The sequence below is a fragment of the Lissotriton helveticus genome, chromosome 1_2 (assembly GCF_964261635.1).
Source record: "Lissotriton helveticus chromosome 1_2, aLisHel1.1, whole genome shotgun sequence".
NCBI classification, from domain to species: domain Eukaryota; kingdom Metazoa; phylum Chordata; class Amphibia; order Caudata; family Salamandridae; genus Lissotriton; species Lissotriton helveticus.
The window spans coordinates 440,090,431-440,143,152 of record NC_136058.1 but is presented as its reverse complement, the minus strand read 5'-3'; the positions used below and the strand labels follow the sequence as shown (position 1 = coordinate 440,143,152).

At 47.8% G+C, this 52,722-nt stretch overlaps 1 protein-coding gene and 1 pseudogene across 1 annotated transcript; both read left to right on the top strand.

Annotated features, from left to right (window-relative positions):
• The first annotated feature begins 22,476 nt into the window (after positions 1-22,476).
• Positions 22,477-24,106, top strand: LOC144807673 (uncharacterized). The gene has a single exon (XM_078673309.1). It carries the CDS (start codon positions 22,477-22,479, stop codon positions 24,058-24,060), a length of 1,584 nt encoding a protein of 527 aa, XP_078529435.1. The 3' UTR covers positions 24,061-24,106.
• Positions 24,107-24,402: 296 nt separating this feature from the next.
• LOC144805346 (uncharacterized) lies at positions 24,403-26,244 on the top strand (annotated as a pseudogene).
• Positions 26,245-52,722: the final 26,478 nt, after the last annotated feature.

The window sequence follows — 52,722 nt, the reverse complement described above, 5'->3', positions numbered from 1 at the left end:
GTTGAAAATAGGTTCCTGAGATATCTTTTAGCTGTACCCAGTAGTACAGCTGCATTCGTATGCCATGCTGAGCTGTGGTGGCCTTATCTCCTAGACTTGATTAAACTGTAGCCCATCTTGTTGTGGCATAAAGTTTGGACTGGCACTTCTACTGGCTTGAACAGGGACCTGATCAATGATTCAATGATTGTCTGTCCCTTGATGGGGCTGATCGAATTTCCTGGTTGACCTATGTCAAACATTTTTTAGAGAGTCTAGGCGATCCTGAGTATTTCTCCAACCCTGACAGCTTGAACAATGTTACTAGAAATAGTTTAAAATCACTATGTCTGGACTATTTGGAGTCCATTAATCTATCTAGCAACATTGTAAAACCGTCAGTGAGTGCACACCAACTACTCTTGACTCAACCAGGAATACAACCATACTTATTAAACACTGCAGGAGCCTATGATAGATTGTTATTGACCTGCCTACGCCTTGGCAGCTTTCACACTAGGGTTACCTTCCCAAAAACGAATGACTGGTCCCGCACCCTATGTTTATGCCCGTGTGATAACATCTCTGCTCAGTCGACAATTCATGTTATGTTTTTTTGCAAGTTTTGCTCTATGCCCAGGAAAAAATTGATTTTACCAATTTTAATGAGTTATGGCTTGAGACAATGCCGCCCGCCCTTCTAAAGCTGCAATATTTGAATGACAGATCTGTGACTGATCACATTGTTACATACTTGAAAGGGGTGGTTAGACAACGGCTGACAATGGATGGTCCCACTCCTTCTTAAAATTTCGTTTGAATTTTTATTTTGTATATATACATGAAATGCATGTTTTATTATTATGTATTGTGCTTTTATGGTTTAACATCTTCTTAAATCAAATAAAGCGTATTCCGATCTGATCTGATTTCGCCTCCTTTGGAGGTAGAAGGTGGGAAGGGTGACAGATCACCTCAGATGGAAAGATGTCACCACCTTGGGAAGGAGAGGCGATACAGTTCTGAGGAATAATTCCTCCAGAAAGAAGCATGTGAAGGGTGGCTGCACGTTCAGTGCCTGTAACTCACTGATGCGCTGCAACGGAGTGATGCTATAAAGAGAACAAAGGTATACCCAAACTGCTAGACCAGGAACATGGGGGAACAGCAGATAACAAGTAGCAAGGCTTCGCTGTAGACTGATTTCTGAAAAATACCAACCCGATGACTGTGTGAATGACGCCGCTCTCCACGAGTGGTCAATTAACCAGAAATGTACAGTTTTAGCATTTGCTGATTTGACTTCGACAATTTGGAAAATACAGTTCAAAAGCAACGATAGAACAATCACACTTGATTCAATCTATTCACAGAATTTAGCAAATTAAATCAGCTATAATAGTGAAATAAAGTGCTCAAGATGTGAGCAGGTGCTCATGTGAATAAAGAAGTGAGGGGTACATTGAGACAAAGTGAAAACGTATGACTCGACTCCCCGAGTGACTTACAGGCGCTATAGACACTCCATTTTCATTCTGTGGTTTGCAAACTGTGTTCGTTCATAATAAGTTTACAGCGAAGCATTGTTGTTTGTTGTATATCACCAAAATAATAGCAATAAAATACGGTGTACAGGATCAATAACCATAGCTGGCATTTGTGGAAGGGCTCAGAAATGTGAAGACAAGTCCATTGACGCATAAGAAAGGGAATAGGTGCAAAGATATGTGCCAGTCCCTTCCAAATCTGACTATGATTGGAGATTGCATGCACATCGTCTACTGCACATCTCTGCAGGACCAGCGACGGAGAGAAAGAAGAGCCTTCGAAGGGTCCACGTTATGATTGACAGGTCAGACGATGTATGAGTTTTACCTTCCAGAATAGACTGACTAGGTGGAGGGGCAACAAGCTGATAAAATTATATCGACCACCTCCATTGGCAGCTGGAAGGAGCTCCGATGCCCCTTTCAATCTGCAGACATGAAGATGGAGGCTCTGCAAGGGCGAGCACGGGTCCCGCCCCTCTCAGTCTCCAGATATGAAGGTGGGGGCTCTGAAGAGTGAGGTGCGTATCCTGCCCCTCTCGATCTCCAGACTTTCCAATCTGCCTTTCAGAGTGGACCTTGAGAAAGAAGCTCCACTCTGTAGAGGGTGGCACAAAGAGAGGCGCAGATGGTCCACATACAACAGCCTTTTGACCAGTCATGGGTGGTAAGAATTGCTTTGCACCAGTCATGGTGAATGTTCCTGAAAACTGGGGGAATTAAGGATATAGGAAGAAAGGTGTAGTGAAGTGGAAAACTCTACCTCAACCGAAATGTGTCTCCCAACATTTCCCATAGTGTAAACTGGAGGGCACAGAATTGTGGACAATGGGCGTTATCACAAGTTGCAAATCGGTCCACCTGAGGAGGATCCACAGGGCTAACACGACTCTTCACCAGAATCCAAAAGGAGATGCTGCTTGTGGTTGGCAAGATGAAGCCAACTGAGGCTGAGAGCTGACCAGATGGTTGGCACCTAGCCAGGTCCCGTGCTGGTGCAAGTAGAACCCAGAGACTGACACTTTTGTGCATCAAGAATTTCACTTTTTTGATGTTCCAGCGGCACAATGTACCACTGAATATTTATAAGGCCACGTGAAGCTTTTCATGGCCTTATAAATATATGTGCCCCTTCCACGCTGAACACTGCATGAAACGTGAGTTCCGTGGGTGTTACTGTGGGTGCTCCCACACAACACTCATGGAACCTGACGCATTCTCAGATTTACGAGAAATTGTGAACCTGGGAATACGTCAGAATCTAATGCCACCCCAGGGGGTGCATTAGGGAGGCACAACAAGGAGATTTATTTTTATTTCTCCCCGTGCTTTTCTTTTTCTATTAGTGCTGCATTCTGCTGCACACATAGAAAAAAGGAAATTGCCTTTTGTGATTGACTTTGTGCAGGAAGGTCTCCCTTCCTGCACAAAATCAATCAACCCTGCAACGCAGGCACCCTTGCATTGCACCATGGTGAAAGGCTGCCTGTATTGGCGCACGGCAGCCCACTGTGCGCCTGCGCTGGGGAAAAGGACAGGAATGCGCTGTATCACATAGATACGCGCATTCCTGCCCTTTTGTTCTGACGTAGAGCAATGCAGCAAGATTCCTTGTGGTGCTGCCCTACCCAAAACCTCATAAATGAGGCCCAGAGTCTCTGAGCTTCCTGGCTGAAGAGGAGAGACCTCCAGCAGGACGCCGTTGGATCGACTGAATCCAGTCAAGCGTGAACTAGAAAAAGAAGAGATCACATTCTTTGGCCACATTTACACCGACACAAGATGTTTGGAAGAAAGAGCCCGACTACCCGTAGGATCATGAGACGACCATGAGCCAGACCACCCGTAGGATCATGAGACCACCATGAGCCAGACCACCCGTAGGATCATGAGACCACCATGAGCCGGACCACCCGTAGGATCATGAGACCACCATGAGCCAGACCACCCTTAGGATCATGAGACCACCATGAGCCAGACCACCCATAGGATCATGAGACCACCATGAGCCAGACCACCCGTAGGATCATGAGACCACCATGAGCTAGACGACCCGTAGGATCTTCAGACCACCATGAGCCGGACCACCCGTAGGATCATGAGACCACCATGAGCCTGAGGTGCCGGGTTTTTAGGAACCCGGTGGTGCCAGGGGGTAGCACCCGAAGACCTCTAAGTTCTCCCTTGTTCCGGACCACAGAAACACAGAGTCTTCTAGTTACCGTCAAAGATCAAGTTTTATTGGTAGCTACCAAGTAACACGTGTCCCAGAAGTACACCGCACGGAGAGTAGGTTCTTGGGAGACTGTTCGTTTTTACAGAACCAGCCGTCTCCTTATATACGAAAATAATAGCTGCAAGCAAGAATTCCTGTGTTTATGATATGGCTATACACATATTTCTACAATAATACAAAGAGCGAAGTCATGTAAGCAAGCCCATATTTTAGATGTCCAGTTCGTTGATAGATTACCCAGTTAGGCCTGGAACTCCCATCAGATATCGATGAAACCTCAATAAAGAAAGGTACAACCCAGTCATAAAACTGGCCATAAACAAGGAACGTGGACAGGTGCATGTTTGCAGAAAGCATGGTCTGTATGTAGTGAATGGTTTGTGGAATGTTATGCATTGATGCTATCGTATTCGGCCACTGGGCGAGGAGCTGCCCAAACAGGTTTGGCCGAAGACAGTGGAGTCAGTTGGGACAGGTCAGGGGGAAGTCACGAAAGGTGGACGTGTCCTTTTGGATCAAGCTCGACCTTTAATTGACTTATCATGAGGGCAAGATGCAAGATGGATGCCGTTCACAAAATGGAGTTTAAGGGATGGGGACGGAAACTACGATTTTGGGGTGTTGGCAACCCTCGATTGTGACGCAAATACATAGGAATGATGCCCTAATTATTATCGGTTCATAGACACCAAAATCGTCTTGGTACGTTGAGGTTTTGTGACACGGGTATTGGACCTCGATATCGGGAAAACACCAGGGTCCGGATTTTGAGAACCACAGACCCTCCTTTTGCCCTCATATAAGGCAATAACTCATGCTAATCTGAGTCCAAATCGGTATGAAGAAATTCGTGGAGATGTTGCTGTAGCATCATTCTGTTACTCAGCTCGTCCTGTGGCACAGGCTTCCGTACACACGAGGTAGCACAGAGGCCACATAGTGCAGGAGCACACTGTATACATAGGCAAAACATGAACAGAAGCGCCAAGATCATCCCAATGAAGATCAAGGTTTTCCATCCCCAGGCAGTTATCAGCTCCCAGAACCACCCCAACAGGGACCAATCCCCTTTCTCAACGTGAAGGGAACCAGATATTTTGTGTAGTTTGGAGATGGCCTGGTATACTGTCGGTGCGTTATCAGGGATGAATATGCAACAACTGGATTGGATGACTCTACACACACCACCACGATCGGCGAGTATGATGTCTAAGGCAATTCGGTTCTGAAGGGTCATAAGTCGATCCAACTGAAGCTCGGTTGTCAGATTGCCAAGTGCTCCGGCCGTCGTAGTCACGGCGGATTCAACTATCCTTGATAACTGGCGAATATTTCTGCTGTTCACCATAGGCCCCCAAAATGGCAGAAAACCCTTTGCGAAGTCAGCGAATTCCTGACCCGCGGTGTCGTCTTTACTCACGACACCCCTAGCTGTCCTTGTCCGATGGTAATCTGCTCTGGCCGTGTAGGTGGGAGGCAGCAGAAATGAGATAAAACATGTACCTGAGAAATCAGGGGGCAACCACGTGTAGGCTTGGTCGTGGCAAACGAAATACGTGCCTTTGGCTGCCAAAAGTATAGGGGAAGTTCGGGAAGCAAATACATATGTTTCCGTGCAAATGCTCTTTCCTAACTGTGCTGTGGGGTCCCTACCAATACCCTGTAAGCATAAGTGACCTCGGTGGGGCACTATCCAAACTGGGCGGGATTTCTTTGCTGCCTGGCTCTTGACCAGGTAAACCCCATGTTTAGTCATGTTCCAACGGGTGTAGGGACTGAGTTCATCTTTTGGCATTGTCAGATATGTGTCGATATCCCTACTCATATTTCTTATCCCTGCAATTAGTGCCTTGTTATTGGAATCGCTCGCAGTGGAACGGGTCGGGTATGGTTCTAGGGTGAATAGGAACATGGTCTGGAAAGCCCAGAGAGAACCATAGTAGCTGAATGGCAAAATGAAGTATGGGATCCCCTTATCGGTTGTGTGTGGCATAAGTCCGCATATCCAACAGTTTGACGTGTTCATTATGGACTGGTGTTGGTGTAGGAGCTGAATGAAAGAATTGTTTACAAATTCGAGTCTTCGGGCAGACTCGTGTTCAGGTAGAGGGTGAAAGTAGTGTGGAGAAATAGAGGGAGGAAGTGGTGGCTGGGTGTCATTCGAAAAGGTAACCTTAAATACGAACAGAGTATAACCAGTAAGAAACACAAGTATGCTACATAACATTAAAACACATAGTATCAGGAATCTTCTTTTGGACAGTATTGTGCATAACTGTTTTCTGAAGTTCGTGAGTCTGATAGGTCTCTCTACCCTTGGAAACTCCATCCTCTAGTTGCTGCCCGCGGTGGTTGATTGATTCTCCCAGGGAGTGCGCTCTGCTCAGTCCGGGGTAACTCCCGTGGACCAATCAGAACCGTAGACCTAGAACTTCCCAGTTGCACTCCCCAGACTTCAACCGCGACCCTAGCAGCAGAACCGGATGGCGGTTCGAAAAATCAAAAATGAGCTAGTTCCCTTGGGACGAGAGAGCTGAAAAGTCTGAAAAAAATAGTTCTTGGGGGAAAAGGAAAATCACATTAAGTCAATCGTTTATTAGTCTCTTTGTTTAGGCCGCAGGTCGTACCGTCGTTTCCCAGGTATGGTGTGATCTTCAAACAGCGTCTCAGGCTTGGTAGTGTCCAATTGCATAGACGGTGACACAAGTCCTTGTAAAATACGATCACTCTCCTTTTCGGTACTAGTTTCTTTCAAACGTGCATCGCTGAAAGGGATGAAGCGAGGTACGGATTCTGTCTCAGAGTCGGCAAGTTCTTTGTTGACCCACCGGTCGTATGGAAGGGGTAGAGGGACCCGTTTACAGTGGGTCCCATGTACCCAGTTCTTCTTGCCTTCAACCCGAACAGCAGATCTCGTTGAAAGCAACACCAGGTATGGTCCGGTCCACCTCGGCTGTCCGTTGTTGGTGCGCTGGAAATTTCGCACCAAAACCCACGAGCAGGGTTCGATGAGGTGACCTGGATCGTCAGAGGCTGGTGGAGAGGAATTGTGAACCTGTTGGTGTAAAACACGCAATTTAGTTGTCAATTCGCACAAATAGTCAAGCAGTACGGGGTGTTCTATCTCGTTTAGTTTCTTGGGTCTTGGCACGCCCCAGACGTTGGCTGGGCGGCCAAACACGATCTCATGGGGGCTAAGTCCTAATCTGGAGTGGACAGTCATTCTGGTTGACAAGAGTGCTAGAGGTAGGGCGTCAGGCCATTGAAGGCCTGTACTGGCTTGGATCTTGGCTAGTTTGAGCTTTAGAGTGCCATTGTAGCACTCTACTAATCCAGCCGATTGGGGGTGATTTGCAGCGTGGAATTTCTGGTGGATGCCTAAACACTCACACACTCTCTTCATCACGCATCCTACACATTCACTTCCGTTATCACTCCAGACAATTCTAGGCATACCGAACCTCGGGAAGAACTCTTTGACAAGGGCTTTGGCAGTTGATAAGGCGGTGTTGTCCTTAAGGGGGTACGCTTCCACCCACCTCAAAAAGGCGCAAACAACAACGAGCACATACTTTAGGTTGTTGCACCTCTCCATGTGGATGAAGTTGAGCTGCAAGACCTCGAACGGGTACGTTGGAGGTGCAAAGTGTCCAGCTGGACTTGGGGTTCCCCTACCGGGATTGTACTTCAAACACACCATACACTTTTTGACCACATTCTTTGCATATTTTGGGATATTGCTATTCTGTCATACTGGGGCCAATAGTTTACATATTCCTTTCGAACTGATGTGCGCAATTCCGTGAGCCATCGTTACTACTGCAAGTACGTATGCATTAGGTAATAGCCATCGCTGGTGTTCTGATAGTTCGACCCAACAACCATTCGCATCCAATCTACCTGTGCTTTCTCTCCATTCATTCACCTCGTTCTCAGTGGCCTCGGCTTGTATCGATTTTACGCTTTCAATGGTGTCCTCACACATTCCCACATCAGCAGTCCATCTAGCGGGACCCATAACATACATCCGACTCATTGTGTTCCTTGCAGTTTCTTTCGCAACCTCATCTGCAAATGCATTCCCGCGGCCAACATCATCCTGAATCTTTTTGTGTGCACTGCATTTTATAATGGCGACTTGTAGGGGCAAGGTGAGTGACTCAAGGAGCTCATTGACTAGCTGGCCATGTTGTATCTTTGCACCATGGGACGTAAGGAACCCACGTTCACGCCATAATCTCCCAAAACTGTGAGCCACACCAAAGGCATATTGGCTGTCAGTGTACACATTCACTCGCTTTCCTTTCGCCAACACACATGCTCTAGTAAGCGCAATCAGCTCTGCAGCTTGTGCAGAACTGTGGGAAATGCGTGCAGTCTCTACAATGGTGTGTAATGTCGTTACGGCATATGCTGTAGTCGTATCACCATTCGGCAACTTGAAACATGAACCATCAACCCATAAAGTATCATTGCATTCGGGAAGGGGAGTGTCCTGTAAGTCTACTCTCCCTTTTGTCTCTTCTTCTGTCCTGAAACAGCAGTCATGTTTGTCAATCTTGTCTGTCTCTGTCGGGATGGGTAATAACGTAGCGGGGTTGAGTGTATCACACCTCTTTATGTGGATGTGACTTGCTAGCAGGGTAAGTTCGTAACTGGATAGTCGAGCGCTAGTAAGATGTTGTGTCTTTGTCCTATTTAGCAAAATGTCTACTGTATGCGGAACCATAACGATCAAAGTGTTATTCATGACTAATCCAGCAGACTGTCGGATGCAGACAGCTGCTGCGGCGGTTGCTCTCAGACAACTTGGCAATGCCTTAGCCACTGGATCCAGAGTTGCCGAAAAATATGCGCATGGGCGCTGTTTGTCCCCAAAGAGTTGCGTTAAGACTGATAATGCACAACCTTCTTTTTCGTGGACATGTAATGTAAAAGGCTTACTGTAGTTGGGGTTTCCCAACACAGGAGCCGAACACAATGCATCACGCAACTTGTGGAAACTCGTCTGACAATCTTCAGACCAAGGCATAGGATTAGGCGTGTCTTTGCGGAGTAGTGCCAGCAGGGGTTTGGCTAGTAGTGAAAAATTCGGTATCCATTGTCTACAGTACGATGTAATGCCCAAGAAGGCTCGAACCTCTCTCTGTGTCCTTGGGGCACTTAGTTCTGTAATTGCCTGTATTCTTTCTGGTGTCAGTCTCCTTCCCTCCTTCGACAAGATGTGACCTAAGTAGGTTACATCTTGTCGACAAAATTGTAGTTTGGAAAGGGAGACTTTGTGCTTCATGTCACATAAGTGACGCAATAGTGACAACGTGGCTTCTTTGCAAATCTCTCCAGTGTCTGCAGCGATCAGTAGATCGTCTACGTACTGGATCAAAGTTGACCCATCTGGCAGCACAATCGTGTCTAGTTGTGTTTTCAGAGCCTGACTGAATATTGATGGGCTTTCGCAGTAGCCTTGAGGAGCGCATTTGAAGCGGAAGCTTCGTCCTCCTAAATTGAAGCCGAAAAGGTCTCTACTCTCTTCTGCGATCGGTATGCTGAAGAAAGCGTTCTTCAGGTCAATCACCGAAAACCAGGCTGCTGAAGCTGGAACCATTGTCAATAAAGCAGTAATGTCGGGGACGACTGGAAACTGCGGGATAACTACCTTATTTACTTCTCGGAGGTCAATCACAAACCTATACACAGGGGGCTGTGAAGGATCAGTACGTTTTAAGACCGGTAAAACTGGACTGTTACAAACGTTACCTGTTGTTTCTTCGATAACATCTTTATCGATCAAATCATAAACGATCGTTAACAACGCTCTTTCGCATTCGCTGGATATTTTGTATTGGGGAATACGTGGTAACCTAACATTGGCTTTCAAAGTTATAACGTACGGTGCTATCTCCAAACGACCTACATCATTAGAACCATTAGCCCACAGTATATCAGGAAGTGATGACAATTCAGTTGGAATATCTTCTTTTGATAAATACATTGGAGAAATGACTTTTTTCCCCAAAGTAAGTTGTACTCCCGAGGGAGAACAGTACAAAGTCGCATACAACCTTTTTAGCAAATCCAATCCTAACAAATTTTCACCGCAACCGGTTGTAAGAATGAGGGGTGCTTCCAATTCACAGGGGCCAACAGAAAGGGATATAGGACTAGAGATCGGGTTTCTAACAGGGGCGCCAGAGAAGCCTACTGAGACATTCATTTCGCCAGACAAAGGTGCGCCAGGAAGTTTTGAGTGCATAATAGAACTCTTTGTAGCACCAGTATCCAGCAGAAATGGCTCTGACACTCCTGAGGTAATTACCTCGACATAAGGTCCATCCTGATCTACTGGAACTGAAACAACTCCCTCTCTTTGTCCATGGCTGTCCTAGCGATCGTTACCCTCATTGTCGTGTTCGGTGTAATAGTCGTCAGCATAGTACTGAGTTGACCTAGACGATGCGTTATTCTGTTGGTCAAAGCTATTCATGGAATTCTGAGGCGGAAAAGAAACTTTGTTCTCGGAGAAATTTCCACGGCCCCTACCTCTGGGGGCATGTTGAACACCTCTCCCTCTTACACCTGAAACACCGTTTAAGCGTCGCGCAAGAGCCGGACAATTACCCTTAAAATGACCCTCTTCCTTGCAATACGCACATTGATTCGGGCCATACGGAACACGCTGGTGGGAAGACTCGTTTCCTTGCGCGTCTCTAGAATACTGCTTATTCTGTTGATAATTGGGCTGGCTAGCCATACGAGGCGGATAGGCCTGTTGGAGAAGAACTTTAGTTTTTAAATCTTTCGTCTTTTTGTCTGCCTTGTCTAGCTCGTCTTTGCGCCTGTTTTCGTAGTACTGAGCTGTTGCTAGAATCTGCGCTGACGAAGAGACAGCCCAAGCACTCTCTGAATCTTTTAGTTTAGCACACAGTTCGGGAAGCAGATTGTGTACAAACTTGTCTACAAACAATCTTTGGCCACCCTCGGTAGCCATATCCTGACCACTATGGTCAGTGAAAGTTTCCTCAAATCTTGTGAAAAAGTCAGACACATTCTCGTCTTTCTTCTGCTTGCACGATGATAGCTTGTCCCAGTTTACGCGTACTTCAGGCATAATTGTCTTCATGTACGCAATAATTCTACCAGGGAGTTCAGCTATTAACGGCTCAGGCTTGAAACCACCGACTTGTCTAGCATCTGTAGTCGCAATGTTCGCCCACGAGTCACCTAATTCTTGGTCATGATCTGTATGACGTATCTTACTCCATAAAGGATGTGGAACAACGTTCCCAAACAACATGTCTATATCCGCTAAATTCATTATACATGAGCTGGCAGTTTGGGATACTCCTTATAATACCCAGTCGGGTTTTTACGGGGATCGGGTAGTGTCTGCTTGAGTGCTAAAACTTCGGATCTTTTCCAGGGGACATGTACCCATACACGCTGGAAATGAGGCAGAACCGGTGGAACTGCAGTTGCGTCACCTTCCCTCCAGACCGGAGGAACCTCTCTCATGGGGTACTGTCTCGCTCTTTTCCTGCTGGATGTACCACTGTCAGAGGATGACCCAGAATTACCACCCGTACTTCTATGTGATAATAATATCTCAACTGCTTTTTCAACGTCGGGACCCACAATCATACCCTCCCCAAATTTAAATCGTACACTACACAACTCTTGCTCGTTGGTCTTCTGACCATTATCTTCCAAATCCTCACACAGGAAAACACACATCTGCTCAAAGACGTATCTTTGCGTTGGTTCATCCCATTGGCGAAAAACGTTCATGACAGACTCTACATCATATCTTGCTGTGTCCATAGCCCAATTTCGTGCTAACTTATTCAATGATTCCCTTTCCTGATAATCGGGCATTTGGCTTCGTAATTGTCTTCGTTCCGTGTTAGTGGTAGTTTCAGGCGACCGAAAAAGTGGTGAAGGAAAGTTAGTAACAATGCTGACCAGTTTATGCCAGACGGAAGGTGAAAGTGGAGGAATAACTGGTGGTAGAACAGAGTCACGCAAAGTAGAGACGGAAATGTTCGTAGAACGAGTATCAGAGGGACTAGAAGGTGCGCTAGGCGAAATTTTAGAAGCAACAGTAGGAGATGTAGATGTGATCGGTGAGCCTTGAGGAGGCTGCGCCAGAGAAACAGGAGCCAGCTGAAGAGTAGCCGGTGAGTGCGGTAAAGGAGTCTGTATAACAGCTACCAGAGGTGCAACTAAAGGTTGCGGAGGTGCTGTGGCATTTTGTGCATAGGGTGGTGGCGAACTTAGCAAATGAGCCATTAATGGATCTTTTTCACGCTCTTTTACTGTCTCTTGCCGAAGAGATGGCAAAACAGGATAGCATTTATCTATTGCCATTTTACGTTGCCTGTGCAACTGCTCACTTATTTGATCCTCTTCATTGTCTTTAAATTTTATCGCGGCTTGCATCACTGAAATACCTCTTTCTCTCTTATTTTTCTTATCTAATTTAATTTCCTTCTGTTTGGCCTCTTTACGCCACAAGCGGAAAGAGTCAAACATCGCCGGTTGGGCTTTCTTCTTGAACAGTTTGACCTCTAGGTTATCTAAAACTTCTGAGTCGAAACTACCATATTGGGGCCATTTTAAAACACCATCCTTGCGGGTGTATTTTATCCATACATCGTTATATGTTATAGGACCTACGCCGTGCTTTACATAGAGCTCATACGTTGGAGTTCCAATTGGAGGAACCGGACAAGAATCCTCTAATCGGGAGTCCTTACTACAACCAAGACAAAACAAGTTTCCAAGTCTGCTAAAACCAGGCATCTTCGCTCACTAGTCTAGCTTCAAACTTCACAGGATTATCTGTTACGATATATCTCGTGAATACACGAGTCCTTCGGCTTTGGGGCTTGCAAGTACCAAATCAAAGCGTATCTCAAGGATACCAAAAACTAAGGACAAACTAAGGACTAGGAGACGCTCCACTTATACTTAACTGAAGTATTTGAAGATCTGTGAGGTCGCTAGAAGACTCGTCTATCGTTTCGCTCTACCAAGGATCACTGGGTCCAAAACAAGGCTTAGTCAGGGCAGCAGTCCTTCGTTGCCGTCGGGACGCGGGGAACCTCGCAGCAAAGACCTTCGGAACCACGTCGACATACAGGGGTCGCTGAAGTGGCTGGCCGTCCTCCGGAATTTTCACACGAAGCTCCTCACGAACATCTGGCTTGGACCGTCACCGCTTGATATCGCCCCGAGTTGGGCGCCAACTGAGGTGCCGGGTTTTTAGGAACCCGGTGGTGCCAGGGGGTAGCACCCGAAGACCTCTAAGTTCTCCCTTGTTCCGGACCACAGAAACACTGAGTCTTCTAGTTACCGTCAAAGATCAAGTTTTATTGGTAGCTACCAAGTAACACGTGTCCCAGAAGTACACCGCACGGAGAGTAGGTTCTCGGGAGACTGTTCGTTTTTACAGAACCAGCCGTCTCCTTATATACGAAAATAATAGCTGCAAGCAAGAATTCCTGTGTTTATGATATGGCTATACACATATTTCTACAATAATACAAAGAGCGAAGTCATGTAAGCAAGCCCATATTTTAGATGTCCAGTTCGTTGATAGATTAACCAGTTAGGCCTGGAACTCCCATCAGATATCGATGAAACCTCAATAAAGAAAGGTACAACCCAGTCATAAAACTGGCCATAAACAAGGAACGTGGACAGGTGCATGTTTGCAGAAAGCATGGTCTGTATGTAGTGAATGGTTTGTGGAATGTTATGCATTGATGCTATCGTATTCGGCCATTGGGTGAGGAGCTGCCCAAACAGGTTTGGCCGAAGACAGTGGAGTCAGTTGGGACAGGTCAGGGGGAAGTCACGAAAGGTGGACGTGTCCTTTTGGATCAAGCTCGACCTTTAATTGACTTATCATGAGGGCAAGATGCAAGATGGATGCCGTTCACAAAATGGAGTTTAAGGGATGGGGACGGAAACTACGATTTTGGGGTGTTGGCAACCCTCGATTGTGACGCAAATACATAGGAATGATGCCCTAATTATTATCGGTTCATAGACACCAAAATCGTCTTGGTACGTTGAGGTTTTGTGACACGGGTATTGGACCTCGATATCGGGAAAACACCAGGGTCCGGATTTTGAGAACCACAAGCCAGACCACCCGTAGGATCATGAGACCGCCATGAGCCAGACCACCCATAGGATCATGAGACCACCATGAGCCAGACCACCCGTAGGATCATGAGACCACCATGAGCCGGACCACCCGTAGGATCATGAGACCACCATGAGCCAGACCACCCGTAGGATCATGAGACCACCATGAGCCAGACCACCCATAGGATCATGAGACCACCATGAGCCAGACCACCCGTAGGATCATGAGACCACCATGAGCCAGACCACCCATAGGATCATGAGACCACCCTGAGCCAGACCACCCGTAGGATCATGAGACCACCAAGAGCCAGACCACCCGTAGGATCATGAGACCGCCATGAGCCAGACCACCCGTAGGATCATGAGACCACCATGAGCCAGACCACCCCTAGGATCATGAGACCACCCTGAGCCAGACCACCCGTAGGATCATGAGACCACCGTGAGCCAGACCACCCGTAGAATCATGAGACCACCATGAGCCAGACCACCCGTAGGATCATGATACCACCATGAGCCAGACCACCCGTAGGATCATGAGACCACCGTGAGACAGAACACCCGTAGGATCAATGACCACCATGAGCCAGACCTCCCGCAGGATCATGAGACCACCATGAGCCAGACCACCCGAAGGATCGATGACCACCATGAGCCAGACCACCCGCAGGATCATGAGACCACCATGATCCAGACTACCCGTAGGATCATGAGACCACCGTGAGACAGACCACCCATAGGATCAATGACCACTATGAGCCAGACCACCCGCAGGATCATGAGCCCAGCATGAGCCAGACCACCCGTAGGATCAATGACCACCATGAGCCAGACCACCCGCAGGATCATGAGACCACCATGAGCCAGACCACCCGTAGGATCATGAGACCACCATGAGCCAGACCACCCGTAGGATCATGAGACCACCCATAGGATCATGAGACCACCATGAGCCAGACCACCCGTAGGATCATGAGACCACCAGTAGCCAGACCACCCAGAGGATCATGAGACGACCATGAGCCAGACCACCCGTAGGATCTTGAGACCACCATGAGCCAGGCTACACGTAGGATCATGAGACCACCATGAGCCGGACCACCCATAGGATCATGAGACCACCATGAGCTAGACGTCCCGTAGGATCTTCAGACCACCATGAGCCAGACCACCCGTAGGATCATGAGACCACCATGAGCCAGACGACCCGTAGGATCTTCAGACCACCATGAGCCAGACCACCCGTAGGATCAATGACCACCATGAGCCAGACCACCCGCAGGATCATGAGACCACCATGAGCCAGACCACCCGTAGGATCGATGACCACCATGAGCCAGACCACCCGCAGGATCATGAGACCACCATGAGCCAGGCCACCCGTAGGATCTTGAGACCACCATGAGCCAGACCACCCGAAGGATCCTGAGACCCCCATGAGCCAGACCACCCATAGGATCATGAGACCACCATGAGCCAGACCACCCGTAGGGTCATGAGACCACCATGAGCCAGACCTCCCGTAGGATCATGAGACCACCATGAGCCAGACCACCCGTAGGATCATGAGACCACCATGAGCCAGACCATCCGTAGGATCATGAGACCACCATGAGCCAGGCCACCCGTAGGATCATGAGACCACCATGAGCCAGACCACCCGTAGGAGCATGAGACCACCAAGAGCCAGACCACCCCTAGGATCATGAGACCACCATGAGCCAGACCACCCGTAGGATCATGAGACCCCCATGAGCCAGACCACCCGTAGGATCATGAGACCACCCTGAGCCAGACCATCCCTAGGATCATGAGACCACCATGAGCCAGACCACCCGTAGGATCATGAGACCACCATGAGCCAGACCACCCATAGGATCATGAGACCACCATGAGCCAGACCACCCCAGGAGGATCATGAGACCACCATGAGCCAGGCCACCCGTAGGATCTTGAGACCACCATGAGCCAGACCACCCGTAGGATCATGAGACCACCATGAGCCAGACCACCCCTAGGATCATGAGACCACCATGAGCCAGGCCACCCGTAGGATCTTGAGATTCCTAAAACTCTATGTTTCCTTTTCACCTGTTTCTTCTTTCTCTCTTCCCTTTCTTGATCTCTGTTTTTTTTGTCTCTTTACTTCAACTTTTGACTCTCTCTGTGCACTATTCTTGTTGTTATCAAACTTCTGATAATAATATGATGGAGCCACATTCCACTCTTGGAACATGTTGGGGGGTGCAGTGCAGGCCCAGTTCCTTTTTAAGGCAGTTTTACCCAGCAGTTCCCTAACTATATCACATTTGTCTCCTCCTCTACACCACGTGATGGTGGTTCACCCTGATTAGAGGTGCCACGCTGTTGTGCTGCTACTGCGTTTAGAAAGTGACTGTGATTTTAAAATTTTATTGAATCATTGTGTGCGTTCTAATGGGGGGAATGTTTTAAAAACTATTATAATTGCTTACTCGTGTGGGGTTACTGCATTCTTTCCAGGCACTCTTCTGCTTTTTTTTTCATCTCGGGGAGGGGTGTGGGGGGCTTGTGGGGGTCTTTTGCTCCTTTCCCGGTCCACCACGACTCGCCAATTGTATGGAGGGAAGTGAGTGTTTCACTCTTGCTGCTCTACTCCACTTCCTGTCCCAGATCGATGGGCAGCGCTCTAGTTGTTCCTGACTGGCCCAGCTATTTAATCTGAATGCCGGGCCGGACGCGCAGTGAACGCACGCAGCAGGCGCGCCAAAGGCACGCCTGTCTGTGTCCTTCGGTGCCAAGTTTACGCCTTGTGCCAGGGACGCTGGCCTTTTTATTGTAGACCCTGGTAAGCCCCTTGTTTACCCGAGAGGACAGCTCTTGGAGCTTCAAGGAGAGAAGGATAGAAGGATGTGCACTGCAGGTCGATGAACTGTGAGCATTGGGCTATATGAGTGTGTTAACTGTAAGACAGTCATTCCATTGGGGGTAGCTAAAAAACCCAAGGGGAAATGTGTCAGCCCTACCCTTACCCATGAAACAGTATTTTTTAGGGTATCACCTGATCTCTGATTAAACATAGAGCAGAGTTTAATGATTTTGTCTCCTCCCGTAGGCCTGATTGGGTATTTATTACTGAAACCTGGGCTAGAGATTGCTCAGAGCCTGACCTGGTGGAGGCCATCCCCTCAGGGTATGCTCTGTCCAGACTTGATAGGGGGGTTTGGGAGTACTTTATAAAGACAAGTTCTCGTGCTTCACTGAGGCCCTTACAACTCCCTCAGATCCCTATCAGGACCTATATTTCTCCTTGAAGATCTTACCCACTGATAGTTTTGTGGGAGTGGTCAGCTACCGGCCTCCCGGACCCAGAGGAATGTTTAATCAGGACTTCAGCAATCGGATTGAGCCTTATTTGGCTAGATCCAATGTCACTCTTTTGGGTGATTTTATCTTCCATTTGGAGAAAACTCTGTGCTCTGAAACGCAGGTTTTCCAGGAAGCTATGGACTCCTGTGGCCTTCCTCAGCTGGTGAGGAGCCCCTCTCATACGGGGGGACACATTCTGGACGGGATCTTCTCTAACGATCCGAGGATAGAGGTGAATGATCCCATCCCACTCTCTTGGACTGATCATTACGCCATTCCATTCTTTCTGCGAATTTCAGAATCCCACCCAGATCCCAATTTTAAGAACAGGGTGGAGATGAAGAGAAACCGTAGCCGCATAAATAAGGAGGGTCTTCTAATTAACCTTAGTAATTATTGCTGTCTCCCCCACCTGGTTGTTAACTCAATCTATGATGATTTTTCCAACTAGCTCTTGGCGGCTCTGGACTCTCTTGCCCCTCTTAAGGAGCATTATGTGGCCAGAAAACGCCCTTCGGCGCCCTGGTTCACCGAAAAGTTGAGAAACCTTAGCCAGGTATGCCGACAGCTGGAAAAAAAAAAGGCGCCATGAGCTTATCCCACCCGAAAGGGACCTGCATAAACTCAGATTGAAGGAATATAGGCTAGCTACTAATGAGGAAAAGGTTATCTACTATTCCAAGATGACGGAATCCATCAAATCCCGAGGGAACTCTTCACTGTGATTAATTCACTCCCAGCCCCCTCGGCCTCTGCCAACTCCGAGGTCTCCCAGGAGCTATGTGATAAAAGGGCATGCTTTTATACTGACAAAATCAAGGACATATATTCCTCCCTGGAGATATCCAATGTCGGAGGGTCAAAGGCCGATCGTCCTTCGGATTCTCTGGTAGCTCCTCCAAAGGATTGCCGCTTGAGCGTCTTTCCCCCTATACTTCAAAAAGACACGGAGCGGATGTTAAGGGGAGTTAGATCTAGCTCCCCTATGGAGCCCTGTCCCCTGAAGATCCTGAAACTAGGAATGGAGGCTACTGTTCCTACTTTGACCGTAGTTCTTAATGCCGTTATTACTTCTGGCCAGTATCCCACAGCCTGGAAAACAGCCGTGGTTAAACCTCTCTTAAAGAAGCCCTCTCTGGATCCGGCGGAACTAAAGAACTACAGTTCAATTTCCTGTTGCCCGTCCCAGCTAAAATCTTGGAGAAACACCTGAGCCTCCATCTTAGCACCTATCTGGAGGATCATCAGTTGCTCGATGGCTTGCAACATGGGTTCAGAAGTGAGCACAGTACCGAGACGGCGTTAACCGTTGTTTTTAACAACTTTCGACAACAGGTCGATGCAGGTCACACCACCTTACTGACCCTTCTGGACCTAACGGCAGCCTTCGATACCATCTCTCCCCTTAGATTGGCTGGGAGGCTCCGGGTAATAGGGGTTGAGTGCTCCGCCCTTAATTTGCTTACATCTTTCCTTACGGAACAGGCTCAAAGAGTTACGATGGGTCAATTCCTTCCTGCTCCTAAACGGCTGTTCTGCGGAGTTCCCCAGGGATCCTCATTGAGTCCCACCCCTTTTAACCTTTATGTAGCCCCGCTTGCCAGGGTTGTAAGATCTTTTGGCCTAGAAGTGTTATCCTATGCTGATGACACTCAAATCATGATTACCATCACTGAGAGTGTTGAAGCTTCAGCAGCTAATTTTAAAAGCTGCATGCAGGCGGTAGCTGCATGGATGGTAGAGAACTATCTTAGACTCAATGAGGATAACACTCAGATTTTACTTTTCGGAGACAATCAGGAGATTTGGTCCAGGGCCTGGTGGCCAGATACGCTTGGATCTTGCCCTCGCCCTGGCCTCAGTGCCCAAAATCTAGTTGTGTCATTATTCCGTAATGTTGATATCATCTATCATCTTAATCTCAAATATGTTTATGAATCATTTTTTTCTTCCCCTTTTGTTATATGTTAGGATTTTGCACAAAAACGCTCCTTTTGTACATATGCGATTTTTGCACTGATAATTATCAGAGTACTATCTATTAATTAAAGATGTAATGCCTGTTATGAAATACTGTATTTTTAAAGATGTAAATATTTGAGAACTGTTTTTATTTATGTGTATATAGTACCTTCTGTCTAGTATGCTTTATGGTTGTATATTTTACACCGAATGAAGCTGGTTTGACTTGACTTGACTATTGGATTGCTAAAGGGAGTGTCTATTCTTACCCATCGGCCTGGTAGGACACCAACAATTAGCGAGCTCGGAGGTGAGGGATATTAGGCTTTACACCTCAGCCGTAAGTTGATGAAGCTCCTGAGAGATCTCAGTGAGTTTGGTGTCAATAGTAATGTGGGAACAGGAGGTCGTGATGTGGGCCAGGAGGCCAGGAAGAGAGGGTGCTCCGGTTTATGGTGTTAGGGAGAAGCTGAGTTGGGAGAACCAGGGGAGGGTGGAATAGAGCTGGAGTCATGATTGAGGAGTGGGGGTGTGGGTCTCATAAACTGGTTGCTGAGTAGATAGGCGCCATATTGTTGGTCATGTTAGGGGGTTCCAAGATAGCAAGTGTCATGGTTTGGTCCAGAAAGGGTGTCACAGATGCATCTGTGCTGACAGCGGGGGCATGTTCAGAGGTCAGGAGCAGAGATGAGGTGAAGGTGTTAGTATTGAGTCAGTGTATTTCAATGGTCGCTGCTCTAGGGGTGTGATGAAGGCTCAGGCTATTATGACAAAAAATGCCGGTTGAAAGAAGCTGCAAGGGTAATGGTAAATGAATGCTGTTGGGTAATCTGATGAAGGTGGATAGGGAGGAGGGGAAAGGGGTGGAGCAATACAAGTAGTGGGGTTAGGAGAGGGTAGAGAATGAGGTACCCGTGGGATGGCTAAAGGGCTAGGATGAGCTTGGGTCAGGGAGGAAACCTACTTCATCACAGAGAGTTTGAGAGGAAAATTTCATCAAGTAATTCTAGGCTGCGTTCAGATGTTTGGATGAGGATAATCCAATTATTATAAAGGTAGATGGTTGCCTCTGCTCGGAAAACGATAGAGGGTGTTACAGAGAGTCTGAGACCGTGGGGGGCTTTAGTGGATGCAGTGATCCGGAGCAGATAGCAAAGGGCTTTCCTTCATTGAGCTGGTCTTTTAGTGTAAAAGATAAGGTCACTTATGGTAGCTTCTTTATTCGTGCAGACATAGAGGTTGGAAATAAGGGTTTCAGGGTGAAATTTGAGAAGCCTGTGTTTGAAGTTCTTGAAAACGCTTTTAGGTAGTTTAGGGGGTATATGATAGTGTAGGCATTACAGCCGTCTGGAACCAGTTTGGAGACTAGTGATCTTCGAGAAAGAGAATCCGAGGCTAAGGACACCACATTTCCAGAGTGGAAAGAGGGGAGGGACTGGAGTACTACATTCTCACGTGGGGGGAAGCTGAGGGGAGTCGGTGAGAAGGGGGTATGGTCAGATGAAGGAAGGAAGGGATGGAGCAAATCATGGGGTAGCTGGAGGAAAGTTCCATGACACCGTTCTACAAAGACAGCCCATTAAACAGCAGCATCATGACAGAAGATATCCAGAGAGAAGTTGGTACTCTTTCTGTTTTGGGCTTCCCGGCGTTATTTGCATGCGATTTCTAGGTGGAAAGGGAGTGCCCAGCTGCGAATATAAAAAAGGGAAGTTGAAATACATTAGGTCAAACTAGATTTTGCAATTAGGAAGATAGAATCCTGATTAGAGGGATAGGGGGGATGAGATGAACAGTGGCCTAGGATGAAGTCTGGAATTAGTAAACAACATCATTCTAAGATGGCTGCCACCTTGGAAATATTTAGAAGCTATAGAACATGATAATCCTTCTTTCATGTCCATAAGAAGGACATGCTAAGTCCTATGTCAATATCTAGATTTCTAGAGGCGGCGCCATTTTAGATTGGGCAGGAACATTATATGGGGAGAGGGTCGATACATGATGCAGGGCCTACAAGGGCCAGATAGAGCCCCTTTACGCCACATGGGCCCCAAACACAATCAGCGCACAAAAGGCCCCCGTAATCAGGTCTTGAGAAAACAGCAAGGGGAATCCTCCTGAATAAAAGTTAGTAGTGAATGAAACCAGTTGCCTCCATGAACAATATGATTTGATGTATGGCACAACATCCTTGTGTCCACCGTGCTGTCTTGCGTCTTCCTGATCCATTGCTTACTCCAAGAGCTGTTCTTGTTTTAACAAAACCTTAACCATATGCATCTACCCAAAGCTATAACTAGTATATGTGTGCTATGCAAGTGCCTTTTTTTTGCTAAGTTACTCTATGAACACCTTTGCTGAAATAAATAAGATTGTGGCATGTTCAAAGGAACTTTTATGTAAATATCTCTGTATGATTAAATATGTCTTAAATATGTCTTCATTAGTTTCAACAATAGTAATAAATGCAATGCTTTTACAATCAATTAAAAATTGTATATGCACATTCCAGTATTTTCCGTTTAAGTAATTTAAATCTCTTTACATCTGACAGAAAACAATCCTTGATTGCACAAAATACTTAAGAATAATGAAGATAATACTGTAAATCTGAAAAAGCAAAGTCCAAAACATTGAGTTCCAGTATTCAGGAAAACATAAGTGCTGACAGAGGCAGCCGAACCTGAACAAAAAACTGACAGATCTTGGAAGTACAGTCCAGGGCAATTCGGTGGTTCTACGAGTATCAGCGGTGCACCTCCGTGCCTCAAGATGAAGAAATGGCCTCTAGAAAATTAAGGCAACACTGAACAACCACTTCTTGTGTAAACATGTCCAATACCAGCTCTGATCATGAGGTGGTTACAGCAGTGCTCTGCTTCCTAAAATGATATCAGATCACCATGCAGTGCTAGAAGTGTACTGTAAACTCTTTCGGGATATTCCATAGCAACCAGCGAAAAGCACAGTTAACTGAAAGTTAAAAGAATTGTGGGTTCTGCTATATAAAACACAGAGCACTGTCCCAGTGTGCACCGACCGGAAGGACGATGGATCTTTACTCGCAAGCTTGCAGAGTCATTATCCTTTCTAAAGACACAATCAACCACAAAGAAGCCTTGCACATGTTATGAGTGTGGCGAGTATTTGGTGACCTTTGCACTTTAAAGTTTATTCAGAAAGCAAACAAGCAAAATACCACACACATACATGGAGTGTGAAAATAACACAAGTGCTTTATCGGTCATGTTGGCCCTTCAGACAGCACAGTCAAGAGATGTAGAAAAATACATACCCGACTCAGGGACACTAACCAAGAAGGAAAAAACATACACTTGCAGTGAATGTGGAAGTAGTTTTATTTCCTCTTCAGGATTAATGCATCATCAACAAACACACACAGGAGAAACACCATACCATTGCAGTGAATGTGGAAGTAGCTTTAGTGAATCTTCAACATTAAGGATTCATCAGCGAACACACACAGGTGAAAAACCATTTAAGTGCAGTGAATGTGTGAAGAGATTTAGTCAATTAACAGACTTAAAGTACCATCAGAGAAATCACACAGGGGAAAAACCATACGAGTGCAGTGAATGTGTGAAGAGCTTTTGTCAATCATCACACCTAAAACAGCATCAGAAAACACACACCGGGGAAAAACCATACCATTGCAGTGAATGTGGAAGTAGCTTTAGTGAATCTTCAACATTAAGGATTCATCAGCGAACACACACTGGAGAAAAACCATTCAAGTGCAGTGAATGTGGAAGTAGTTTTAGGAGTTCGGCAACATTAAGGAATCATCAGCGAACACACACAGGGGAAAAACCATTTGAGTGCAGTGAATGTTTAAAGAGCTTTAGTCGATTATCAGGCTTAAAATACCATCAGCGAATTCACACAGGGGAAAAACCATACAAGTGCAGTGAATGTGTGAAGAGCTTTTGTCGATCATCACAACTAAAACTCCATCAGAGAACACACACTGGAGAAAAACCATATCATTGCAGTGAATGTCTCAAGAGCTTTAGTCAATTATCAGTCCTAAAAATTCATCAGAGAACACACACAGGGGAAAAACCATATCATTGCAGTGAATGTGGAAGTAGCTTTAGTGAATCTTCAACATTAAGGAAACATCAGCGAACACACACTGGAGAAAAACCATTCAAGTGCAGTGAATGTGGAAGTCGTTTTAGGAACTCTACAACATTAAGGAATCATCAGCGAACACACACAGGGGAAAAACCATTTAAGTGCAGTGAATGTGTGAAGAGCTTTAGTCTATTAGCAGGTTTAAAATACCATCAGAGTAATCACAGAGGGGAAAAACCATACAAGTGCAGTGAATGTGTGAAGAGCTATTGTCATTCATATAACCTAAAACAGCATCAGAAAACACACACCGGGGAAAAACCATACCACTGCAGTGAATGTGGCAGTAGCTTTAGTGAATCTTCAACATTAAGGAAACATCAGCGAACACACACTGGGGAAAAACCATACCATTGCAGTAAATGTGGAAGTAGTTTTACTGAATCATGTAACCTCAGACGTCATCAGCGAACACACACAGGGGAAAAGCCATTCAAGTGCAGTAAATGTGGGAAGAGCTTTAGTCAATCTGCACACCTAAAACAACATCATCGAACACACACTGGCGAAAAACCATATCATTGCAGTGAATGTCTGAAGAGCTTTAGTCAATTATCACACCTAAAACAGCATCAGAAAACACACACTGGGGAAGCCCATTTAAAGTGCAATGAATGTGGGAAGAGCTTTATATATGTATCACACCTAAAACTCCATCAGAGAACACACTGAAGAAAAAACATATAATTGCAGTGAATGTCTGAAGAGCTTTAGTCAATTGTCAGTCCTACAAATTCATCATAGAACACACACAGGGGAAAACCATATCATTGCAGTGAATGTGGAAGTAGTTTTAGGAATTCAGTATCATTAAGGGATTATCAGCGAACACACACACGGGGAAAAACCATAAGTGCAGCGATTGTGGGAAGAGCTTTATATATTTACCAAGCCTAAACCAGCATCAGAGAACACACACACAGGGGGGAAACCATTTAAGTGCACTAAATGTATGAAGAGTTTTAGTGGATTAACAGACTTACAATACCATCAGAGAAATCACACAGGGGATAACCATACCAGTGCAGTAAATGTGTGAAGAGATCTTGTCAATCATCACACCTAAAACAGCATCAGAAAACACTCTCCAGGGAAAAACCATACCATTGCAGTGAATGTGGAAGTAGCTTTAGTGAATCTTCGACATTAAGGATTCATCAGCGAACACACACTGGGGAAAAACCATACCATTCAGACCTTAAATACCATCAGAGATTACACACTGGGGAAAAGCCAGTCAAGTGCAGTAAATGTAAGAAGAGCTTTAGTCAATCTGCAAACCTAAAACAACATCATCGAACACACACTGGCGAAAAACCATATAATTGCAGTGAATGTCTGAAGAGCTTTAGTCAATTATCACACCTAAAAAACCATCAGAGAACACACACAGGGGGAAAACCATATCATTGCAGTGACTGTCTGAAGAGTTTTAGTCAACTATCACACCTCAAAAAAATCAGAGAACACACACAGGGGAAAAAAAACATATCATTGCAGTGAATGCGGAAGTAGTTTTAGTTTCTCTGCAGGATTAATGTATCATAAACAAACACGCTCAGGGGAAAAACCATATAATTGCAGTGAATGTCTGAAGAGCTTTTGTAAATTATCGTACCTAAAGCGGCATCAGAAAACACACACTGGGGAAACCCATTCCAGTGTAGTGATTGTGTGAAGAGATTTTGTCGCTTATCAGACCTACATAAACATCAGCGAACACAAACAGGGGAAAAGCCATTCCAGTGCAGTGAATGTGTGAAGAGCTTCAGTCAGTCTTCAAACCTACAAATACATCAGCGAGCACACACAGGAGAAAAGCCATTCCAGTGCAGTGAATGTGTGAAGAGCTTCAGTCAATCTTCAAACCTACAAAGACATCAGCGAGCACACCACCATCACTTAACCCACATAGAAATAAACGTAGAGCTGAGTGAATTTGGTAATAATTTAATTACATCATCAATAATACTCAGCCATCTGTAGGTGTGCACTGAAGTAAAAAAGTGCAGTTATTGTGAGATTAAGGAATTATAGAAACTGATAAAATTACAAGAATGCGGGACATTCAAATACCAGCTGATAAAAAGCAGGGGATAGAAGACTGAACTAGTAGGAAAGAAGAAAAATACATATATTTGAAAAATTATAAAAATGTCTATTCTCTGCTATTGTTTATTTCCCTACAGCTAGGAAAAACATGAAATATCAGGAAACCCATTGGGAGACTAGCACAAGGTGGACTAAAAATAAAGACACATTATTGGTTTTTATTCTGTGAGAGAGTTCTAACGAAAGAAATCCAAGCACACCAGACCATGCTGCTTGTAAAATCAACACCATGAACAATGCTTGGACTAACAAGGGTATTTTCAGCTAATTTTGGAGATTAGTATTAAAACATATAAACCCAACAGACTCAAAACAATTTAACAAGCACAAAATGAAGATTCTTCAGAGCTGGCTGTGGTTTTGAACATTTTATGCATCATTAATGGTTCTGTGACAGTGGCCGGAGAACTGTGTAGAAAAGCAGAAGTGAAAGCAGGAAAATGTGAGCTGCAGCTCTCCGGGTTAACGCTTGCAGTGCTGACATTTACCTCTGAAGCAGGAGAATGTGAGCTGCTGCTCTCTGGGTTAACCCTCGCAGTGCATGACATTTACCTCTGAAGCAGGAGAATGTGAGCTGCAGCTCTCCGGGTTAACCCTCGCAGTGCTGACATTTACCTCTAAAGATCTGATGTAGAACAAATGATGATCATTTCCACCATCATTAAATCAAATCCGAGGAGACAGAGAAGTTGAAACATTTAAGGCCTGATTTAGATCTCGGTGGACGGGTTACTCCATCACAATTGTGACAGATATTCCATCCGCCAAAATAATGAATTCCATTATGTCCAATTGGATGAATATTTCGGCGGATGTGATATTCATCACCTGTGTGATGGAGTAACCCGTCCGCCGAGATCTAAATCAGGCCCTTGGTTATTAACAGGTTTCTGAAAGCTAGAGCTGCAGCTGTGTGATACCCAGGCCGCGTACCTCACTTCAGAAGAGTGCAGGATCAATAATGAAGGTCACGGAGCTGCAGCTGAGTGATAGCCAGGCCGAGCACACTTCAGAAGAGTGCAGGATCAATAATGAAGGTCACGGAGCTGCAGCTGTGTGATAACCAGGCCGCGTACCTCACTTCAGAAGAGTGCAGGATCAATAAGGAAGGTCACAGAGCTGCAGCTGTGTGATACCCAGGCCGCGTACCTCACTTCAGAAGAGTGCAGGATCAATAATGAAGGTCACAAAGCTGCAGCTGTGTGATACCCAGGCCGCGTACCTCACTTCAGAAGAGTGCAGGATCAATAATGAAGGTCACAGAGCTGCAGCTGTGTGATATCCAGGCCGAGCACACTTCAGAAGAGAGCAGGATCAATAATGAAGGCCACGGAGCTGCAGCGAGTTATTGTCAGGCCGAGCACAAGGTGTCTGTTCAGCAGATACAAATTAATAATGAAACTCTCCGACCCACATGCTGTGTGATAGCCCGGGTGAGCACACAGCTTCTCTTCAGGAGAGTGAGGAATCATTTATAAATGTCAATGAGCCGCCTGTTGTGTGATAGTCAGGTTGAGCACAAGAGTTTTCTGCAGAACAGTACGGGCTCATTAACAAAAGTCACAGAGTCTCACACTGTTTGGTAGCCAGGCAAAATCACCATTTTACATTCTTGGACAACAATTTCTAGATGGCTAATGGAGCCACATTTTGAAATGATTGTTCCACAAAAGAAATGAAAAACAAAAAGATTGATTGCACAAAAATAATATATAGCTAGAACCAATCACGATGCTATAAAATGTACAAGATAATTACTAGCTTTTACATGTTAAAAAGAAATGCATGTGTTTTGATATGTAATAGAATTTAAAAAAATGATTTGGATTTTGGCATTTGACTGCTGATTGTAAAGAAATGAGATTGCTCCCCTAAACTCAAGATAATTTGTGCTGTCAGCAGGGGGTCTGATAGAGGTGGCAGTAGAACTGGGGTCCCATCTCGACAGTGTGACTGCTGTCAGCAGGGAATCTTGCAGAGGTGGCATTAGAGGGGGGGTCCTATCTCGACAGTGTGACCACTGTCAGCAGGGAGTCTGGCACAATGAAGAGACAACACTTGAAATGAATGTCTAGGGTCTTCCTTATCGGGAGTTGTGAGGGGCTCGATGTGACAAAGTCAAATCTTCAAGGGAAGGTCACAGAGACTCAAAGCCAATGGATTTCAATGTCGAGCCTGTATATCGCTACTTAATCATCCACACTGATCGTAATAAGTGATCGGATCAGACCCTCTCCTACCAAATCATATTAGTATTGTTTTTATCTATGATTTTCTACTGTACCATTCTGCACATTGATGTTAACTACGATACCATCGCACTTGTTACTTTCTTATATGATTAGTTGATGTTTGTCCTTCCGTATATATCCTTGTATGTCTTTATATGATTTACTATATGTAATTTTGTCTGGAAACAACCAATAAAAACTTGTTTTAAATCATAAACCACTAGGACAGCGGCTGATGTCAAACTCTTGAAGGAGGAAGAGTCGCGTTCCCTAAACCGCTGCAGTTACAGCTGACCCTATGAATCCACCCAAACTTCAGGCAACTTGGCCTCCATTGGTTCTTTTGGTTGGGCACCGCCAGAACCTCCTTTAGGCTTACTTCAGGAAGTAGTGGGTTTGAAACTCTGTGACTTGGATTACAGTCCGTCTTTGTGTAAGTAGCCCTAAAGTTGTGGGGTGCTTCATAGGGTTATCATTAGAGTTGGAATAGGAATATCCTCTGCATTTTTTTCGGATTTTTTTTGCTTTACAGATGGACACATTCATTTTTGTTAGGCACAGGGAAATTGAATGATTTGCCCAGAATCACAGGACGTCTCACAAGACGGATCTGAGTGCCATGCATGAAAGTATAGAACTGGGAATTTTCAAGATTATTACGTCACCAACAGATAGTTGGAACGGTGCACTAATATACCGTCCCCCAGGAACTAAGACCAATTTCACGGACCAACTGATAGATCTAATTGCTATACATGTGCTCTCCTCAAATAAATTTCTTTAGTTGGGGGAATTTTAATTTTCATGGTGAAAATCATACGAACCCTGAGGTTAATAAACTCCTCTCTACTCTTGACATGATTAAACTCACCCAAAGAGTTACATGCCCAACTCATCCAGCTGGCCACTCGCTAGACCTAATCTGTTCTAATATTGATCATCTAACCTGTAACCTCCCAGACTCTCTCACTTGGACCGATCATTCAATGATTAGGTTCTCTATCCAACAGCCATGCCCTAAGAGCTCAGACTTAAGTGCAGGGAAAAGACAAGTGGCGCAAGACCTTGGCGAAATCTTTCTGTAGAAGCCTTTAATGAGGATTTTCACCTGGAATCACCAAAGAAGGATAAGGATGCTCCTACGACGTTGGAAGAATTTAATACCGCCTTTGTGACAGATTTGGATTCTCCCCAATGTCCACCATCAGCCCCCTGGTGCACTTCGGAGCTAAAGATTGAAAAATCCAAATGCAAGAGATTGGAGAGACTTTGGCGAGTTAGTTAAGACCCACAAAACAGACTACGGTTTAAACAATTTGTGTCTAGCTGTAATCTGAATTTAAAATCAGCCACACGTCTATTTATTATTAACCAAACTGAACGTGCCAGTAACGCCCCAAAGGCCCTTTTTAATATAGTAAAAGACTTTGTATCTCTTCATGTCTGTAGACAATTGCCTATGGAAATCCAAGATTTTTGTAATTCGTTAGCAATCTATTTTCAAGAAAAGATAATTAATATTTAAGCTAACTTTTCATCGATCACCTCTCAAGACCTTGAAGCCTCTACTAGAACAGAGGGCTTAGAAAAAATGGCAGCTAGCACCTTAGAATGTTTTGAGTTAACCACGCTTGAGGAAGTTTCCAATGCTCTCTCCTTCTCAAAATCTGGCTCACCCCAAGATCTTTGTCCTCCAAAGACAATGGCCCTATTAGCCACTCGTTGCGTGCCAGCAATTGTAAACATCAATAATTATTCAATACAATCACGTACCATTCCAATAACATGGAAGGAAGCATTCGTACGTCCAATATTGAAGAACCCAACTGCGGATCCCCGAGAACTAAGCAACTACCGCCCTATTTCTTTGGTACCCTTATTGGGCAAGCTGCTGGAAAGTATAATTAACAAGCAATTAAGTCTATGCCTGGAGTCCAAGGAAATTCTGTATCAATCACAGTCCGCGTTTCAACCGGGCTTCAGTACCGAGACTGCCATGCTCGCTGTAACTGACTCGCTCAGACAGAAAATAGACATTGGAGGATACTGATCCTTCTAGATCCCTCTGCGACTTTTGATACCATCTCACATTTAGTGCTCGCGGAGAGACTAGCTTCCTGTGGAATTCAAGGGACAGCCTTGAAGTGGTTGCAGAACTTTGTCAGACAGAACGCAAACTATCATGCTAGGACCATATCTATTAGATAAATTTGAAGAACGGCTAGGTTTTGAGATAATTTCATATGCTGATGATACTCCGCTTATATTTACTATTGGCCCAAAGATAGAAGCAGAGAAATTGCAGTTCTCCAGCGGAATGCTTGTAATCTCTAGCTGGATGACACAGAACTGCCTCTAGTTGAATCCTGGAAAAACCGAGGTCATGCTAGCGGGGAAAGCCTCAGCTAGCTGGTCTGATGAATGGTGGCCCTCACAATTGGGACCTGTTCCTGTTCCTAAACAAAGTGTTAAAAATCTAGGCCTAAAATTAGATCAGTCATTAACCATCTCCAAGACCTCTGAGGCGGAAGCCGGAGGTGTCCACGCTCGATTTTTTAAAAAAGTTATATCACATTGTATAAAGCTGTATTTTACTTTGGGCACCAACACAGAGCTCCTCTCTGTCATTTTCGCTAAGCAAGCTACCAACAATCAGCGGATTTCAGCGCTGTTTGGAGGAAAGATTTCACGGCCGATAGGCCACGCCCACTCTCAGGCCACGCCCACCCCCCAAGCCTATGTAAGCGCTGAATGATAGCGCGTCATTGGAATCTCCAAGACCTCTGAGGCGGAAGCCGGAGGTGTCCACGCTCGATTTTTTAAAAAAGTTATATCACATTGTATAAAGCTGTATTTTACTTTGGGCACCAACACAGAGCTCCTCTCTGTCATTTTCGCTAAGCAAGCTACCAACAATCAGCGGATCTCAGCGCTGTTTGGAGGAAAGATTTCACGGCCGATAGGCCACGCCCACTCTCAGGCCACGCCCACCCCCCAAGCCTATGTAAGCGCTGAATGATAGCGCGTCATTGGAATCTCCAAGACCTCTGAGGCGGAAGCCGGAGGTGTCCACGCTCGATTTTTAAAAAAAGTTATATCACATTGTATAAAGCTGTATTTTACTTTGGGCACCAACACAGAGCTCCTCTCTGTCATTTTCGCTAAGCAAGCTACCAACAATCAGCGGATTTCAGCGCTGTTTGGAGGAAAGATTTCACGGCCGATAGGCCACGCCCACCACCCCTCTCCTACGAATGTGCTTCCCACGCAAGCGCAGCGGACGAGCGCAGCGGGAGCGCCGTTTGCGCGCCGAAGGCGCGCCTAAGGCAAGCCCGTCTGCGCCCGTCCGCGCCAGACCGCGCCCAGAGCCCGGACCCCTGGTTCGCCCTTCCCAGGCCACCACTTACTCCCGGGACACCCTGCTGGAACTACGAATCCCCCTAGCCCCTCGCTGCAGCAACTCGATCTCAATCGCTGATGGGAACTCTTGCTGCCGCTCATGCTCATACAGTTTCCACCCAGAGCCAACGTTGAAACCCACCACTCTCAACATGGCCCTGCTTAACTGCAGATCCCTCCCAAAGCATCAAACGGAAATTAATCTGCTCCTGAAAGACTCCGATATCGAAATCCTATTCCTGACAGAAACATGGCTCACAACAGGATCAGAGCCAGATATCGTGCAGTCACTTGCACCGGAATACCTGATCAAATTCCACAACAGACCCATAGGCACTGGCGGTGGAATCGCCGTTGTTTACAAAGACTACCTCACATGTCGACTCAGAGATAGTCCCATACGGGACTGCGAAAACATTTTCTTCTCAGTGAGCCGTCCACCATCGCTCACACTTTCGGCACTACTAGTTTATCGTCCCCCCGGACCAATTCGTCACTTTTGCGAGTCACTCATTGACTCTGTTTCTTCCCTGGCCTGTACTACGCCGAATTTTACGATACTGGGAGACTTAAATCTCCATCTCGACGATCCCTTCAACAAACCGGCGATGGATCTCAAAGCCGACCTAGGCTCACTCAGCCTCGAATTACTTAACAACCTCCCTACTCACATCAAAGGTCATCTGTTGGACCCTGTGTTCTCCAATCTTCCCCGTCTTACAGCCAGGCCCCCTATCCCTATTCCTTGGTCAGACCACTTCTTGGTCCCATTAGAGCTACGGCTATCCACTGAACCTTTGGGTAAACCTCCTCCCCAACCCCCGGATCGCCCGTGGAAAAAACTGGACCGCACACAGCACAGCACAGCTCACCCAGTCCGGTGGTCACCGACGCTGTGCTGGCTGGGCAGGCACCCCCAAGGATAGCAGGACCATCCGGGCCCTGCAGGTCCCGCAGTGAGTTTGCAGCTCGCCGGCTCAGGCGGGGTGGGGCGGGGTGAGGCAAGGTTTGCAGCAGGCTCTCTCCGTCCGCTCCGCAGACCGCCTCGTAAACCGCAAACCACAAAACCGCCAAATCAAGCTCAGGGGACACCAAACCCCCTGTGGCACTGTAGTACACCCCCTCCTCGAGGTCTGTTTGAGGCTGCGGGGGTTCCTGCAGGGGTTCCTGTCATCTCGGTACTCCCCCGTAGTACGACGCTGCAGCTGCTGCCGCTCGGATCGCTTCTGTGACACTGCTGCAGTTCTCCGCAGTTCTCTACTGCTCTCTAGTGGTGCACAGTGATGTGAAGCAGTACATTGAAATGAATAGACTTCTACAATAAATTGCAGGTAAGTTACTTTTCATGTTACTTTTCTAACTCTGTGCTGGATACCTAGATTCAGCACTGGGACATTCCCTAGAAACAGGTAAGTAAACACGTTTTGGCTATTTGTGCAATTTAAAAAAATATTTTTAGGTTTCAAAACTCCTCACTTAGAAACATTTTAGAGAAAATGTGTCCATGTTATCCTATGGAGGGAAAACAGGTTAACAATTCTCAGGTAACTAATCAACTGTGGGAGTTAAGGTTCTGGGGTTAGCCTCAGGGGTCCACCAGGGTCAGTGATGCACTGTTGCCAGATGCCAAATAAATCCCTTCAAAATCCGGGAGCGCCCATCCTCCTGCGCCCCTAGGCCTCATCATCGTGGCCAGAGCCACCCGCCGCCTACCATTTCTCCACAAAAACTCCCCACCATGGACCGCAGTGCCCTAAACACCGACCCCGGGATCTCAACCAGCAGCATCCTGAAGTAATGTAAAAGTCTAGGCAGCGATACCATCTTCAGCAGTGCCACTCGACCCGCAACCAAGAGCGGCAGAGTGTCCCAGAATGCCATACTCCCCTTAATCCCTCATAACGCTCTATTCACATTGCCCTCCAATAGATCCGCCTGTTCATGGTAGATGTTAGTTCCCAGGTATTGTAGGCAACTAGGCTCCCATCTCAGCCTCTCCAGCCCTGCGGGAGCTACACATAATCCTGACTCCTCCCCAAACTTCCCCAACTGCTCCGTTGTCCCTGTGCCTACATCATCGGGCTCGGCCAGAAACATCAATAGATCATCCGCGTAAAGCAATATATAGTGTACTTCCCCATGGACCTCTGTCCCAGCATAATACTTCCCAGACCAGGCTTGCACCGCCAGTGGCTCAATTGCCAATGCAAACAGAAACAGAGATAGCAGGCAGCCCTGTCGCGTCCCTCGTCCCATTGAACAGGGCACTGATACCGTCCCCCCTGTCCACACCCGGGCCGTTGCTGAATCATACAAGATGCGGGTCCACCTCACAAGCGTTTCGCCCAATCCCACTTTGCGCATTACCTGAAAAAGTAATGGCCATTCCAGGCTATCAAAATGCCTTCTCTATATCCACCGATAAAATCAAGTCCTTCACTGTCGGCTCCTGGCAGTCTTCCAGGATTCATAATAGGCGCCTGACATTGATAGCCGTGCTGCGTTTAGGGATATACCCCGATTCATCCCGGTGCACTAACTGCGTCATGTTCGGGAGTAGGCGTGTCGCCAGGATCCTACTCAGGATTTTTTAGTTGGTCGCAAACATTGAAAGTGGCCGGTAGGCCCTCACATCCGCTGCTTCCCTACCCGGCTTCAAGAGGGGAATGATAATCGCCTCCCTAGAGGTCCCAGGCAGCCTCCTCACTGCGAGTGCCTCCTTATAGACTACTTGCAGTCGCAGGGCCAGAGAGTCCAGGTATTTGGAATAAAATTCAATAGGCAGTCCATCCACCCCAGGTGTCTTGTTGCGGGCCATGTGCCTGATCGCGCATCTGATCTCGCCAACCGTGATCTCACCATCCCGCGAATCTCCCTGCTCAAACTCGGCATCGCAAGCCCTTCCAGATAATTCCCTCTGCATACACGGCCAGCTGAGTGCGGTATAAATCGGCATAATACTCTAGGAACCACCCATTAATCCCTACCTGCGTGTGCAACAACTCCCCAGAGGCCGCCCTCAAGCCTAAGATCGGTTCACCCCTTGGTAGTGGGTTGGCTAGCCATGCCAGCAGAGCGCCCGATTTGTCCCCCTCGCGTGTATCCGTGTCCTAATTTCTTGTAATCGAATGAGCGTAACCTCTTCATCTGCACCGCAACACCTTCCTCGGCTTCTCGCACCTCAGTGCCTGCCCATGGTCTCCCCGGCCTGTCCCTCTCCACTCCCCTCAGTCTTCCCTCCGCGCTGATTCCATGTCTGCCAGTAACGTTTTCCTGACCCCTGTCACCTTGTTAATGCAAACGCCCCTGACCACAACCTTAAATGCATCCCATTCTATTACCGCCGATGTCGCCGTCCCCTCGTTCTCCTCAAAATATCGGGCAATGCCCACCCCTTCACAAAAGACTGGATCTTCCAGCGCCTCCGGGCAGGGCTGCCAGGTCTGCAAAAGTGATCTCTCTCGGCTCCATCGTATCCGCACTATAAACGGATTATGGTCAGAGATTGTTCTCGCTAAGTACTCACTATCTGTCACCTTAACATGGACGTCAGAGGTGCACAATATGGCGTCCAGTCGCACATGCATGTCATGGATGCTAGAGTAATACGAGTATTTTAGAGAAACAGTGGTCCTTAGATAGGAAGCGCAGAAGAAACAATAACATATAGACCTTAATAGGTACTATAGATATTCAATGCCCAGCCGGACAAAGAATTTTTAATTTGAAATTGGTCAGTAATAGTTTACATAAGGAACAACACAACACAATGTAAAAAAGAAACGCAATCCTGCATCCACTGTAGGAGAAAGCAAAGAAAAAACGCATACAACACGAAGGGTTTCAGGCAACAAAAGAGCAATGGCTGCTTGGAATAATCATAGAGTCAAGCAAGCTAGCCAAAACAGAGACCACATTCTTCATATAAATTGCTAAACAATGGTACTATTTTTGAAAATGTTGACGACGTTTCGATCCCTATCTCTTAACATACAAGGATCATCATCTGGACTAAAGAAATAATTGCCTTGTATTTTTACACAATGCCTTGTAAAAGCGGTGATGCCATCCATAGGGTGAAGGATTACAATCCTGCCGTGATGGATATACTGGGGTAGTCAATAAGGCATTTAAAGTGGAGGAAAGCGCTGTAACGGCTTCACTTCGGGATTCGAATCATGTATTGGGCCGTGGTATCGGCATAGTTGGAGTGATCGCGAGGAGTTCACGCGTCAGCTGCTATGATGGGCGTGGCACATTGACGCCTCTCAGCCATTGAGTGATAAGGATTGTGCCCATCGTAGCAGCTGATGCGTGAACTCCTCGCGATCGCTCCAACTATGTCGATAGTGCAGGATCAATAATGATGGTCATGGAGCTGCAGCTCTGTGATAGCCAAGTTGCGTACCTCACTTCAGAAGAGTTCAGGATCAATAATGAAGGCCACGGAGCTGCAGTTGTGTGATAGCCAGGTTGCGTACCTCACTTCAGAAGAGTTCAGGATCAATAATGAAGCCCACGGAGCTGCAGCCATGTGATTGCGAGGCCGAGCACAAGGTGTCTGTTCAGCAGATACAAATTAATAATGAAACTCTCCGACCCACATGCTGTGTGATAGCCAGGGTGAGCACGCGGCTTCTCTTCAGGAGAGTGAGGAATCATTTATAAATGTCAATGAGCCGCATGTTGTGTGATTTTCAGGTTGAGCACAACAGTATGGGCTCATTAACAAAAGTGAGCCTCACACTGTTTGATAGCCAGGCAAAATCACCATTTTACATTCTTGGACAACAATTTCTAGATGGCTAATGGAGCAAAATTTTGAAATGATTGTTCCACAAAAGAAATGAAAAACAAAAAGATTGATTGCACAAAAATAATATATAGCTAAAACCAATCACGATGCTATAAAATCTACACAATAATTACTAGCTTTTACATGTTAAAAAGAAATGCATGTTTTTTGATATGTAATAGAATTTAAATGATTTGGATGTTGGCATTTGACTGCTGATTGTAAAGAAATGAGATTGTTCCCCTAAACTCAAGATAATTTGTGCTGTCAGCAGGGAGTCTGATAGAGGAGGCAGTAGAAGGGGGTCCCGTCTCGACAGTGTGACTTCTGTCAGCAGGGAGTCTGGCACAATGAAGAGACAACGCTTGAAATTAATGTCTAGAGTCTTCCTCATCGGGAGTTGTTCGGGGCTCGATGTGACACTGTTAGGCAAATCTTCAAGGGGAGGTCACAGAGACTCAAAGCCAATGGATTTCAATGTCGAGCCTGTTTATCGCCACTTAATCATCCACACTGATCGTAAACAGTGATTGGATCAGGCCCTCTCCTACCAAATTGTATTAGTATTGTTTTTATCTATGATTTTCTACTGTACCATTCTGCGCAGTGATGTTAACCACGATCCCATTGCACTTGTTACTTTCTTATATGATAAGTTGATGTTTGTCCTTCCGTATATATCCTTGTATGTCTTTATATGTTTTACTGTATGTAATTTTGTCTGGAAACAACCAATAAAAACTTGTTTGAAATCATAAACCACTAGGACAGCGGCTGATGTCAAACTCTTGAAGGAGGAAGAGTCACGTTCCCTAAACCGCTGCAGTTTGAGCTGACCCTAGGAAACCACCCAAACTTCAGGCAACTTGGCCTCCACTGGTTCTTTTCACTGCCAGAACCTCCTTTAGGCTTACTTCAGGAAGTAGTGGGTTTGAAAATCTGTGACTTGGATTACTGTCCGTCTTTGTGTAAGTAGCCCTAAAGGATAGGGTTAGCATTAGAGTTGGAATAGGAATGTCCCCTACATTTTTTTCGGAGTTTTATTAAGCTCGCACTCGACCCAAAGGTATCGGGGTTCATAGTGCCTTGTATGAGCCCCAGTTGCTTTACAGATGGACACATTCATTTTTGTTAGGCACGGGGATATTGAATGATTTGCCCAGAATCACAGGATGTCTCACGTGACGGATCTAAGTGCCATGCCTGAATGTATAGAACTGGGAATTTTCAAGATTATTACGTCGCCAACAGATAGTTGGAACGGTGCACTAATATACCCTCCCCCAGGAACTAAGACCAATTTCACGGACCAACTGATAGATCTAATTGCTATACATGTGCTCTCCTCAAATACATTTCTTGCGTTGGGGGATTTTAATTTTCATGGTGAAAATCATACGAACCCTGTGGTTAATAAACTCCTCTTTACTCTTGACATGATTGAACTCACCCAAAGAGTTACAGGCCCAACTCGTCCAGCTGGCCACTCGCTAGACCTAATCTTTTCTAATATTGATCATCTAACCTCCCAGACTCTCTCACTTGGACTGATCATTCAATGATTAGGTTCTGTATCCAACAGCCATGCCCTAAGAGCTCAGACTGAAGTGCAGGGAAAAAACAAGTGGCGCAAGACCGTGGCGAAATCTTTCTGTAGAAGCCTTTAATGAGGATGTTCTCCTGGAATCACCAAAGAAGGATAAGGATGCTCCTAAGACGTTGGAAGAATTTAATACCACCTTTGTGACAGTTTTGGATTCTCCCCAATGTCCACCATCAGCCCCCTGGTGCACTACGGAGCTAAAGATTGAACAATCCAAATGCAAGAGATTGGAGAGACTTTGGCGAGTTAGTAAAGACCCACAAAACAAACTACGGTTTAAACAATTCTTGTCTAGCTGTAATCTGAATTTAAAATCAGCCAGACGTCTATTTATTATTAACCAAATTGAACGTGCCAGTAACGTCCCAAAGGCCCTTTTTAATATAGTAAAAGACTTCGTATCTCTTCATGTCTGTAGACAATCGCCTATGGAAACCCAAGATTTTGTAATTCGTTAGCAATCTATTTTCAAGAAAAGATAATGAATATTTATGCTAACTTTCCATCGATCACCTCTCAAGACCTTGAAGCCTCTACTAGAACAGAGGGCTTAGAAAAAATGGCAGCTAGCACCTTAGATTGTTTCGAGTTAACCAGGCTTGAGGAAGTTTCCAATGCTCTCTCCTTCTCAAAATCTGGCTCACCCCAAGATCTTTGTCCTCCAAAGACAATGGCCCTATTAGCCACTCGTTGCGTGCTAGCAATTCTAAATATCAATAATTATTCAATACAATCAGGTACCATTCCAATAACATGGAAGGAAGCATTCGTACGTCCAATATTGAAGAAACCAACTGCGGATCCCCGAGAACTAAGCAACTACCGCCCTATTTCTTTGCTACCCTTATTGGGCAAGCTGCTGGTAAGTATAATTAACAAGCAACTAAGTCTATGCCTGGAGTCCAAGGAAATTCTGGATCAATCACAATCCGGGTTTCAACCGGGCTTCAGTACCGAGACTGCCATGCTCGCTGTAACTGACTCGCTCAGACAGAAAATAGACATTGGAGGATCGGTAGTACTGATCCTTCTAGATCTCTCCGCGGCTTTTGATACCATCTCACATTTAGTGCTCGCGGAGAGACTAGCTTCCTGTGGCATTCAAGGGACAGCCTTGAAGTGGTTGTAGAACTTTGTCAGACAGAACGCAAACTATCATGCTAGGGCCATATCTGTTAGAAAAAATTGTAGAACTGCTAGGTTTTTAGATATTTTCATATGCTGATGATACTCAGCTTATATTTACTATTGGCCCAAAGATAGAAGCAGAGAAATTGCGGTTCTCCAGCAGAATGCTTTTAATCTCTAGCTGGATGACACAGAACTGCCTCCAGTTGAATCCTGTAAAAACCAAGGTCATGCTAACGGGGAAAGCCTCAGCTAGCTGGTCTGATGAATGGTGGCCCTCACAATTGGGACCAGCTCCTGTTCCTAAAACATGTGTTAAAAATCTAGGCCTAAAATTAGATCAGTCATTAGCCATGAAAGACCACATTGCTGCCACTACTAGCTCCTGCTACTATAGTATGCGTTTACTCCGCACTATTCTTCCCTACTTGCCCACTAATCACCGCAGAACCTTAGTTCAAACCATGATCATAAGCCAATTAGACTATGGTAATGCTCTGTTGGCGGAAGTGGGAGAGACCCTGCTTACTAAATTACAAGTGATTCAGAACACGGCGGCCAGAATGTTACTGAACCGCCCTGCTGGCTCCCTTCTGCTCCCTTGCTGAGAGAGCTGCATTGGTTACCTGTAAGGAAGAGATCCTTTTTCAAAATCTGTTGTCTCACTTACAATGCGCTGAATGGCAGAGGCCCTTACTATCTACAAAAGAAACTCACCTTTCATACACCGAACAGAAATCTCAGATCCAGTACTCTAGGCCTTCTACAGGTTCCTCGTATACGTTTGAGTCAGATTGGTGGAAAGGCTTTTTCGTATCTGGCCCCAAGATACTGGAATAAACTACTGCTGTCCCTAAACTAAATTCCCATATACAGCACCTTTAGGAAACAACTAAAAGCATTCCTGTTCTAACTCTGTTCTGACTTTCAGTCCTCGGGCCAAATTCCTAGGCGAGCGCTGAGATGCCCCCGGGTGAGTCATGCGCTATAGAAATTAACTTAACATAACAACATTCATAACATGCCGAATGTAGCTAAACCAGAACCCCTAAATGTGCGCTGCCAGCTTTGCTCAGTTTGACTTCTAATTATTATAGCAGCGCTTCAGCACTTGACAGCTCAGGAAGCCATAAAAATGTGTGTCTTTGCATTTCAGTACGGTGATGCGGACCACCACATTGAAATGTGTTACTCTAACCCCTGATGCGTGGTACTTGGCAGGCCTGCTCCCCTCAACGCAGGCACCCTTGCAGTATGGTGCAAGGCTGCCTGCTTTGGCGCTAGGCAGCTAAATTCAGCACCAGCACAGGGAGAAATGCAGGGCTGCACCGTATTCTTGTAAATACGGTGTAGTCCTGCATTTCAGTGGACAGCGTGGCGTTAAACCAAGGAGGCCAACGCCGTGCTCCACCACTTCCTGGTAAATATGCCCCTTAATGTCAACAGCCTGACCCATTTTATCAAGAGACAGAAAATCCTCTCATTCCAGAAGATGCACCGCCTTGATGTAGCATTGCTCCAGGACACACACCTGTCACCTAGTGAACATGATACATTCAGAAGGGATTGGATGAGTACAGTACTACATGCCAGCAGGATCCAGACTACCCTTACACACCCATCTACTCCTTTGGAACATAGGGAGAGTGGGTTGGACATCTGTTTTCACAAATCCCTGGGGGTTTGCATACTGCAGACATGGCGGGCCCCCCAGGGCAGATATATTTTTGCCCAGGTTCAGATACTCAATGAGTCTTTGTGTGTGGGCTCTATCTATGCCCCGGCGGCTGACCAAACTCCTGCTCTCCTTTGGGACAGCCAGGGTATTCATGAGGGGGGGTGCTGGAATATGGCACCTCGACAAGTCCAGAAACCAAACGACCAGGCAGCCCCGAGACCGGTTCATCCTCTCTGACATTATTGATGATCATGCCTTGATGGATCCATGGTGATTGACGCCTTTTTTAAAGCACTGCTGCCTACAATCTATGCTGTTTGCTGGAGCAGAGGTTGGGCCTCTCACTCTCTGTGCAGGACTTCCATGACCTTTGGAAAGACCATGGCAGTGTACCTCAGGAGGTCAGGTTGAAATCAGTTATTTCAAGTTCCTACACCACTGGCACTGGACGCCGGAGTGGATCTATAAAGCACATATGGCAGACGATTCCAAGTGCTGGAGGTGCTGATGGTGTAGCACACTCGCCTGTGACATTTTGCATTTCCTGTGGACTGCACAGTACTTTGTGCTACTGGGCTCCGTTTGGGATAACTTGATGACCAACCTAAGGCTGGCACCGCAATTCATGGCCCCTCAGACCTTGCTTCACAAAATGTCAATATTCCATGATTTAACTCCCCATGGTAAGAGTAAGCTGGCTACGTCCTTCCTAGTGGGAGTAGGTTTTTTGGGGGGCGACCATGGGGCCTGGCACCCTGACTTTTCTCTCCTGTTTCCATGTCCCTTCCCCTCCTGTTCCCCCTCGTCCTCCTTCCCTGATCTTCTGTGGTATCTTCTAGGACACATCACCTCTATCTGGAGATGTTATTTTATTTATCGTTTTTCCTGTTATCAATGTCGTCTCACCAGTTCTAGTTTACACAGTATCTTGGACTCTGCTGAATTTTTCTTTTTTTTTTTTAAATATTTTTATTGCAGATAGAAATTCACAGTTATACATCGGTCAGCAATAGTGCAATCGGTGATGTCAGCACCGGGGTTAAGGTATCACTGTTACACAGCCATTCAGCCCACAACCCGGGGGTCGGGCGGCAGATTTCAATCCAACGGTGAAAGTGGGTCCTATGCTCAGCCAGTCATGCCCAGTTATGAAGAAATTTTTACATTTGCTTTTCTAAAAGAAATAAATACCCCCCAACACAACAAAACTCTCCCAGAGGTCTAGCAGCAGGTCATCAGTTCGAATTGTCAAGAAGTTATTTGGAAGCTTGGAAGCGCTCCCTCCTCCCTCTTTCCACCCCCCCTCCTCCCCACCCACGCCATCGGTGCATTGTTAGAATATCAGAAGGCATACGGCAGGAGACTGTTCGCAGTCTAGGTAAAATGCATTATGCCTGTCGTGTTACAGGGACATAGGCTGCTCGCTATTATCACTGTCCGTGTCACTTTGCGTATCGTGGTCGCGTAAAGCCTGTACCAAAGCCTCCCATGCTTGCGCAGATTCCAGCGCCCTCTCATTCTGTTGACGCCTCACTAGCTGGTATCTCAAGGTACTTTCACCCTCAGCCCATTTAAGGAACTCGTTGCGCCATCTAGTGCCCGTTGGACCAACTCGTGCCTTCCAGTGTCGCGTAATTTCCCGTTTCGCTAAAAGTAATCCCATGTCAATGAATTTGCTCGTAATTTTCGTTTTGGGGGTGTGCGGGAACCAATGTAGGATCCCCACTGCCATGTCATACTGCAGGGTTTGCTCTGTCACCCTATTAAGGGTATCTCCTATCGTTTTCCTCCAGTAGGAGGTCAAAGCAGGGCAGGTCTATAACATATGGCTTAGGTCTGCTCCGTTAGTCCGGCATCTAGGGCATGCCGCAGTGTCAGAGGCGAAGTGTTTTTGTATCTTCTCTGGGGTCAGATATGCTCGGTGTAGTATATAAAAGTGGACCAATTGGAACCCTGCGTTGCGTGTGCTCTTCCAAGCTCGGCGCATCAGGTGGGCCCATGTGGTCTCCGGTATGTCTCTCCCTATATCTGTCTCCCATTTGGCCTTGAGTGCCTCTAGCGGAGGCAGCCTCTCATTAACCATCCTGAAGTATAAACACGTCACTGCTTTAACCGTCCCCGCTGCCATCATAACATATTGACATGCCATGGACATCTGCGGTTCTTCGAGACCGCTCTGCCAGTGTGCCTGAAGTGCCCTCGTGATCGCTGCGTGCAACAGGAAGTCGCCCCTGGGTACGTCGAAGCGGTCTAAGATTATCTGAAAGGGCAAAAGCGCTCCGTCCTTGTACAGGTCACCGATTACTTGTATGCCCGCGTCCTCCCAAGTTTGTAATTGCCACCATTCTCCACCATGTGGCAGCGCTGTAAGCATTCCCAGTGGTATTTCGGGGGCGTAGGGGTGGTTCATTCCTGTTTTACGCTGCATGCGGTTCCAGCACGATCTAATAGTGCGTTCCTCCTGTGTGAGGTCCCGTAGGGCAAGCCTCTGCTGCATTGCGATGTAAGAGAGAACGTGTCTGGGTATTCCCAGCCCACTCTCCTCTTCCGGACCTCGGAACTCCCGCGCCACCTCTTGAGTGTAGACCTGCAGCTGGGCTGCCAGGTAGTAAGTTTCGAAATCAGGGACAGCCAGCCCCCCCTCCGCCTTAGGTCTCATCAAATTCTTAATCGCCACTCTGCGGCGGCCCGGTCCCCAGAGAAAAGCTACAATCAGCGATCTCAAGTTCCGGAATACGGCAGGTGGGATCCAAATCGGGAGCGTCCTGAAATAATAGAGTAGTCGGCGAAGCGCCACCATCTTTAGCAGCGCTATTCGTCCTGCTATCGATAGCGGTAGGGTGGCCCAAAAGGACATGCTACCCTTCAGCGCCCTAATGCTACGGGATATATTGCCCTCCAATACGTCAGCAGGGCAGTGGTAAATGTAAACCCCCAAGTATTTCAGGCAGTTGGGTGCCCATCTGATTTCTCTGGGCGTGTCGGGTTGAGGGTCTTCTTTACGAACTGGGAATAAACAAGTTTTCGACCAGTTTACCCTGAGGCCGGATATCTCACCAAAGGAAGTGAGCACGGCCTCGGCACCAGCCAAGGCCCCCTCAGCATCCTCCAGGAAAAGCAACAGGTCATCAGCGTAAAGGGAAATAAACTGTTGCCCCGATAGGGTCCTCAGTCCTCCGTAGTGGGCCCCGGTGCAGATCGATAACGCCAGGGGCTCCACCGCCAGCGCAAAGAGCAGCGGGGACAGCGAGCAGCCCTGTCTCGTACTTCGTTCCACCGGATATCGCTGGGAAATTAACGGTCCCGATCTTACCCTCGCCATCGCAGAAGCATAGAGCACTGTTGTCCATCGCAAGAATCCCTCCCCTACGCCATAGCAGCTGAGCACCCTACGGAGGTACTCCCACTCCAGACTATCAAAAGCCTTCTCCTGGTCAATCGAGAGTATCATGGGTTGGGGGGCCTCCTCGTGGCCCTCCTCCAGCAGGCGGAACAGCAGGCGTATGTTCATAGTTGTGTTTCGTTTGGGAATGAACCCCGCTTGGTCCTTATGCACCAGAGAGCCCATGTGTCCCAGTAGTCTAGACGCTGGGATGCTGCTTAATATTTTGTAATCTACCGTGAGCATCGATAACGGCCTATAGGATGCCGGATCGCCACTCTCCCTGTCGAGTTTAAGTAGGGGGACTACTAAGGCCTCACGCATCGAGCCCCGGAGGCGCCCCAGGCGTTTCGCCTCCTTATATACTACCAACAGCCGTGGGGCCAGCAGGTCGACATAGGCGGCATAGAACTCTACTGGAAGCCCGTCTAATCCTGGAGTTTTGTTACGTGCCATACGTTTTATGGCACTGCGGATCTCCCCTATTTCTACATCTCTCCCCAAGTCCTTTGCCTGTTCGGGTTCTAGTGTAGGGATGGGAAAATCCCGTAAGAAATTATCAATGGGAGCAGTATCCGCTATCATCCTACTTTGATACAGGTTCTCGTAGTAGTTCATGAAACAACTGAGGATTTCGGGCTGGGTATAGACCTCCACTCCCTCAGCGTCACGCATAGAAACCGTGGGAGAGGTTCACCTCGTGGGATTAGCTAGCCAAGCCAGGAGCGCCCCCGATTTGTCACCCTCTACTAGCGATCTGGTCAAGTAAGTCTTATAATCAAAACTACGCAGTCTTTCCACTTCAACAGCCACAGCTTCTTTCGCCGCTGCGGTCTGCTGTTGCAGCTCCGGGCGGCCGGGTCACAAGAGCTCCAATTCACGGAGTTTTCGATCCGCCTTTCCAAGGTCCTCCAAAAGGACCCGTCGCACCCCCACTTTCTTAGTTATGCAATAGCCTCTCACCACTACCTTAAAGGCGTCCCATTCTGTGGCCCTCTCCCCAGTTGTGTTCTCATTCTCCGCGAAGTAGTCAGTGATCCTGTCTTCCAGTTCGCTCCGGAACAGTAAATCCTCTAGCATTTCAGGGCGCAATCTCCAGGTTGGAACACAGGGGGTGCCCGGAAACCACCTGAAGTCGGCCAGAAGAGGGTTGTGGTCGGAAATTGTCCCCGCCAAGTACTCGGATCTCGCGGCCGAGGATACCAATTCCGCTGATCCCAAGAACCCATCCAGCCTCACATGTAGTTCATGCATGCCCGAGAAATGAGAGTAGTCCCGGGTATACGGGTGTTGGGCTCGCCAGATGTCCGTCAGTCCCCATTTTGTCTGCCACTCCTGTCTTCCCTTGGCCACCCGGCATGTTGGTGAGTCCGCCAGGGGGGTGTGATCTATCGAGGTCTATGTCCACCACCGAGTTGAAGTCCCCTCCGATCAGGAGTGGCCCTGCCAGATAGTGGGCCAAGGAACCCGACAGTGCCGCGAAGAAGGCTAGTTGGTCCACGTTGGGCGCATAAATGCTGCAGATATTTATGTCTTTACCCCCCAATTTGCCCGCTATGGCCACAAACCTCCCTTCCGGGTCTACTGTGTATTTCGTCACCTGTAGAGGGACCCCAGCTCTGATCCAAATTAACGCGCCTCTAGCATAAGCTGAGTATGTGGTGTTGTATAGCTGTCCCCTCCACCTGCGCTGTAATGCTAGTCCCTCTGCTTTTGTGAGGTGCGTTTCCTGCAATAATGCAATCTGCACTCCCCTACGCACTAAATAAGCATGTATCTTGTGTCGTCTTGACATGGTATGCAGCCCGCACACGTTCCAGGTAATACATTTCAAAGTGGATAGTTCAGCCATTGTCCCATTGTGTCCTGCCACTTCTCCCCCATTCGCGCTCCAGTAAGGTCAAGCACAGTAGTCGCTTTGCACCGATGGCGTACCCGCCCCCCAACAACAACATTTCAACCCCAAACCATACCCCCCCCACCCTCCCCAGAACAGGTCCCAAAGATCGCAATCTAGTTCCCATCCAAACTGTCCCCAGAAAAACGTAGACTATCCTGACGGTAGCCACCGCAGGCTTGCCTTAAGGGCAATATGGGGGTCGAGCACCGGCAGGAAGCCTCCCTACGCCCGAGCTACCTAATTGCGATCGAGCCATTATAGTCTAGGGCAAGCATAGGTCTTATCCCCAACCCTTCCATCATCACTTTAGCTAACATTCCCCGCGAGGGCTCACCCCTCTCCCACCATCCACTCCATTGTTGGAATCAGCTCACCCGGAATCACCCTTGACCATCAAGAAGTCCCTCTGCCGTCTCTGGGGTGATCGTAGGTAGGGGTACACTGTCAGTTTCGGAGTCCTCTGTGTCCGTGCGGTCTTCCCCACCGCCAGGCTCCGTGTCTTTGATTATGGGCCCAACTTGAGGCCCCCCACATACTGGATACCATCTCCAATACTCCTCTCCGCTCCGCAGTTGTCTCTAGAGTCGAGGGTCCTTTTAGACCTCCGCTGTGGATTGACCTCCGGGATTGATGGGAAAGGAGACCCAGGGCCATCCTTGCCAGCTCTATACAGTTCCAGCGAGCTGCACGCCTCATCAGGGGTATCAAAAAATTTAGTCGTGCCATCTAGTATGATTCGGAGCCTCGCTGGAAATAGCAATGAGTACTGTATACCCTCACTCCTCAGTTCTCGCTTAATTGCCAGGAAAGAGGCTCTCATGCGCTGGGTCTCGTAGGTATAATCCGGGAAGATATTTACTTTACTGTTCTCCACCTGGAAGGGTCCACTTATCCTAGCATTATTAAGAAGTAGGTCCCTGTCTCGGAAGTGCCGCAGCCGCGCCACCACCGGACGCGGAGGTCGGCCTTGTTGGGGTGGTCTGGATGGGACCCTATGTGCTCGTTCCAGGGTGTAAAACGAGGAGAGCCCCTCGGTCACCACCACCGCTCTGAGAAATTCCTCCAGATAGGCCACCATATCCCCACCTTCAATTTTTTCGGGTAGGCCCACTATGCGGATGTTGTTCCTTCTATTGCGTCCTTCCGCGTCCTCTGCTCTCCTCTCCAATGCATCGATCCGAATCAGGGCGTCTTTCATGGTGGCAGCCAGTGTTTTATGCGCCGGCTCCAGGGTGCTAACCGAGCTCTCCACCTCCTTCACTCTGTCCGAGAGCTTGCCATGGTCAGCCCTGAGCAATCCCAGGCTCGTCGCGACCAGGGCAATGTCCTGCTGGAGTCCCGATCTCGTGTCGGTTATCGCCGCCAGGATCTTGTCCAGTTGGTGTTGGAGGTGCGGGTCCCGCGACATCTCCGGGCCCAGCTGGTCTCCTTTGTCCGGTGCCTCCGCATCCGAGGTAGCCTGCGCACTGCCCTTGGGTCCTTTCGGCTTCCCCATGGTGGCCGTGGTCTCCGGCGGTGGACCGGGCGAATGCCCAGCTGAGGGACACCAACCAAGCCGCAGCCAGCCCCCGCCTCAGCTCGTGGATTGGCGCGGCCCAACGGGTCTCTATTCAGCCAGCTCCTGGTGTGGCGACGGGAAGGGTCCCGACCGCTAGGTTTCTCCGCTCGTGGTCTCGGAGCGCCGAGCCAGGAACTCGCCCACTCGCCCACTCGAGTCGCTCCGCTCGTAATTGTGTCTATAGTCCACTAACACTTGTCGTCAGGCCTGTAGTGGAGCTGCCGGGGTTGCTCAGATGAAATAGCAATGGCACTCGCTGCAATCGCCTCGTGGTGTGGGCCCACTCGAATCACTCAAGTCGTCACTTTGTTGGGTTGCGGTATCAGGGGGCCAAGCGTGGGATGGCAGCAGTCTCCCTCGGAGAAGAGGGCGGGGAGGGGGGAGAAGGGCCACCACCAATATGCAGTAGTCGGCCAGAGGCCGCACCTCTCTCGAACCACCTCCACCACCGACTCAAACTGCAGGCTTCCTCCGTCACCTTCGTTGGGCCCAAGGCTAGGCCGGCCGCCCCCTCCCCCGCATTCGGCTTCCAACCCTCTGCACTGGGCTCGGTATTTTCACAGCGTGGTCAGGACGGGCTCGCGAGTCGGCATGCCCGAGGTCCGGAGCGGTGAAGGCCAATGGCGCACAGAGTCCGATGGGGTTCTAGTCCACTTCCCCCGCTCTCCCCAACTCCGCGCCACACAGCGTTCCAGGGGTCCAACCGAGCAGCGTCCTCGTCGGGCACCGCTCGAAGATTTTACGAGCGCCATCGACCGCTCAGGCAGCTGGTACTTGCGTCGCTCCACCACAGTGGGGAAAGGGAAGGAAGGCCCCGCCAGTTTCCTCAGCCTCCCAGGACCGCAGGCCGTCTCAGGAGCATTAAGACGGGACAGGCGCCATTTTGAGCTCGGCGCCGTCCGGCCCGCAGGCACTCGATCGGTCTTCGTTCTCCTCGGCCGTGCCTCGCCGCGCCTCTCCGTTGTCGCCCCCCGGCTCAGCGTCCCTCCTCACCTAACAATCGGTGGGTTGGGGAGCCCTTAGTGCCCGGGAAACAGGATTAATGGCGGCTCGATCGCGGAGCCGATCGCTCAGGCGACCTCCACCATCGGCGCTCTAGCCACGCCCCCCTTGGACTCTGCTGAATTGATAAAAATTTCAATCCCTGGTATATGCTCATTGTGTATGAAAGTCAATAAAAAAATTACATATTTAAAAAAGACACAGGAAGTGGTGTCACTTAACATTTGACTTTGACAGTTCCAAAGGAAGAGACATTACTGAATTTATAGACATGATCAGAACAAATGTAAAGTGATAAAATTAACAACCAAGTCTCACTAAAATTGACATTCAATTTAACATTCCACTGAACTGTGTGCAATACTCATGGTGAAATATAAGTTTTGCCACTAAAATGTGAGACGGAAGGTCTGCTCTGTGCCGAATAGTCACGTGTGAAGTTATAGTTAATCCCCATATTTTGGAAGAATGAGCCAGGTTTGAGTGACACTTCAGACCGACCTCCAAATGTGTGAGTGTCACTGGTGATGAGTGAGGTTGGAGGGCTCTGATGTATGCATGTCCGAACTAATGTTGCTGTCGAGGCATTCAAGACTGCTTGCATGACAATGCTACAAAGAGTAGACACACTCACTAATCAATTGTGTATTGATAACGAGTGTACTATGATATAGGGGCCTATGTGAAGGAGTAGAATATTTTCGAGTAGTGAAATGCCCCTCCCCTGTTCCTCAGACCAGTAACACCCACTCATTTTGATGATACAATGCAAACTGTGTGAGAAATTTCTGGTTCATACTTGATATCTCTGTCTTAGGAATTAGCTGTTTCAAAGATAAATTGCTTTATTTTTTGTCAGTGAATCTTTGTTGAGAGAGGATGGTGGTTATTGTAAACAAAACAACAAAGCCTGGAAGAGGCAGCTATCTTAATATTTTAGGAGACAGTTGTGCTCTTAAACCAGAAACTCAAAACTTAATTAGAACCTACAATTCAGTCTTGTTCGAGGATATAAAACCGTATCAAATATAAGGAATAAGCCACAGACACAGCAAAAGTACAAATAAGCTGTTCCTTCAATTGTCACTTTGACACATGACCTAAGCCTCATTGTCACTGATATGGTGTATAAAACTCCATGGTATTTACCTCTGTTTACTTTGCTATCTAGCATGTTGTGGATTTGAAAAACCAAATAAATTATTTAAAAGAATAAATAAGCTGCCCGTTTTAATTTCAAAACTGACCGAAATACTCATATATTCATTAAAATACCGATATATTCATTGAAATTCAGATATGTTCATTTAAATACAGACTGCCACTTCCAGTTGTCACCTTTCTGTGAACACTCTCAAGTCCTTTACGTCAGTGTTTTGAAGATGCTCATCTGAAGTGAAGCTATAAATACTTTTTTACAGCAGCAGCCAAGTGTGAGGCCCTGTACTTAAACTGTATGACCCTTAAAACCATTCACGTCTGAAATCCCAGGTCTTTACGGGTATAAATGCTTGTTTGTGTGAAATGTATTCACTCCTGGAGCCTGGAGGCGGTGGTTCCGTCCGCAGCCACCAGAGGGCGCTCCTCGCCTGCGGATGAAATCCACTGAGCACACATTGGATGAAAAGGAGAAGGGTTTCCTCTTCCGGGTCAGCAGCGGCAGAGACAGCGACAGCAGCGGCGGTGACATCACTTCCGGCTTCTCCTGAGTGTCCAGCCTGCTGCAAAGGAGGAAGGAGCCCTGTCTGGTGGGCAGATACCTCCGTCTACAGACCCCCCTCAGACCCCAGATCTGCCTCTGCCCCCAGGCCCCTAGGAGGAGGAGAGAGCCCGGACAGGTTTCTGCTCAGGTAGGAGCTCTCTTCCTGCTGCTGAGACTTATTAGGGAGCGGAAGAGGAGAGGCCTGTCCAAGGGGGCAGAGGAGGAGAGGCCTGTCCAAGGGAGCAGAGGAGGAGAGGCCTGTCCAGAGGAGGGGCAGAGGAGGTGAGGCCTGTCCAGAGGGGTGCAGAGGAGGTGAGGCCTGTCCAAGGGGGCAGAGGAGGAGAGGCCTGTCCAGGGGTGCAGAGGAGGAAAGGCCTGTCCAGGGGTGTAGAGGAGGAGAGGCCTGTCCAGGGGGCAGAGGAGGAGAGGCCTGTCCAGGGGGGTGCAGAGGGGGTGAGGCCTGTCTAGGGGTGCAGAGGAGGAGAGACCTGTCCAGGGGAGCAGAGGAGGTGAGACCTGTCCAGGGGTGCAGAGGAGGAAAGGCCTGTCCAGGGGTGCAGAGGAGGAGAGGCCTGTCTAGGGGTGCAGAGGAGGAGTGGCCTGTCCAGGGGTGCAGAGGAGGAAAGGCCTGTCCAGGGGTGCAGAGGAGGAGAGGCCTGTCTAGGGGTATAGAGGAGGGGAGGCCTGTCCAGGGGTGAAGAGGAGGAGAGGCCTGTCCAGGGGAGCAGAGGAGGTGAGACCTGTCCAGGGGTGCAGAGGAGGAAAGGCCTGTCCAGGGGTGCAGAGGAGGAGAGGCCTGTCTAGGGGTGCAGAGGAGGAGTGGCCTGTCCAGGGGTGGAGAGGAGGTGAAGATTGTCCAGGGGTGTAGAGGAGGAGAGGCCTGTCCAGGGGGCAGAGGAGGAGAGGCCTGTCCAGGGGGGTGCAGAGGGGGTGAGGCCTGTCTAGGGGTGCAGAGGAGGAGAGACCTGTCCAGGGTGCAGAGGAGGAGAGGCCTGTCCAGGGGTACAGAGGAGGTGAGGCCTGTCCAGCGGTAGAGGGAAGGCGAGACCTGTCCAGGGAGGGCAGAGGAGGAGAGGCCTGTCCAGGGGTGCAGAGGAGGTGAGGCCTGTCCAGGGGTGCAGATGAGGTGAGGCCTGTCCAGGGGTGCAGAGGGGGTGATACATGTCCAGAGGGGTGCAGAGGGGGTGAGTCCTGTCCAGGAGTACAGAGGAGGTGAGGCCTGTCCAGGGGGTAGAGGAGGAGAGGCCTGTCCAGGGGTGCAGAAGAGGGGAGGCCTGTCCAAGGGTGCAGAGGAGACGAGGCCTGTCCAGTGGTGCAGAGGAGGTGAGGCCTGTCCAGGTGTGCTGACGAGGTGAGGCCTGTCCAGGGGGTAGAGGAGGAGAGGCCTGTCCAGGGGTGCAGAAGAGGGGAGGCCTGTCCAAGGGTGCAGAGGAGACGAGGCCTGTCCAGTGGTGCAGAGGAGGTGAGGCCTGTCCAGGTGTGCTGACGAGGTGAGGCCTGTCCAGGAAGAGCAGAGGAGCAGAGGCCTGTCCAAAAGTGCAGAGGAGATGAGGCCTGTCCAGTGGTGCAGAGGAGGTGAGGCCTGTCCAGGGGTGTAGAGGGGGTGAGGCCCGTCCAGGGGTGCAGCAGAGGTGTGGCCTGTCCTGTGCTGGGGGTGCAGAGGAGGTGAGGCCTGTCCAGGAGGGCTGAGGAGGTGAGGCTTGTCCAGATGGGGGGGCTGAGGAGGTGAGGCCTGTCCAGAGCAGGTGAGGCCAATCCAGGGGAGTAGTGTCTCTCTTCGGGCCTGTGTATAGCGCCCGAGACTCAGGGCGAAGTCAGAGGCGCTGTATGGGGTGGAATGAACTCTTGGGTCCTCTGTCCTTAATGAAAATCCTTCACCAGAGCTCCTGTTAGAAGCACCTGAGAGGCCTGTCCAGAGGAGGAGAGGCCTTTCCAGGGGTGCAGAGGAGGGGAGGGGTGTCCTGGGGTGCAAAGGAGATGAGGCCTGTCCAGGGTGTGCAGAGGAGGTTAGGCCTGTCCAGGGGTGCAGAGGAGGTGAGGCCTGTCCAGGGGTGTAGAGGAGGTGAGGCCCGTCCAGAGGGGTGCAGAGCAGGTTAGGCCTGTCCAGGGGTGCAGAGGAGGTGAGGCCTGTCCAGGGGGTGCAAAGGAGGTGAGGCCTGTCCAGGGGTGCAGGGGTGAAGAGGAGGTGATGCCTGTTTCAGGGGGTGCAGAGGAGGGTATGCCTGTCCAGATGGTGCAGGGGAGGTGAGGCCTGTCCTGTGCTTGGGGTTGCAGCCTGGGTTAAGCCTGCCCAGCTAGGAATGAAGAGAAGGTGAGGCATGTCTGGATAGATGTGCAGAGGATAGATAGATTACTTTATTATTTGATTAATAAAAATCATTACAATATTGAAGTACAGATACTAAAGCATATATCAATTGACTGTTAAGAGGTTTACTCACAATGAAAAGAAAAAGGAGGTTCACTCATTTCTGAATTCATGCTACATAGTTTCCTCACAATCTATAAAATCCAAATGCGGCCCTTGGGCCAATAAAGGTGTCATGTGTGAGAGCAGTTGGTAGAAACTTATGATATTTAACAATAATAATTGCATAAAACCTAGTCAGCACCTGTTCAAATCTTTTGGGCTCTTAGGGTCATTCTACTTCAAGTGGGACTGCGTCACCAGGTGAGTTCTGAACCAAAGACCACTTCAATTACGTTACAGTCAAAAGTCACTAATAATTTGTTACATTTTAACTTCGTATTAAAAGAAGGGAGCTAGGCTCTTGTCTTTACTAAAAACCTACTAACAATCCCACTTATTTAGTACAGATAAACTTTAAAGGGATTCGGAAAATG

What these genes read in the sequence shown, in the direction of transcription:
- LOC144807673 (XM_078673309.1), top strand. Translation starts at nt 22,477, where the DNA reads ATGTTGGCCCTTCAGACAGCACAGTCAAGAGATGTAGAAAAATACATA.